Source organism: Cryptomeria japonica, chromosome 4, assembly GCF_030272615.1.
Source record: "Cryptomeria japonica chromosome 4, Sugi_1.0, whole genome shotgun sequence".
Taxonomy (NCBI): domain Eukaryota; kingdom Viridiplantae; phylum Streptophyta; class Pinopsida; order Cupressales; family Cupressaceae; genus Cryptomeria; species Cryptomeria japonica.
This window is the reverse complement of record NC_081408.1, coordinates 41,491,481-41,563,569: the sequence shown is the minus strand read 5'-3', so window position 1 is coordinate 41,563,569 and position 72,089 is coordinate 41,491,481. Positions and strand designations below refer to the sequence as shown.

At 36.3% G+C, this 72,089-nt stretch overlaps 1 protein-coding gene across 8 annotated transcripts; it reads right to left on the bottom strand.

Annotated features, from left to right (window-relative positions):
* Positions 1-41,223: 41,223 nt before the first annotated feature.
* LOC131075420 (eukaryotic translation initiation factor 3 subunit F) lies at positions 41,224-66,899 on the bottom strand. Of its 8 annotated transcripts, none has more exons than XM_058012257.2 (10): positions 66,791-66,899; positions 66,530-66,696; positions 65,831-65,948; positions 64,798-64,881; positions 51,332-51,603; positions 51,121-51,200; positions 50,484-50,713; positions 42,125-42,246; positions 41,904-42,017; positions 41,224-41,755 (listed from the first exon to the last, which is right to left on the bottom strand). In XM_058012257.2, exons 4-10 carry the CDS (start codon positions 64,814-64,816, stop codon positions 41,666-41,668), a joined length of 927 nt encoding a protein of 308 aa, XP_057868240.1. In that variant the 5' UTR covers positions 64,817-64,881; positions 65,831-65,948; positions 66,530-66,696; positions 66,791-66,899; the 3' UTR covers positions 41,224-41,665. The 8 variants fall into 8 exon arrangements, with proteins under 8 accessions (XP_057868240.1, XP_057868239.1, XP_057868237.1 ...); XM_058012256.2 differs by having other exon boundaries at positions 66,530-66,646; XM_058012254.2 differs by having other exon boundaries at positions 66,530-66,625.
* Between the last annotated feature and the right edge of the window lie 5,190 nt (positions 66,900-72,089).

The following is a 72,089-nucleotide window of genomic DNA, read 5'->3' as shown; positions in this document are numbered from 1 at the left end:
TTACCATTATAAAGTTCCAAATGCGGGATTTCAACATGTTTAGGGGGAATAGCTCGAACAATGTCAAGAGAAAGTGGGCTCGTGACATCAAATGTGGGCACACGAAACTTAGATTGATTCATAGAGGTAATTTGTTGCTGTAAAGAAGAGATAGTTTGTGCAAGATTATTAATGGTCACTTCAGTCGAAGAATTCATATTAGATGTGTTAGATTGAGATGGAGGTGTTATGTTATTGAAAGAAGGTAGAGAGTAAGGTGGTGGGACCCTATGATAGTCAATCATAGGGGATGATTGGACAAGAGGAACACTACAAGGAGGAATAGAATGGTTAAATGAATTGCCCCCTTGCGTGATGTTCATTTGTGAAGATGTAATAGGAACACTCATTGCAGGAATGAATGAAGAAGTCGGATTGAATGAAGGAAGAGGATTAATTGAAGAAGAGGGATTGCCCCCATGACTAGTGATCACAGGAGGAATATCTTGTATAGAAGTAGCCATTATGTTTGATGTAAAGGTAGGTATGCTAGCAATAGAAGTTGTCAAAGGAATAGAATGATTGACTTGTGTAGGAGGTTGTGTATAACCTAAAGTTTTGGCACAACTCTTTATAGGCATCACATTCGAATCCACAATGTGTACAATACCACGTAAAATATCAATTCCATTCTTATCACTTTGAAGCATACGTTTTAGACCCTCAATTAAAGGAAGAGATTGACTATCGGGATACTCATGAGACATCCATTGGTGAAAATCATCAAATTGGTTATCCAATTTCGAAAGTTGTTCAACAGAAACCTCATGGAGAGCTTCTTCATCATTAGGAGGATTAGAGGAATTACCCATGTCCTCGTTAAAAATGCTATTCAAATTAGGTTCCATCTCCTCGGTAGTTAAACCTTGGAAAGACTTAATTCTACGGCTTCGTCTAACGAGAATGGTGTAAGTAGGGCTTATTGTTGTAAAACTCATGCACTAGGAAGAGAGAGAGGATTTTGAATTTAGAGGTAGCAATTTTCAGTAAAACTAGCCAATCTTCTAGATTTAAGCTGTTAAATGCAATCACGACAGTCTCCCGAAATTTTAGAAAAAATGTCCGGGACCGTGGCGCTCGGAGTGCAACACGGTCCTTGCAACTTTTTTCGAAATTTGCAGGGATGAAAGTTATGATGATTTTAGAGCTAATCTGAAAAAATTGAGTGATTTTACGATCTGTAAGTAGGCCAAATTAAAATTGCAATTTCAAAATTGCACACTACCAAGATTGTCGAAAAATGCAAAAATTTGAATTTTGAAAAAGAGAGGGAAACTGAAATTTTGAATTTTATGATTTTAGAGGGAATGTCAAAAGCAATGCAAGTTTTGAAATTTAAAAATTGACTCAATTTCACGCAAAATTCAATTTTGAAAGCGGAAATCAAAGTTGTTGTAATTAAGCACTTAATTTCAAAAGTCACAAATTGCAAGAATTTGAATAAAGCACTGAAATTTCGAATGAATGCAAACACACTTTTCAGATTTATGACAGTAAGAAACACAATTTTGACATGAATTTCAGTTTCAATTATTTTTGAATGATTAGAAGCCCTAAACCAAGCAATCACAAGACCAACTTTGACTGTAATTTTGAAAGTGTTATAATTGATAAAATCAGCCAAAATTCTGGATTTTAGCAAAAAAATACAGTAAGATCCAGCTCCCGAAATTTCGGAAAAAATGTCGGGGACGATGGCTCTCAAAGTGCACACGGTCCTCGCAACTTTTTTCCAAATTTTCAGGGATGAAAGATATTGTGATTTTATTGTGGAATCCAAAGTTACAGCTGATTTGGAGATGTTTTGATCAGTGAAATTGTCGGACAAAGGTTGAATCAAGAGGGTTTCAAAAATTAGGGTTTTGACACTTAACCACTTAATTTTCAAAATTAAAGCACAAATATGAATTGATAATTTGTAATAGAAGGGCAGATCTGAAGCAAGCATTAACAATTAAATATTTCACAAGTTCAATTTCTAAAAACAAAATTTTAGGGTTTTTATGCAATCACCTCTAAAATTTGCAAAAGATCAAACTTGGAAATGTAATCAAGGAATCAATTTTCAGATCTAATCATGAATAATCAGAAAGGATGTTCACGTCGGGTTCACCAAAATGTAAAGCGGAAAAATCGCAATCGAACCCTAGTTGCTCTCCCCTCTTCCAACTTCGAGGAGAGAGAAGGGAGGTTCGCTAGGGTTCGATGGTTTTCACTTAAGGGAGAGACTTTACATTCAAAAGAGGGGTTGAAACTCATGAGATCCAATCCCACACAACACAAGATTGGATGCTAAATGTGTTTCAAGGGTTAAAGAAAGCAAGGCTACCCTCTTTTGTAAAGAATGTGCATAGAAGAATTAAGCTAGGAATGCATAGAAAGTGACAAAGATTCGCTTATAAACTGAGATAGGGATATAGTATGAAGCTGCAGACCTAGAATTAGCAGTAAAATGTCGATACGGCGCTGTCCTGTAAATTTGAGCAAAAGTTGTCGGGACGATGGAGCCCGGCGCCACGGTCCTCCGAAAAATCCGCGAAACGAAGGGGGATCTGTTCGTCTCTGCACAAGGATTCCAGATCTTCAATTTCAGCCGCGTACCTGCAACCTACACATAGAAAAGTGAAGACGATTGGGGGATTAGGGATTAGGGGTTTGCCTTTAGGTCAAACCCCGGTTTTGGAATTAACCAAGAAATGAGCAAGTGTTGTAAATGTAAATGACTGTAATGTAAAACAAGTACTAATACCTTGTTCTAAGGATGTTTGTATCCTAATGTGCGAAGGTATAGATGTTGTTGTTTGTTGTATGTTGTAATAGTATGTAGCATGTAGTATGTGATCTCCTCTTCAATGGTTGAATCCTTGTCTTGAATGCAACACTTAGCCTTGAATGGAGACTTAGAAGGAATGATTGAATGCTTGAGTATAGTTTCCACGCTTTTACGCATATGTCCTTCATCTTATCAAATGAGAGAGAAAAATGTAGTTTATATACTTGCCAATTAGGGTTAAAAGACTGATTTTCCCAACCTTAGGCCGACCAGGGAAGTTAATTTTCCAAATTGCAAACAAAAAGACCCGAGACCCCTTAGGAGACCGGGCCCAAAATAGGACCCAGGGACCAGGGCGCTGGGTGCCATGGTCCTGGGGACCAGGGCACTGGGTGCTCTGGTCCCACCTCCCGGGACAGCAGGGTGCAAGGAGGTTCAGGCCAGGGTGCTTGAAAAATGCAATTTTTGGTGTCGCGAGCAAGTTTCGGGGTCTCCATTCAGGTTGCGTGTTGCGTCGCCATCGTAAAGACCGAAATGCAGTCGAAATTGCAAGTGTCACAATTTTAGGACGCTACACATAGTCTTCTCTACAGGTAACTTTGCTTTAGAAGAAACAGCACCCTTAGGTACCTAACATAGTCTTCTCTATAGGTAACTTTGTTTTAGAAGAAAGAGAACCCTTAGGTACCTAAAATCCATTTCCATCTGTTGAAGGTGAAACACTCAAATCTTCCACAGATATACTTTTTATAGAAGTGCTATTACACTCAATAGTGTATGCGTCTAGCTTATACAAAATGTTGAACCTTATACCTCTAGCAATTACCATAGCACCTTTAATCATCTTACATCTTTCTTCAAAAAAGACTACCTGCACACCCGCATCTATCAATTTGCTCACAGATAACAGATTTCATTTGAAACAAGGGATATGCAGGACACCATTAATCCTTTTTATTCTACCATCAGAAAACTTGATTCTAACTTTACCTCGACTAACAATGTCTAAATGTGAATCATCACCCAAGTACACCTTACCTCCATTAAATTCTTCATATTCAGAAAACCAATCTCTATTGGCAGTCATATGAAAAGGTGCCCAAGAGTCAATTAACCGGGCATCATTACCTGTATGAGTCGCCAAAGCCACAATGAATGCATCACCATCTTCCTTCTTAGACTCAGAATCATAATCAATCTTACTCTTTTTCTTCTTCGTTTCTTCTTTATAGTCCTTACGGATGTGACCTAGTTGTCAATTCCAGCAAATGACTTTGGACTTTCTAGGAGATTTTTATCTTCCTTTTGATTTGGACTTATCGCGCTTCTCATTCTTGTTGCCTTTCTCCTTAGGTCTTCCACAAACAGTTAGGGTTTCCTTCAAACTATGTGATGCCTTCATTTGCATCTCTTTGCCAAGTAGGGAACCCACCACATCTTCAAACTTCAAAACAAAAAAAGTAGTACCGATAACCATAACAAGAGAATCCCATGAATCAGGCAAAGAACAAAGAAAGATTTGGAATTTCTCCTCTTCGTTCATCTTAACACCAACAGATACTAATTGAGCCACCAACATATTGAATGCTTCCAGGTGGTTTGCAACTCGTCCACCCTCTTCCATCTTCAAGGAATACAATTTCTTCATCAAGAAAATCTTATTTAATTAAGATTTCACTTAATACATTTCACCAAGCTTATCCCATAGTTTCTTTATAGTGTTTTCTTCGTGGACATTGATCAGAATAGACACTGTCAAGCATAGTCTAATTAGATCCTTATCTTTTCGGTCCATAACATCATACTGATTCACCACAGTAGGATCTGAGGGCCTTTGGACATTCGCATCAACAGCATCCCATAGATATCAATCTATTAGAAGACCTTCCATCTTCAGCTACCACATCTCAAAATTTGTTCTATTAAATTTCTCCACCTCTATTTTCCTTGACGAACTTGCCATCTGAAAATTCCTACAACAATATCAAAAAGTGTCTTCTGCACAAGCTCCCACTCAAATCTAGATTAGTTCAAAAAACCCAACCCACAACTAAAACCAAAGGTGATCAAGCTCCGATATCACTTTTAAGGAAGTTAAGTAGCGGAACAACTTCCTACACTAACCTTGAGAGGAGGGTAATGCAAAAACTTTTACAGGTCATCATAACAGTTACAAAAAATAGAAATAAATATAATAACATTCAAACCATAACACGGTGATTTACGTGGGGCAAACCCTTTCGGGAGAAAAAACCCCACTCCAAAAGTTGCCCAATATATTATTTAGCAATCAAAACATATTATAATATACATGCAAAGCAAGATTTTTGCTAGAGTATCACTAATTAAAGATTCAAAGGTAACTCAATAGCCATAAGACTCTTACACACAACCTCTATCTCATGCACCTCATATATAGGAGATACAATACAAAAAATCGTCAAACGATATTCCAAAACCATGGGCTAAAACCACCCAATAAGGTGTAGCTGACCTTATCTCCCTTCTAGATGCCCTATGATGTGTTACAACACACATCAACATGTGTCCCTCCCTTCTACAGCTCATTTATGTGTCTGATATAAATTATATTTCCTATTTCAAGAGTACAAACTTTTGGAGGTTATAACTTATGAATCATGTTTGATTGACGAACCGTTTGAAGCATCGGGAAGCTCATGAAGTTCTCTATTGCCTCATAAGATGAGGGTGTCTTGTGGCCTCTATAGTCCTCAAAATAAAATTTAAACCTTTCATTAGACCCATCCAAAACGGAAAATTTAATATCTTCAAAACTAATTGTGATCTTGCGACATAACTTTTGTTGGGACTCATTAAATTTGAGTAATTTGAGAGGCCAATTTCAAAATTTTGCTCTGCATTTCCAAATGATCATAAAATGAGTTTGTTTGAATGGCCTAGTTAGAGAGAGGTAAAATGGGGCCAATTGATTTTCAAAGGGTAAGGCTTGGGAAGTGTGTCCTTCACCTTTCATTTAGCCAATGTAGTATTTTGCAACTTTTAGTTTTTAGTTTGGATCACTTTATCAAGTACCCATTTCAAGGGGTGAGTTGAAAGTGCATTTTAGGTACATATGCATATTTTATTAAGTGGCCTACTTTGAGCACCTATATCTTTTTCCTTGTTGATCATCATGATGAAATTCATAGTGGATTAAATTCTATGCATAAAAGTGTGCCTCCCTAAAAAATTTCAAGTCTTTATGAATCCATTTGCTCAATTTGGTAAGATCAATCCATTTGTAGTTTGTTGTTTGACTGGCTCCTGAAAGTTGCCCCGGTGAATGTCATGCCAGAATGTTTATTTTGGTTGTTTCTAGTATAAAAGAAAAGCTATGTTTCAAATTTCAATCTCTTGCCAATCCGTTTGATCAGTTTTCAAAAGGGTTTCTTGAGCTTCTTTATTCAGTGTTTCGTACTTTCATTGCCGCATTAGTTAAAGTAGCTATTTTCATGAGCGCACCATTTGCACTCAGTCGGATTTTTGGTCAAAATGAGTATTCAAATATTTGATATGTACTTCAAGGTACCTATGCCTCATATTTGAGGGTCTATGGAGATCGTTTGATATTTTTAAGAAAGGCATCATGTGTTGCCTGTGCATTGACTTCATCAGGTCCGCAGTGCCGACAAAGCCAGTTAGTCATCTTTGACCATTAATATTTCTTCACTCGGGATTCTTATTGAAAAACCACTTAGTAGAGTTCATGTTTGTATATCAGAGTACACGTTTGTTAGTTTGCAAGGTCCAGAAAGGTGTTTTGACCAGTTTGAAAATTACATCTTCACGGTTAAATGCGAAAATGTGGTGCAGGCGCCTGAAAGTTGCAAAACTCAGTTTAATGATCCGAAAATGGTTTCGATTGATTCCAAAGGTATTTTTAAGGTTCATGAGGCATTTTGAAGGTCAGTGGCATGAAAATGAGAAAAAAAAATAGTCGAACCCACTTTGGGGCCCGACTTGGCTTATGCCCGTGCACTAATTTTATGGTGAAGTGGTTTTAAAATAACATGGTGCACTCATAACAAAATAAATGGAATGGATTTCAATTCTTTTACAATGGGGTTCTAAAAGTAATAGTTGCTCACAATCATTTACTTGGCGAATTTATCCTAATTTGAATTCTCCTTGTGCGGTGTGAGGTGCCAGATGCAAGAGTTTTGAGCAAATGGAATTTGTTAAAAGGGCATGGAAGTTTCCAAGCAAGTGTGATTGCCAGGTGTAAAGTAAATTCAAATGGTGGAGGGCGATGTTTTTAAATAACTTTCAGCAATTTGCAATTGGCATAATGAAATGTCTTTCCTTTTGCTGTTCACGTGGAGTTTGGGCTAAAGAGCCATTTGAAATTTAGCAAATTCCTTGTGCAGTGTGGCATGGATGAATGCAATTAAACCTTTCTTAGTAAATGCAATTGGTAGTTTTAGAGCATGCAAACATTCGCCTCACGTGGTCTCTTCCCTGCGTGGATTGAAGTGGAAGTTGGGAAGTGTTTAAACTTCCAAGCCAATGCAAACGGTGCAAAGCCCCCCCACATGTTGCAGAAGACATTTATTGGCAAATAATCCTCTACGCATAATGTATTGGAGCAATATTAGAAACCCCAACCAAGTGCAGATTTGGCGGGTGTGAAATGCCAATTTCTCCCTCTGCGTGGTATGGAGATGAGGCAACAGCAAAAAACCTTCAGCAAATAAAACACAAGGTACAGCAAGCAAATGGATATTAAAAAGAGCATTAAAAGCTTTTAAAACAAATGCAATTAACAGTTGTTTTCCCTCCTATTGAAATGTGGCGACTGATCAGCAAAGTACTGTACACTCAGCACATATCCTCATCGGGTCCAGGGCCAGGCCGGGCCCCAGCCAGGGGTTCGAGGGCGACAGCCCCCAAGAAAAGTGGGGTTTGGGGGCGGGAGCCCTCAAGAAAAAAAAAATTGGATATTTTTTTGATGAAAACCGACATTGTAATAAAAACCCTAAAAAGGCCGACTTTATTTTTGCGCTAAAAACGCATGTTATAAGCGGTTGGGATGCTTAAGGCATTGTAAGGTTGATGTACTGTTTTGCTGAATAATAAGAAAGATTGGACGCCTATGTATGGTGGACGTAACCCATTATGGGTGAACCACGTTAAATCTTTGTGTTATCTATGTCCTGTTTTATTTCTTTATCTTTTGTATTTAAATCTGCATATAATTGTTAGTTCATATTTGCTTCGGATCTGCTTGAAACCCTAACAATTGGTATCAAAGAGAGGTTTTTTGTAAATTGGCAAGACTTTCAGATTTGAGTGGGAGAAATAGAGGATTCCAAATTCAAGGTCAAAAATTTTAATGGTCAGAATTATCAGTTATGGAAAATGCAGATGGAGGATTACCTATATCAAAAGGATTTGTGGCGGCCATTGGAAGGAAAAGCAAAGAAAGCAACCACAATGTTAGATGAAGAGTGGGACATTTTAGATAGAAAGGCACTAGGATCCATTCGATTGTGTCTTGCTCCGTCTGTAGCATTCAATATAACAGAAGCAAAAATGGTTGTAGATTTGATGGCAACATTGGCTAAGTTGTATGAGAAACCCTTGGCTTCGAATAAGGTATTTCTTATGAAGCGTTTGTTTAATTTGAAAATGAGTGAGGGAGGATCTATAGCGGAGCACTTAAATGAATTTAATACAATTACCAGTCAATTGTCTTCAGTAAAAATTACTTTTGCAGAAGAGGTTAGGGCTCTCTTGATTTTATGTTCTTTGCCAGAAAGCTGGAATAGCTTGGTTATGGCTGTAAGTAACTCTGTCTCTGGTAAAAATACTTTGGTATTTGATGATATTGTTGGTGTTATCCTAAGCAATGAAATGCGAAGGAAAAGCACAGGTGAGACTCCAACATCATCGGGTAGTGTTTTGAATGTGGAGAACAGAGGAATATCAAAGGAAAGAGGAAAAGGCCCTTGGAATAAGAAGTCACGAGGGAAGTCAAAGAAAGGACGCTCTCAATTTAGAGGAAAGAAAGATTGCTGGTACTGCGGAAAACCTGGTCATCTAAAGAAAGACTGTTGGTCTCGGAAAAACAAAGAAAGAGACAAAAATGAAAATGACAGTAAGGAAGCTAATATTGCAAGTAATACTTTACAAGATGCTTTAATCTTATGTTTGGATAATGTTAATGATTCCTAGGTAATAGATTTTGGGGCTTCATTTCATGCTACACCCCATAGAAAATATATTCTAGATTATGTTCAAGGTGATTTTGAACAGGTATATTTGGGTTATGATGAGCCCTATCAAATTGTTGGAAAAGGAAAGATAAAGATCAAGTTGCAGAATGGTAATGACTGGTTTTTGTAGGAGGTAAGACATGTTCCTAATTTAAGACGAAATTTAATTTCTGCAGGGCAACTAGGTAGTGAAGGTTGCATAGTTACCTTCTCAGACAATATCTGGAAGGTCACTAAAGGATCATTAGTAGTAGCTAAAGGTGTGAAGGTAGGCACATTATATCCGTGTACTGGTAACACTTACTCTACCTTAGCTGCTACAGATAAAGTTACTGCAGGGACAACAACAATAAATGTTGCAAGAACAGATTCGATAATGTGGCACCATAGGCTTGGGCACATGAGTGAGAAAGGGATGAAAACCCTTCACTCCAAAAATCTATTGCCCAGACTAAAGAAGATTGATTTAGAGTTATGTGAAAACTGTGTTTATGGTAAACAGAAAAGAGTCAGATTTCTCAAGGTTGGGAAAGAGAAGAAGAGTGAGAAGTTAGAGCTTCTACATTCAGATGTATGGAGACCGGCTCAAGTATCATCTCTTGGTGGCTCTTGTTATTATGTTATTTTTATTGATGACTCAACCAGAAAAACATGGGTATATTTCCTAAAACAAAAATCAGATGTTTTTGAAACTTTTAAGAAATGGAAAGCTTTGGTTGAGAATGAGACAAGAAAAAAGTTGAAGTGTCTTAGATCGGATAATGGAGGTGAGTATTGCAACAAAGCATTTGAATATTACTGCTCCTTAAATGGGATTTGAAAGCAGAAGACAGTTCCAAGAACTCCACAGGAAAATGGTGTGTCAGAGAGAATGAATAGGACTATCATGGAATGCGCGATGAGCATGAGATTGCATGTTGGATTGCCCTTACATTTTTGGGCAAATGCTATACATACTACTATCTATTTGATAAATAGAGGACCTTCAACCCCTTTGGATGGTGGTATTCCAGAGGAGGCATGGACTGGTAAAAAGGTAAATTATTCTTTTCTAAAAACTTTTGATTGTGAAGCTTTTGTCCATGTTGATAAAGAAAACAGAACCAAGCTTGATGCTAAATCTCAGAAATGTACCTTCATTGGATATGGGATAGATGAATATGGCTATCGATTATGGGATTTTGAAAATAAGAAAATAATTAGAAGTAGAGATGTTATATTCAATGAGAAGGTTATGTATAAAGAACAGATGTAGGAAAAGAAGCATGAAGAGGACAAACAAGAATATGTCGTGTTGGATGAGATTCTTGAAAATGAAATGCCACAGGTACCTGATGCTCAGCAACAACAGATTGTCCCACAAACTCCTGCAAGTGTTAGACGTTCTACGAGGACAAGTAGACCCCCTAAAAGATTTTCTCCTTCTTTGTATTCTATTTTATTAACGGATTCTGGTGAACCAGAAGAATATGAAGAAGCAATGCAGGTAGATGCCAAACAACAGTGGGAGCTAGGCATGAAAGAGGTGATGGACTCCTTGATGAAAAATAAGACTTGGGACTTAGTCCTTTTACCTGTAGAAAAAAGAGCCTTGCCTAACAAATGGGTTTATCGGCTGAAGGAGAAGAAAGGAGGTCAGAAAAGATATAAGGCCAGACTTGTGGTAAAAGGTTTTGCACAGAAAAAGGGTATAGATTATGATGAAATATTTTCTCCAGTTGTAAAAATGACTTCAATTAGAACTGTACTTAGTCTTGTGGTTGCAGATGATTTACATCTTGAACAATTAGATGTCAAAACATTTTTTCTCCATGGAGATTTGGAGGAGGAAATTTACATGTTGCAACCACAGGGATATGAGGTCAAAGGTAAGGAGAACTTGGTGTGCAGGTTCAAGAAAAGTCTGTATGGCCTAAAGCAAGCACCCCGACAATGGTATTTAAAATTTGATAGTTTCATGGCTGAACACGGTTATCATAGATGTCATTTTGATCATTGTGTATATTTTAAGAGATTTGATAATGGCAGTTATATTATCTTGTTGTTTTATGTTGATGGCATCCTTGTTGCTGGGTGTAACATGCAACATATAAATGATCTTAAATAGAAATTAGCCAGGTCATTTGCTATGAAGGATTTGGGTGCAGCTAAGCAAATTCTCGGTACGAGGATTACACAGGACAGGAAAAATAGAACCTTGAATTTGTCCCAAAGTGAGTATATAAAGAAGGTGTTGAAAAGATTTAACATGCAGGATGCAAAAGCAGTTAGTACACCTTTGGCTAGTCATTTCAAATTGACTAAGGAGATGTGCCCAAAGGCATAGGAAGAGGTTAATAAAATGTCTAACATCCCATATTCATCAGTTGTTGGTAGTCTGATGTATGCAATGGTATGCACAAGGCCATATATTGCACATGCAGTGGGAGTTGTGAGCAGGTTTATGAGTAATCCGAGTATGGAACATTGGAATGCTGTGAAATGGATTCTTCGGTATTTGAAAGGAAATACTACGAAGGCATTATGTTTCAAAGGATCTAATGCTTCTCTGAGTGGAGTTGTTGACTCTGATCTGGCAGGTGATATTGATTCACAGAGGAGTACTACAGGGTATGTTTTTACTATAGGGGGAACTGCAGTCAGTTGGATTTCTAGGCTACAAAAGGTTGTTGCACTTTCAACCACTAAAGCTAAGTATGTTGCTACTACAGAAGCCAGCAAGGAGATGATTTGGTTGTAATGTTTTCTGGAGGAATTGGGTCAGACACAAGAGGATAGCCCATTGTATACTGATAGCCAGAGTGTCATTCATCTTGCGAAGAACTCTATTTTTCATTCAAGGAAAAAGCACATTCAGCTCGGTTACCACTTCATCCAGACTGTTTTGGAGGAGGGTCAGTTACGGCTTGAGAAGATTCACACAAGTGATAATCCTACCGATATGTTCACGAAGGCAGTTCTATAGGAGAAGTTGATTTCTTCATCAATTTCTGTTGGTCTTCTTGAGTGATAATTATGGAATTTATACCAGTCGAGTCCTAGTGTTTTATCCAGCGGATGTTGCATGTACAGTGGTGTCATGTAGTATCAGTCTCCAAGTGGGAGATTGTTCAGTGTGGAGCCTGATCAGTCTCCAAGTGGGAGATTGTTCGGTGTGGTGACTAATCAGCAAAGTATTGTACACTCAGCATGTATCCTCACTAGGGTCTGGGGCCAGGTTGGGCCCCGGGTAGGGGTTCGGGGGCAGTAGCCCCCGAGAAAAGCCGGGGTTCGGGGGCGGGAGCCCCCGAGAAAAAAAAAATTGGATATTTTTTTTATGAAAACGGACAGTGTAATAAAAACCCTAAAAAGGCCGACTTTATTTTTGCCCTAAAAACGCATGTTATAAGTAGCTGGGATGCTTAAGGCATTATAAGGTTGGTGTACTATTTTGCTGGATAATAAGAAAGATTGGACGACTGTGTATGGTGGACATAACCCATTCTGGGTGAACCACGTTAAATATTTGTGTTATCTGTGTCCTGTTTTATTTCTTTATCTTTTGTATTTAAATCTGCATATAATTGTTAGTTCATATTTGCTTCGGATCTGCTTGAAACCCTAACACCTCCTTCACCATGGTATCCTCCAAGCAAAAACGTGGAAAATAGAAGATGGCATGAAGCCAATGTCTTTCCTACGTTGAGAGTGGGAGAGTGGGGAGGTTTAAAATCAATGCAATTGGTTGGTGAAATGCCAAATTTCCCCCTCTGTCGTGGAGTTTGGAAGCCATTCAGAAGTTTATGTAAATGCAAATTTGAAGTGCAGAACGTGGTTACTGAAAATTTCAACAAATGGAGTGGACAATATGAATTTTGAAAACAATGAAATCTGCAAGTGTGGAGCCCAAATTTTCCCATGCATGGTTTAGAATGCAGAAAATTCTTCAAACAAAATGGTAATGTGCAGGTGTTAGACAAAGTCCACGGACATTTCTAAAGTCCTCCTCCTGAGTGGCATTAAAGTTTGCAGATGAGGGTTTCAAAAACTCAAGCAAACACCATAGGCGCCATTAAAAGCCTTCAACATGCAGTCCCAGGAAAATGTATTTATCCCACATTCGTTGGGCAAAGGAATATTATGGTGTTTAAATGAAAGGCTTCACCCATTCATAGTGTCAAAGCCTGAAGGACTTTTGACACAAGGTGTTGGCTGGGTGCCCAAGTGGATCCCACGCATGTGGGCGTGCTTCCCGTGGTGACCAAGGAGGCCGAGTGACAACTAGGTGGACCCCATGCAGGCATGGATCTCAAGGTGAGTTTTACAGAGAAAGGGAAACTTAAATGGTGAGCAGGTTGCAAGAGATCCAACGACACGCGTTGTTTCACAGGGTGGAGATGCACGCCGATTAAGCTTCGTGAAATGGCGAAAAGACTAACGAGTGAGCAAGTTACAAAAAGATCGATGGTGCGTGTGATTTTGCAAATTGGACATACACACTGGTTAAGCTTCGCAAAATGGCGAAGAGTTAAAGAGCATGCAGGTTTAGCAAGATCTGACGGTGCGTGTGATTTCATGAGCCAAAGATGCACGTCCATTAGCCATCGTGAAATGGCGAAAGTTGACATGGCATACAAGTGGAGGTCCAGCTCGCGAGTCCTACTGAGGTGGCGATGAGGTGGTGTACAAGCAAGCAGTCCAGTGGCAGTCCAGTGGGGGTGATGAGGCAAACAAGTGGCAAAAGATGATGTATTATCCTAGGTGACGCCTTGGTGGACTCCATCAGCGAATCACAAGTTGCCACGTGGTAGAGCGTCAGGAGTTAAAATGGGTTATAAATCAAATTAAATTATCTAGTTTCAACTATATAAGAAAATCCAAAAATTTAAATGATGGTGCACCTAAAAGGGATTAATTCACTCAGTGGCTAATTTTTGCTTGAAATATCAAGTATTATATATCACCGGAAAGTTCTCAGAATGAGAAATCCATTCATGAAGTTTTTTTCAACAAATGTGGGATATTTCGGGAGCAATTTCCATGGGAAGGAAAGGAGATATTCTTGCAGGAAAAAGGACACTTGGCATGTTCTGATGCATTCTGGTCTTTTCCCTCCTCTTCTTATTCCCATTTCTTCTCAATTTTAAGGGTTCCAGAAATTTGGAGAAGTGCTCCAGATTTTCATGGTTTCCAATTCTGAGTCTTCTTCAAGATTGTATAGGGCAGGGCTTTTCTTTCAGTAATAGAGTATCTTCTTGTTGTAAATGTTTTCTGTTGTAGTCACATGTATGTAAGGCATATATACAATTTATTGGATTGTCTTTAAGAATTTTCTATTTTCAATAAATCTAGTCTTCAAAGGAGTTTGGGTTTGTCCTCTCAAAGTGGGAGTGTAAGGGTTGTTTTTAGGTACTCTTCAAGGAAGAGTTTAAATTCTATGAGCAATCATTTTGGATTCAGGATAATGTCTGGATATGTATGATCCTCTGTCTGAATTTAGAATGTATTAATGTCAAGAATTAATACAGGGATATCTTTCTTAATAAATTGGATTTGCAATAGAGGTGTTCATTTTCAGTTTGATGTATGACTTTGTTGCCCTTGGATAAGGCACTAACCTTGCAGATTTTGGGGTTTTCTCATAGATTTAAAATCAAATTAGAATATCTACCTTTATTTTATGTTATGTGGGAATGTTTCATCCATCTCATGCTTCAACTTAGTTGAGATGTCAATGTAGATCTAGCCCATCTATAGTAACCTCCTAGTTGTTAAGCCTTATGAGATCCATTTGTTTCTGTTGATGCTGTCATAGGTGTGTAATAGGTTTAATTTTAAGCATTAAAGGTATACCTGCCTAGGTTTTGTAGAACCTGAAGAGTAGAAGGATTCATATCCGTGTCATGTTGTCCAAGCCCTGAGGTTCTTCATAGATTGAATTGGCTACTTCATAGATCAATTACCAGTGTACTTGGGTTAATTAGTTTTGATGAACAACAACTTTATCAAAATGCTTATCTAGCCAACCAGAAGCTTTGAGGAGAATTTCCCACCATTTTGTGCTCAAATGAAAACTTACTATAAATAGTAACCTTATGTAAATGCAAGTTTGAGACATCATTTTCTCAACACTTCATAACGAACAAACTTGTTGGAATCCATCAGATAGAATTTGTGAATACCTTAGCTATGTTTATAGCAATTCCACTTGAATACTTCTCTCCACTCTTCAAATTATCGATTCACCAATAACAAAAATAACAAAAAGGAACTTTAAGTACTTTGTTGAAAGACATGGGATTTTACCGCCAAAACCATCATATCACTAAAAAGTTGTTAAGCAAATTTGTCTTAGTGAACAATTAATTTTCGAACCTTTTTACTCTACTACATAGCAATATTTTTTGTCTCAATCTTCACCAAGAGTTCAATTACATCAATTTATCCAACATATCAACTTGTTGTGACAACAACATCAATCTCTCTAGCAGGGGAAAATGGATCTTCATTATAGCTCCCCTTGAGCCAAAGCTTCCAAACTAGTTTCTGGAGGGGATTTCTACACTAGAGATAGATGCAGCAACACTTTCTATCAAATATAATTCCTTCTTTCGCCAAATATTTTTCATTCTACTCCTCACCTCTTCTACATCAATCTTCTTTATTAGTTCATTCCTTTTTACTAAATTGTCTCTCTTTATATCCTAGCTTCTACATGTTTTAGCGATGTGTCCAACTTTATTACAACTAAAACACTTGATATTCCTTCATTCTGAATTTCTTGTAGTCATTTTAGATCTACATTGATTACCCTTGTGTCCAAAACCATTGCATAACTGACAATAACCATAAAAGAATCTATTTCTTCCATCTATAATTTAATTTTTGCAATTACTAGCCTTATGACCAAATCTCTTGCAAGTAAAACACTAAACATTTTGATTCAATTTGTCTCTACATTCTAAAGCCTTATGTCCAAATTTATCATAGGAGAAATAATAACCATTGAACGAATAGTACCTTTGAGTATTAATTTGTCTGACCAAAGGTTTCCTTGTAGAACTTCTTTGATTCTGGGGTTGCCTGCCTTTGTTTTCTTCTCCAGTGCATTAATATGATTCAACCTTCTTCACCTTGCCTTTATCTTTAGTTTTTTATTTTAACATTCTCCAGCTTCAAAACCTAATCCACTTTTATCTTCTAGATATTTCTACATAGCCAGCATTTCATCAAGTTTTTTACTACTTTCCTTAAATTTGTCTTCACATCTCAAGGTTACAACTTCTTGTTCTAGTCTAGCACATTATTCAGCCTTGTGTTTGATTGTCATTCAAGCATTCCTCAGTTTTCTTACTTTCCTCAACTTGTAACTTCAAATTGAAAATTGTTTTATTTGCTTCCTTCAATACCTTGGTGACCTCTTTATATCTTTCTATGAACTTCTTGATATGTTCCCTTAGTTTTCCGATGCACTTGTTTGCTTCTTTGATGTTTTCTTTCAAATCTTTGTTTTCACTTTCCATATTCTCAAGATCTTCGAGAGCAGATGGCAATTCTCCATCCGTAAGAATTTATTCAACACTTAACTCAAGAGACATTTGTTCAACCAACAAGATCTCCCTCAAGCAATTAGGCTTAAAAAAGGGACTGAAGCTCAAATAACAATCATTGAATAGCTAGAATATTAAGGGGGGTTGAATCAAATCTTAAAACAAACTTATTACTTTGTAGATTCACATCAATTAGCATGCAACAAAAAGAAATGAGTAATCAAATGAACAACAAAAGTAGAGTCTATACCATCCATAGCAACATGAATAAGAGAATACCATATTTTTTACGTGGAAACCTGTAAAGAAAAAAACCATGGAGAGGGTTAAATCTCAATGTGATATAACTATTTATAGAATATTACAAATCTCAAAGTCTACATATTCGTTCTATATCTTATTATTTATATTGATTACTATCAATTTTGCATCATTAACCCTGGTCCTTGCATTTCATCATTCTATCTTATCAATTTATATCAAAGCACAAAAAAAGGAAGCAACTAATCATTGTGTCCAATTCTCCCAAGGGTTTGTAGTTGAGCCTATTAGTTGTTTCGCCAATGTGAATTGATGTGAATAGGTTTGATTTTTGGTTTACATGTTTAGACTATCAAACCCCATTCCTTCACCTTTATAGCTAATAATTTTTAGATGATGGAAAACTAGTGATTAAATGGATATGCACTTTTATGCTTGAATTGACTATAAGTTTGCAAGAAAGATCCTAGGCATAAATGTTGCTTGCGTACTTCTATCCTTACTTGATAGTTTTCTCTTTAATGATTTTTTGTGACCACTTTCAATTGTTGCTTCTAGTTTTGATCAGTTTTCTATTTTGGAATGTATTAGTAGAAGGTGCATGATTGTGCATCCATTGATTTAATAGATGGACCTCCACAATTTATTGAAGATGGATCATTGTTAGTTTATTGAACATGTGCAAGTTTTGTATAATTACTTGATTTTATCCATCTCTATGATGTCCTTGTAATCTAGATATCAAGAGGAAGAATGCTAGGGTTGGGAATACTATTCAACTTGCAAGTCTTTGTTGAACAATGTGCTAATCTATGTTAGGATTATGTTGTAAATATTATTTCATATTTGTATTTTAAAAGATCATAGAATGGCTAAAATGGGATTATTCTATGAGAGTTGGAGGTACCTATGGAACGGAATCTCTCTCAACACTTGGCAATATTATTTGTAAGAAGAATAATATGATATGAATCATTGTGACGTATCATTAGATGCTTGGTGTGAAGTGGAAGGGAATCTATCACACTTTATGACATTGAAAGATGTGCAAGAATCATATATGATATTTTAAGCACATTGTAAGAAAGAATCTATGACAATATTTAAGAAGATTGTTATCTTTTTTGGTATTGGTTATTGGTATGTGAAGTTAGTTTTCTATATTCAACATTAATAAAGCAATTGAGACAAGTACCACGATAGTGATTTGTATGTGTCAAGTGTAGATGAATGCTTGAAACCCATTGGATCACAAGGGGTCTAGGTGTAGCCCATCTTGTCCACGTTGAAGATAGTTGGAGTCATTGAAGTAAAAGTAATTGGACTTAATATTCTTCACCATAAAAAATTTATATGACATGCAATTGAGTAACATGCACATTCTATTATTTTTAATTCTTCTTCAAAGAGGATTTAACAAATTGTGTTTATGATTCAATTAGTCATGCTTTTTCAATTAAATTATGAATTATTGTAACAACAAATTGATTCTTGAGATACTAAATAATTGTGAGGCCTTTTCTTCTTGTTATTTCTAGTACATTACCAAGTTTTCATGTAATATATTTGTTTCTTGGTTTATTGTTTCTCAATTGTTTCTTTTTGTACTATCAATTTTCTCAACATTGAGTAGTCATTGTTTTGTTCTCTAGTGGACTATTTTTTTTATCTAATAAAGTTGGATGGCTAAGTTCAAGAGAAAAGTATTAAAGCTTCCAAAAATGTTTGCAACTCCCAAACATATTGCATGAGATCTCTTTCAATGTTAACTACTTAGCTAACAATTTTTTAATACCACTTATTATTTCTTGGATTTCTTTGCCTACATATTGGAGCTTTTGCATGGTTATTAATGAGATAAAATTCAAGTTTGAACAAAGTAATTTTTCCAAAATGCTATTAGGATTCCACCATGAATAAGATAAGGTGTGCTCTTATTATTATTTATTCTTCATAGCAATATGTAATATGGTTATAATGTATGCTTTCCTATGTGAATGGTGACAAGCTTCCAAGATGCATGATATTGCATGTTGAGTTATAAGTTGATTGACCTCAATTGGAGATGGTTGTTAGTCTTTATATTATGATAGATAACATATTGTAAATATTCATTTATTAAACAACACAAGCATTTAGCGATGTTCTTGTAAGGAAGTAATAGTAGCAGAACAACTTACACTAATTTTGAGAGGGTAATATAAAACTTTTACAAATATTTACAACAATTATAGAAACTTAACAAAAATAAACAACATAAATAGCATGCATACCACAACATAACATAGAAACACCCCTCCCCCTTCCCCCTCCAAAAGCCACCCAATAATATTATTTAAAAATCAACATATTACAATATACTTGCAAAACAAATTTCACCCCTCCCCCTTCCCCCTCCAAAAGCCACCCAATAATATTATTTAAAAATCAACATATTACAATATACTTGCAAAACAAATTTCTCGCAAGAGTATCACCAATGAAGATTTAGAGGCAACTCAACAACTATCAAGCTCTCTTAATACATCACAACACAGATGTAATACAATGCCTCATAAAATAAGGTTGTCTTATAAGACATATAAAACACACAAACTATCCACCGTTTGATCTATATGACCTTATGATACATGGTCAATATTCACAATAGTAAATTATAAATAAAATTTTGTTTCAAAAAACCCCACTAGAGTGCATCGCCCTCTTACCCTAGCTACTCATATTGGTTTACTCTAGTTCACATTACCACTAATTAACATAAGAACATTTTTGTAACAAACATGGACACATTATTAGGAGTATTTTGAATGGCGTCAACGGCTCTCTCTCCCGCCTCTGCGTCTGTGACCTCCCTCTCTGCGCTCCCTGTTGGCAATGGTCCTTCTTCGTCTGTCATTCCCTCTGCTTCGCATGTGTGGGATGCTGGCGTTTTTTGGCCCTCGGTATTTGTCATTCCTGCAGGGGATTTGGGGGGTAAGGGTTCCTCTTGTCCTTGAATGCAAGGTGTGCGGCCTTCCAATTTGGGGCAGAGTGAGGCTCAGAGGTCTCGGCCTAGAAAATAGATTTTTGGTGCATTCATCCATGTTTCTAATACCATCTCAGTTAATTTGAAAGATGATACGACAAAGGAGATTACTTATAATGCATCTATTCTCTCTTTAAATGGTGTGATCTATCGGTTTAGGGGTTTTTGGCCTTCTCTCCCTCAGTTGCACACCTGGGTCTTTGATCAATGGGAGCCTCTTTTTACAGGTAAAGTCCATATTTTCCCCATGGCTAAGGGGTTTTTTGTTGCTAAGTTTGTCAGGATAAAAACAAAATCTTACGTGATAATTTATTTAGCTAAGAGGATAAATTTCTATTAATGATCAAGCCTTGGCAACCTGATTTCAACCCTTCTACTAAAATGTTCAATAAGATTCCAACTTGGGTTAAGCTCCCTAATCTCCCACTGCATTTATGGAATGATTCTCTTTTAGAGGAAGTGGGTAACGCTCTGGGAGATTTCTTGATGATAGATGATGAATCCTTTGATATCTTTCATTCCACGTTTGCTTGCATATTGGTTGATTTGGATGTTTCAAAAGGGTTGTCTGCTAAGATTTTACTTAGATTTTCTAAGGGTTCTTGGATCCAAGCCTTGAACTACGAAGGGATTCCCTTTCATTGTAGAATATGCTTCAAAATTGGTCATGTGACAGAGCATTATGATTTTGAGAAAAAGGCATCAACAGCCACATGGTGGAATGGCACTTCTCATCAACATTATACGGTCATGAAGAAATTTGAACAACCTAGGAGTTTTTCAGATGTAGTTGCTACAAAATCACAAGATCTTAGGGCATCCCCTGTTGGGATATTGAAACCGTACAAGATTATCCAGCTAAATCCCCTATTGTGAGAGTGAATGGGCCTTAGGATAAAATTTCTATAGATAATGCTTTGGCCATTAATTATGGTGGCCTTTCTGATAAAGCCAAGCCAACATGGATTTCTGAGTCTATGGATGTTGGCTTTCTCTCACAAAATAATGATGCGCTGGGGTGGCATGACATGGTAGCGCAAGTGGAAGAGGGTTGGATTTCTATCAAGGGAAAGAAAGATAAGTTCTCTAAGCCCTCTTTTGACATGACTTTCCACTCCCACAAGAGTAGCTCGAAATATGAATCATGATGGTTCTTGTTTGAGGGCTGGATTTTTCTTGGCTGCAAGCTATTCTTTTTGCAGCATCGTGTGAATGGCAGCAAGTTGTTCTTTTGCAGTCTTTTTTCCTTGGTTGTCTGTACTTTCAGGTTGGACAACTTTCTGGTTGTGAGTTCCAGATCCTTTCAAAATCTGATTGTATAGGATTTTGGGTCCCTTCAAAACTTGATTTTCCCTAAATCAAAAACATAAATGTTGCTATTATGGATGAATTTGTCATGTGTTGCATTGGTTTTTTCATTGATGTCAACACTTATCTTCTTGGAGGTTTACATTATGTTCACCGGTATGGTTAGTGGCTTATGCATAGTCACCGGTATGTGTTCACCAGCAGGTTATATTGTTTACCAGCAGCGATGATGACTTGTTATCATCTGGAGATCATTTGGTTATGTCTAAGACATAGATTGGAAGTTTGGATTTGGTTTTTTCCTTATTGGTCTAATCGGGTTGACAGATTTGCCTTTACCGGCAGATAGGTCTAGATAATGGACCGGTACTCCAAATCAGCACAACACGTTATGGAGATTGTTTATTGATTGGATATTGTGGTAAATGTATTGAGCTGACATGTTGTATCACATCAAGACTTATTTGTAATTGATTTAATTGTAATATCTTTAGTGAGTCGGCCTATACATTTGGTCTTAAGTTTTTTATATATGATTGTAAGATCTTATTGAAGATCGAGATAGAGATATGATATGAGTGTATTCGAATATTGAAGAGCAAAAATAAGCAAATTCTTGTGCGAATCACGCAAACATTATTTGAAGGTTAAAGGAAGGTTATGAAGGTGTTTTGACACTCATGTTCAGAGCTTAACAGGTACTGAATCCAGCATTGGAGATGTTATTTTGAGCAGTACATTATCATTGGATTAAAACCTTCCAATTGTGTAGTCAGTGTGACTCCTATTTTGTATTTGAGCAGTGAGCTCTAGGCAGTTGGTCTTTCTGCATGTACAGACCCCATTTGTACACACATACTATCTACAGTAGTATCATTTAATTGTGGGTAAGGCTTCCCACCATGGTTTTTCCCTTACCGGTTTTCCACGTCAAAATCTTTGTGTTGTGTGTTGTGGATGTTGTTTCTCTTTATGTTTTATGCATTAAGTTAAACCAGTACTGCTATATTTGTTAATCTGTTTTACCGGCACTTAAGTTTGGTTTACCGGCATTTAAGTTTAAGTTGGAATAATTTGCATTTGGATTACAATTTATTGACAACTGATTCACCCCCTTCTCAGTTGTCCTTCCCAAGACCTAACAATAAGAATATTTTTTATCATTGACAAGCTAGAGTTTGTTTTCCAACCAATACAAAGCTGTAAAATTCTAAAATCCTTAAAATCAAGCTAGATACATGCATGATAGCTTTTTTTTAAATACTTCTAAAGTTGTCATTGAGGGCTCATGAAATTACCAATTTCTCACCCTAGTATTTTCCTTCTAATAATGCTCAAAAGCATGGAGCAAATAAATTATAGGGCACGTACATTCTATCACGTTCATTAATTTCAATTTATTACAGATTTATTATTCATTAATACTTTCCTGTGTTGATAAATAAGCCATATACCTATTGTTGATTTACATCCAACTCACTACTGGTTCCTTTTTAACCTCGATGCCTATAATCAATGATCTTACATTTGTTGCATCATACCCCCATTACCAACTTCAACATATCTTTGTTAAAATAGCAAAACGACAGGCAACATCCCATGCCTCCAACTCAAGTACACAGTTTGCCACACATTTTCCTATGTCAAGATTGTCGTGGACTCTACATGCACCAAAAAAGAATGCCATTACAACTTTGAACATATCCTCCAACCATGGTATTCCAAGAGATCACGTCTTTTTGGGGCAAATAATTGAAGACTTGAATTGAACCCTCCATACGACTGGAATCAGCATACATAGTAATAAGGGCATTGCCCACAAAAACGCTAGGTTTGAATCCAATTTCAATAATTTGGTCATGTACTTGCTTAACCTGTTCTAGTCTTCCTAATTCGTCACATGGGAAAAAACACCAAATAGAATCTGATCTATATTACTCTATTGAATCCAATATCTAAGACTAGCTCTATATTTTCTTTTGTTTGTTATAATTTATCCTTGAGTTGTTGGATTAATTATATCATGTATTATATAAGACATTCAACACAATTTGTACACTCAATGTCCTTGATTTGAAATTGCAAATAAGCGAGAAAATTCCATCTATATAACAAGCCATTATTAGCAGTGAGCCACCTTTTTCAAAGTATTCATATCAGCAGAGACCATCGAGCCATGTCAAGCATACATTCACCACTAAACTACACCCCTGCAGATGTTAGTATTGTTGCAAGAGATGTCATCTGCTCCAAACCTTTATTTGTGGCAACCCTTTTAGGAACAACCAAAACACTTGTTGGGTTCTTGAACATCTGAATTGGCAAAAGATTCTCATGATATTCTCGTATTCTTAATTGCCCTGATCATATTGTATTGTCAAATATAAATGCAACCAGAAAATATGCATAGCAATTCAAACTAACATTTACTCATATGTGAAACCCAAAGCAACGTGTAGATACAGCAAAGACCTAGCATGCAAACTGGAACATCCAAACATTGTTGATATTTCTTTCAAGAGTTTGTACAAGAAAATTTACTCTATATAAGTATTAAATAGATAGGACAATTAGTAATTAAGCAAAAACCAGAACCAAAACCTCAATTATTTGAAGTTGCTAAGCAATACAATTACATTTATTCATGTAAGTTTCTTCACAAAGAGTGATAAACCTGGTTGAGGCATTTGTAGGCATTCGGCATGACATCGAATTAATTTACATCTAATTACTCACTACCTCTACTAATAAATTCTACAAAATGTAGAATATTCCAACCAAAATAAAATAAAAAGCACTGATTCACGGTATTCCATCAATGATAAAACATCTCTGGGTAATATTATCTCATCTTCACAATAACCTTATATTAAATTACCCCAAATCCAAAACAACCCATGGTGGAAAGGAGAGCTGACACATAATAATCGTAACATTTAGTAAGTGTGTGCTATTAATCAGTATCCATGAAATCTTTAATCAGTGAGTGCATTCTATTTTTTATCAAACTGTTTTTAATAAGCCAAAAAGAGAAGAAATTACTTGTTTTAAATGGTTACACATTTTTGCTTCATTAACGAAGCATGAATGAAATGACTTAGTGGCATACGGATTATTTTACAAACAAGTATTCAAGTTGGTATCATACTACGGCAGAAAACAAAAATCCAATGATTTGATAAGCAATACAGTTGACTCAAGATTCTACAAGAAATATCATTGCTGCTTCATGTTCTAATATTTCATTACCTGCAACGAGAGCATTAGCATCAACCAATGTATTATCCAAAACAATTCAAAGAAAAAGATTAAGGTTTAAAGCACTGCCACCAAATCCTCAAACATCAACAGATGGATGACAATAATAATGAGAATCATTTTTTAATATTCACCACCACACAGAATTTTCAATTACTGAAAAAATCTGAAAACTAGATCAGTGATGGTACATTCAAAACAGTGCCAAGTATTTTTCAATAGTGTTACACGATCCATTGCTTGAAAACTGATACAATATTTCCACTTGTTTATATTCTCATGACTAACAAAACAAGAATTGCTTATACACAAGTACTTGCAAAATTAAAACAACTTCAACCTAATCTAAACCCTAAAAGTATATTTATTGATTTTGAATTAGGTTTAATGGGAGCTATGTCTAAAAAATTTCAAATGTCGATATTCAAAGACATTTTTTTCCATTTCTCTCAATGCTTGTGGAGGAAAGTTCAAGAAGGTGGTCTACAAACACGTTACAATGTCGATGAAGTCTTTGCATTTGAGAGCAAGAAACTTGTTCCATTAGTTTTTGTGCCTCAGATAGACGTAATTGATGCATTTGAAACACTTCTACAATCTCCTTATTATACAAAACATGAGGAGAATTTGCAAGGCATGATCAATTATTTTGAAAACAGTTGGATTGGCAGACTAACCAAAAGAGACAACAAACGATCACCCCAAGTTCCAATCGCAATGTGGAATTGTTATTCGGCTATTCGGGATGATCTTCCCAAAACCAATAATGCTATTAAAGGATGGCACGGAAGATTTAGTGAATTGCTTCAAGTATCGCACAGCCCAATTCGGTAATTCATCGAAGCGGTGAAAAAAAAATAGGGTCTGCAAGAGAATAAAATAGAGAAATATATGGTGGGATGCACTAGTCAACAAAGCAAGAAAAAATAATGTGATCTCAAAGCAAGACTAAAAAAACTAGTTGATGGTTATGACAACCATAACATTTTAGGTTATTTGAGAGGTGTCGCTCATAATTTAGCACTGTAATTGAAATTTGAAAAATAAAAAAATTTGGCAATGTACATGTAATTTGTAATTTTTGTTTTCCTTCCTCTATAATCTTATAGGGATATCCTTTCAATGGGCTATTTTTACTATGGGTTATTTTCGCCTTGGGTCATAATGGCATGGGATTGTTTTACATGGGTTATTTCGAACGGGTTATCGTGTCACAGAATATTTTGACTGGGTTATTTTGTCGTGCAAACCTGATTCATACCTTGACATCCTACACTTTGAATGTTAGACTAAGAATTGTGCAACCTCAAGCAACACATTCACTAGCATTCATTGTCCTCATTGGTTCCTTGCCAAAGTACTCTATCAATATCCTTAATATTGAAGAAACTCATAAGCAAGAACCCACAACCTCAACCACATGGATCTCATCCATAATATGCCCTACATCAAACATCAAGTAGGGCCCCAACATGCTTAAGAATGGGAAACAGAAGTTGCTCAAACTCATCGCTACTAATACATCTTCTCGCATCGTTTACATTCATTAGGTGCTCAATGTTAAGCAACACCTCGAGATTGGCACTTAAAACCACCTTGAACTTTTCACATGTAGCTCATAACCGCTAACTAGCACAAGCATTATTAGACACATCAATTTGATAGTGGTATTTGAAAAGCTATGTGAAATATGTGAAAAGCAACTCATCAAAATCCCTCCCAATAAGAGATATGTCAAAAGTATGAGCTAAGAACTTAAGACGTTAACTTAAAGTTGCCAACATAAACTTGCATGCTAGCAAGTCCAATATCAACAAATACAACATTTACAAGATCAATTTTGGGCAAATCTATATTAAGAATTGTAGCATCCTAAAATTGCGACACTTGCAATTTCGACTGCATTTCGGTCTGCACGATGGCGACGCAACACGCAACCTGAATGGAGACCCCAAAACTTGCTCACGACACTGAAAACTGCATTTTTCAAGCACCTTGGCCTGAACCTCCTTGCACCCCGCTGTCCTGGAGGTGGGACCAGAGCGCCCAGCGCCCTGGTCCTGAGGGACCAGGGCGCCCAGCGCCCCGGTCCCTGGTTCCTATTTTGGGCCCGGTTTCCTAAGTGATATCGGGTCTTTTTTATTGCAATTTGGAAATATACTTCCCTGGTCGGCCTAAGGTCGGGAAAATCAGTCTATCAGCCCTAAATGACAAGTATATAAACTACATTTTTCTCTCTCATTTGGCATGAGAAGGATATGTGTACAAAGCGTGGAAACTATACTCAAGCATTCAAGCATTCAAGCAATTGATCATTTCAAGTCTCCATTCAAGGCTAAGTGTTGCATTCAAGTCAAGGATTCAACCATTTAAGAGGAGATCACTTATTACATGCTACATACTACATACTACAACATCTAAACCTTCGCACATAAGGATACAAACATCCTTAGAACAAGGTATTAGTACTTGTTTTACATTACAGTCATTTACATTTACAGCTCTTGCTCATTTCTTGGTTAATTCCAAAACCGGGGTTTGACCTAAAGGCAAACCCCTAATCCCTAACCCCCCATCGTCTTCGCTTTTCTGTGTGTAGGTTGCAGGTACGCGGCTGAGATTGAAGATCTGGAATCCTCGTGCAGAGACGAACCGATCCCCCTTCGTTTCGCGGATTTTTCGGAGGACCGTGGCGTCGAGCGCCATCGTCCCGACGTATCGACATTCTACTGCTAATTCCAGGTCCGCAGCTTCATCCTATAACCCGAACTCAGTTTATAAGCGAATCTTTATGACTTTCTATGTATTCTTAGCTTAATTTCCTTAACAACATTATTTACAAAAGAGGGTAGCCTTGCTTTCTTAACCCTTGAAATTCATTTAGCATCCAATCTTACATTGTGTGGGATTGAATCTTATGAGTTTCAACCCCTCTTTTGAATGTAAAGTCTTCCCCCTAAGTGAAAACCCATCGAATCCTAGCGAACCTCCCTTCTCTCTCCTCGGAGTTGGAAGAGGGGAGAACAACTAGGGTTCGACAGTGATTTTCCGCTTTACATTTTGGTGAACCCGACGTGAACATCCTTTCTGATTTTTCATGCTTAGATTTGAAAATTGATTCCTTGATTACATTTCCATGTTTGATCTTTTGCAGAATTTTAGAGGTGATTGCATGAAAACCCTAAATTTTCTTTTTGAACATTGAACTTGCGAAACGCTTAATTGTTAATGCTTGTTTCAGATCTGCTTTTCTATTACAAATTATCAATTCATATCTGTGCTTTAATTTTGAAAATTAAGTGGTTAAATGTCAAAACCCTAATTTTTGAAACCCTCTTAATTCAACCTTTGTCTGACAATTTGACCGATCAAAACATCTCCAAATCAGCTGTAACTTTGGATTCCGCAATAAAATCACAATATCTTTCATCCCTGAAAATTTGGAAAAAAGTTGCGATGACCGTGTTGCACTCCGAGCGCCATCGTCCCCGACATTTTTTTCCAAAATTTCGGGAGCGAGATCTTGCTGCATTTTCCTGCTAAAATCCAGAATTTTGGCTGATTTTATCAATTATAACACTTTCAAAATTACAGTCAAAGTTGGTCTTGTGATTGCTTGGTTTAAGGCTCCTAAACATTCAAAAAATCATTGAAATTGAAATTTTGTGTCAAAATTGTGTTCTTACTGTCCTAAATCTGAAAAGTGTGTTTGCATTCATTCGAAATTTCAGTGCTTTATTCAAATTCTTGTAGTTTGTGACTTTTGAAATTAAGTGCTTAATTACAACAACTTTGATTTCCGCTTTCAAAATTGAATTTTGCGTGAAATTGAGTCAATTTTCAAAATTCAAAATTTTCATTGCTCTTGACATTCCCTCTAAAATCATAAAATTCAAAATTTCAGTTTCCCTCTCTTTTTCAAAATTCAAATTTTGCATTTTTCGACAATCTTGATAGGGTTCAATTTTGAGATTGCAACTTTAATTTGGCCTATCTACAGATCGTAAAATCCCTCAATTTTTTCAGATTAGCTCTAAAATCATCATACCTTTCATCCCTGCAAATTTCGAAAAAAGTTGCAAGGACCGTGTTGCACTCCGAGCGCCACGGTCCTGAACATTTTTTCCGAAATTTCGGGAGACTGTTGTGATTGCATTTAACAGCTTAAATCTGGAAGACTGGCTGTTTTTACTGAAAATTGCTACCTCTAAATTCAAAATCTTTTCTCTCTCTCTAGTGCATGAGTTTTACAACAATAAGCCCTACTTACACTATTCCCGTTAGACGAAGCCGTAGAATTAAGTCTTTCCAAGGTTTAACTACCGAGGAGATGGAACCTAATTTGAGTAGCCTTTTTAACGAGGACATGGGTAATTCCTCTAATCCTCCTAATGATGAAGAAGCTCTCCATGAAGTTTCCGTTGAACAACTTTCCAAATTGGATAACCAATTTGACGATTTTCACCAATGGATGTCTCATGAGTATCCCGATAGTCAAGCTCTTCCTTTAATTGAGGGTCTAAAACGCATGCTTCAAAGTGATAAGAATGGAATTGATGTTTTGCGTGGTATTGCACACATTGTGGATTCGAATGTGATGCCTATGAAGAGTTGTGCTGAATCTTTAGGTTATACACAGCCTCCTACACAAGTCAATCATTCTATTCCTTTGACAACTCCTATTGCTAGTATACCTACCTTTACATCAAACATAATGGCTACTTCTATACAAGACATTCCTCCTGTGATCACTAGTCATGGGGGCAATCCTCCTTCTTCAATTAATCCTCTTCCTTCATTCAATCCAACTTCTTCGTACATTCCTTCAATGAGTGTTCCTATTACATCTTCACAAATGAACATGATGCAAGGGGGCAATTCATTTAACCATTCCATTCCTCCTTGTAGTGTTCTTCCTATCCAATCATCCCCTATGGTTGACTATCATAGGGTCCCACCACCTTACTCTTTACCTTCTTTCAATAACATCACACCTCCATCTCAATCTAACACACCTAATATGAATTCTTCGACTGAAGCTACCATTAATAATCTTGCACAGACTGTCTCTTCTTTACAGCAACAAATTGCCTCTATGAATCAATCTAAGTTTAGTGTGCCCACATTTGATGTTGCGAGCCCACTTTCTCTTGACATTGTTCGAGCTATTCCTCCTAAACATGTTGAAATCCCGCATTTGGAACTTTATAATGGTAAAGGAGATCCTCTAACACATGTTAAGACTTTTCAAACAATTTGTACTGATTTTGCTTACGACCCAAGGTTGCTTGCGAAACTATTCACCAGAACATTAAGAGACAAAGCCCTACAATGGTATTGCTCGTTGCCTTCTTATTCTATTACTTCTTTTGAACAACTTGCAAATGCTTTCATTCAACAATTTCAAAACAATATAAGTCCTAAAGTTACTTTGATTGATTTAATGCATTGTAAACAAGGTGTTAAAGAAAAAGTGACTGATTTCATTGGTAGATATAAGCATTTGTATGCTCAAATTTCTTTTCCAGTGCCTGATAATGATATTCAAAGAATCTTTATTTCTAATTTGCAAAAAGATATTCGAGACAAACTTCTGTTTTCTAAGTTTACTTCTTTCCAACAGTTGTGTGTCACTCTTCACAATTATCAACTGACTGTGAGTCAAATGGAACAATCACATCCTATGGCTCCGAGTGATAAGGGTGATAGCAGTCAACAACCATTTGGGAAGTTTAAACCGAACAGAGATTCCATCAAATTCAATGAAAACATCATCAACAACAATGTGAATGCAGCATCAGGTGTGCCTCCTATTTCTAAATTTTTCAGGAAAGAAAGAAAGTATACTCCTTTGAATGAATCATTGCATAGTATTATGAATAAGTTATTGGAACAAAATGTGCTTACTCTTCCTCCTATAAGACAAATTGATCCTGCAAAGATTACTTCACCTTATTTTGATAACAAAGCTTTTTGTCACTTTCATCGTCAGCCTGGGCATGATACTGAAAAATGTTTTTCTTTAAAGGGTAAAATTCAAGATTTGATTGATAATAATACTATTTCTGTTTCTGGAGTGAATGATAAAGGCAACACATCTGTAGCTCCTTCTAACCAAAATCTTCAGATTTTTACTGATCCATTAGCTTCTCATACCTCTCATACCTCTAATGCGATTGAGGCTAATGATTCCTCTTTCTCATCTGATGGTCTTGTTTCTATGACTCCGAATGTGATTAACTTTGTAGAGCAGCAAGAAATCCCTAAAGAACCTTCCGTCACATTTGATTCTAGTGAAACCATTAGAGCACCTGATGGTCCTTTATACATAGTTGCAAAAGTCAAGAATACACCTTGCCGTGGAGTGCTTATTGATCCTTCGTGCATGGTTAATGTTATTACTGAAGAATTTCTTTTTACTCTGCAATTGAATCAAGTGATCTATGACAAAACAGATGTGATTGTGAAATTATTTGATGCATTTTCTTCTCCTGCGATTGGTTCTATTACATTGCCTATTGAGGTCCATAATAAATCCCTTGATGTGAACTTTGCTATTATTCCTTCTTCCGAACAATTTTGTGTGAAGCTTGGCTATCCCTGGCTATCTTCCATGAAAGCTATTGCTTCTCCTATTCATAAGTGTTTGAAATTTCCCCATAATGGTGAAATTGTTACTGTCAATCATAGTCTCTTTAAACCAGACGAACGAACCTCTAGTGTTCCTATTGATTACTTTTGGCCTAAACAATTCCAATCTCTTCCTCCGCGAAGTGATCATCTTTTCAAATCTTATCAAAAGTGGAAAACAGATATGATCCTATCTCTAAGTGAACCTAGAACACCTAAACTTGACATCCCTATCATTTTTGAGAAGGAAATTCTTCCTTTGAAAGACAAAACTAATGTTTTTCCCCAAGAAGATGCCCAACCCGTCCCCATGGATGTAACTATGTCTATGCCTAATAAATCTTCTAAGAGTAGATCTATACCTCCTCGTCATGATGGACTTGGTCTTCTCCCTAAACCAAAAATTCCTCCTTTATATGGAGCAGTTCCTCCTCCTGCCTTTTATAGAGAGAAGAGACCTTCTTCTTCTCCTATTATCCAGCCTAAGAGACCACAACCTAAACACCCAAGTGATAAGGATGAGAACATTCCTCCTCCTCAATCTTCTCCACTTCCTACTAAGACTAGACGAAATCGTTCTGCACGTGAACGCCGGCGAAAGCGTCGTCTTAGAGCTCAAACTTTACAATCTCCAAAAACACCTTCAACAAGCATTATTCCATTTTCTCCTCAGCCGGATATTGAGCCTAAATCTCCTAAACATAAGATGCATGATGGTCTTGATCCTGTGCGAGTTAAAGATCCTATTTTTATAAATCTTGATGATGATATAGATGAAAATGTTATTCATGATGAAAATGTTACTCCTCTTGCTTCTGACAGTGAATATGAACTTGTTGATGTTGATAACCATTTATCTAATGAATTTTCAAAAGCACTTATCCTAGCTCCTAGACAAGAACAACGTGGCTTGGAACATGAACATAGCCCTTGTTTGGATCTTGTGATAGCTCCATCTGCTGTGTTGGATGTTCCTCCTCTAGCGTGTTCCCTGCCTTCCTGAAACATTGATCAGCAAGATCGGGGGGTAGATGACGTGCTAGACTAGTTACATTAGCATGGCAGATTCTCTCCCCCTCTCTTTTGTTACTTCTTCTATATGTTATTCTCATTCTTCTATTTGTTGTCCTTAGTGTTGTCTACTTGAGGACGATGCAAAGCATTGAGATCTCTTTGGTCTCTCTCATGTTGACTCAAAAGACACATGTGTTCCCTTCTTCTAGGTGACCTTCCTTGATTGGGGAATGAAGAACAATTATGCATACATACATATGATATATACATGACTTATCATACAGCATACTGACCCCGAGGAAAGCGAAGTCACCTCGTGCTTTGTGTTTGTGTTCATTATCCTTGGGTTTATCTCATACTTGGGGGCTAAATCTTTGCGATAACGTGCTCCTTTTCCTTTCTCATTTTTTATGTGTATCACTACGTTAAAACAATCACCCCCGTTGAGGCGTGTGCGATCGCTTTAACGTAGGGGGGCATACACCCTGTCTATCCTTTCAAGATACTTGAAAATTTCTTGGCGAACTTAGCTTTGCCTTGAAAATTTTTGGTATTTCTTTTACATGACTCTAGTGAGGGAACCTTACTACTGACAGTCATGGTTCTCCCTCGTGATCTTCCCTTTTACTTTGTCAATCGAAGTCGTAAGATCCTTAGTCCACTGGGGGCTTGGTGTGTCTTGCCTCCTTGATGTGGTGAAAGTATTTCAATGTTGTTTCCTTGTACTTTACCGGAAGTATGAGCATACATACTCCCGCTAAAGTGGGGGCTAAATGTAGCATCCTAAAATTGCGACACTTGCAATTTCGACTGCATTTCGGTCTTCACGATGGCGACGCAACACGCAACCTGAATGGAGACCCCAAAACTTGCTCACGACACTGAAAACTGCATTTTTCAAGCACCTTGGCCTGAACCTCCTTGCACCCCGCTGTCCTGGAGGTGGGACCAGAGCGCCCAGCGCCCAGGTCCCTCAGGACCATGGCGCCCAGCGCCCAGGTCCCTCAGGACCATGGCGCCCAGCGCCCCGGTCCCTGGGTCCTATTTTGGGCCCGGTTTCCTAAGTGATATCGGGTCTTTTTTATTGCAATTTGGAAATATACTTCCCTGGTCGGCCTAAGGTCGGGAAAATCAGTCTATCAGCCCTAAATGACAAGTATATAAACTACATTTTTCTCTCTCATTTGGCATGAGAAGGATATGTGTACAAAGCGTGGAAATTATACTCAAGCATTCAAGCATTCAAGCAATTGATCATTTCAAGTCTCCATTCAAGGCTAAGTGTTGCATTCAAGTCAAGGATTCAACCATTTAAGAGGAGATCACTTATTACATGCTACATACTACAACATACAACATCTAAACCTCGCACATAAGGATACTAACATCCTTAGAACAAGGTATTAGTACTTGTTTTACATTACAGTCATTTACATTTACAGCTCTTGTTCATTTCTTGGTTAATTCCAAAACCGGGGTTTGACCTAAAGGCAAACCCCTAATCCCTAACCCCCCATCGTCTTCGCTTTTCTGTGTGTAGGTTGCAGGTACGCGGCTGAGATTGAAGATCTGGAATCCTCGTGCAGAGACGAACCGATCCCCCTTCGTTTCGCGGATTTTTCGGAGGACCGTGGTGCCGGGCGCCATCGTCCCGACAACTTTTGCTCAAATTTGCAGGACAGCGCCGTATCGACATTCTACTGCTAATTCCAGGTCCGCAGCTTCATCCTATAACCCGAACTCAGTTTATAAGCGAATCTTTATGACTTTCTATGTATTCTTAGCTTAATTTCCTTAACAACATTCTTTACAAAAGAGGGTAGCCTTGCTTTCTTAACCCTTGAAATTCATTTAGCATCCAATCTTACATTGTGTGGGATTGAATCTTATGAGTTTCAACCCCTCTTTTGAATGTAAAGTCTTCCCCCTAAGTGAAAACCCATCGAATCCTAGCGAACCTCCCTTCTCTCTCCTCGGAGTTGGAAGAGGGGAGAACAACTAGGGTTCGACAGCGATTTTCCGCTTTACAAGAATACCATAGGCCAAGGCAATAGCAATGGTCTTGCGTAACAAAGAAAATTTTGCTTAACAATAAAGATGACATTCAAAACTAGCTTGCACTCGAGATACACGAAATTAACTCAAGGTCTATGAAATAAAATGGCATTTCAATAGAAAAATCCACAATCTCCATCTTCAAATTAGCCATGTCAATTTGTTTAAGATTCCCAGTGCATGGCTCTCATCCAAATACCATGCATGAATCCATCCAAATACCATGCATGAATCAATGGGGTCCTCTCAAGGCCCTTCATTACTATGAATATAGATAAAAATACAGATACAGATACGGATACAAATACGGATGCGATATTGAATACAGATACAACCATTTTTTAAGACCCCCAATACCAATACGGCTAAATACGACAATCATAAAAAAAAACACATTTTTAACACAATTTCCTAAGTTTTAAGAGGAGAATTTTATTACTTCAAAAACAATATCGCCACGTGTATCCGGGTTGTATCGGATACAAGGGAGGGACACAGGAGTTTCCGACTCCTTTGGGATCAAAACATAGATTGCTCAAAAAACAGATAAATTAATCACGAATATATAAGCGTATATAAAGGAATTACAAGATGGTGTTCTAAAAAGAACAAATGTTAATCTAAAGCTTAAAAAGGCTTAACATGCTAAATAAAGCTATAAAACTTAAAACTTAAAAGCAAACCATGTGTTCTTATAAAAGAAAAAAATAGTTGACTAATGACTAACTAAATGACCATTAATAGAACCACAAAAGAAGGTAACTAACTAAAAGAATTAATTATTCTAATACCCTCCCTTAATGGTCATTGTATCAACTAAGTACCCGACAGAAAAAACTACAAGTCTTTTGATCATAAATGCAATGCAAAGAACACTCTGCTACTACAAAGACCCTCCTAGGCTCTGTTAAGTGTTAACGTGAATAATAGTATTGGCACACGCAAATTACAGAAGCCTGAGACCATGATTTTGAGGAAAAATCGACAAACCCTTTTGCAAAAGAGTATTGAGCACTATTTGCTCCAGCAACTCCAAAACAAACTGCAAGATACCACGATTGCAGATGTTCACCCTAGCAGTGCGACCCAAAACTAACTGCAATGAAACACAATTTTTGTGGAAAAAACCTCCCCTAAAAACTTCGTGAATCACAAAATCCCACGTGAACTTCGCATGTTTCAGTGATTTTTGAGGAAAAAATCAAAAAAACTAACAAAAATTTTTGAAGAAAAAATCATGAAAACCTAGAAATCCCAAGCAAGCTTTGCGGATTACAGATGATAATTTTTAAGGAAAAATTATAAAACCCTAAGAACAATTTTTGAGGAAAAAACCATGAAAAGCGCTAAAAATGTTGCACAACAAAACATCAGACATCACACGACAAAAGCCTGGGTTTTTAGGGAAAAAACAAGCAAAACCCTCCCATGATTTTTTGTGGAAAAAAAAGCAAAAAATCGTGAAAACCTTGAAACCCGCAAGACGAAAAGTCTAGCCCAAATCAATTTAATCAAAGCAACTATATTCAGATATCATCAACATGCGTGGTTCCCAAGTGTTATTGCAATTGTTGAACTTTTGACTGTGTTCCAAGATGTCATCACGAAACCGAGGTTGAACGAGCTCAACCTAGTGAAAGAACGAGATAGAAGAATCAAATTAAAAAATTAGAATAGAATTAGTTGCACAAAGAATCTGAAACCTTGGAACGAAATGCATGAATCCCAAACTCAAGAATTTCCCTGCAAACCCTAAATTGCAGAATAATCAGCTAAAAGAAGTGGCACAACTCCCAAGCAAAAATCTTGGCATAGAACCCAAAACGCAAAATTTTGGAAAACCCAAAAAATCAAATCTCTCGCAAACCTGAAACCGTAAATTTGTCAAAAAAACAAATCCCTTTTTAGGATCCAAGAATTGTAGAAAATAGGGACTAAGGGTATAAACCCTAGATTGCATGCAAAAACCCCACACTGTGAGGAAAAAATCGCGAACTAAAAAAAACCATTAGTTCCAAAGAGAAATGCGCCAAGAAATCACAAACAATCGTCGAGAAAACACCTTAAAAGCCCTACACCAAAAATGCATTGAAAATCACATGTGGGTTTTGAAATATCAAAGAATAATGTGCAAGAAAACTCATGTCCTGCCCAAAAAAAGTCATTGAAAAAAAAAATCCGCAAGGATGCGATTGAAAGAAAAAATCGCAAGCCATGTAAACCTCAAACACAAGAAATCCAGCAAACAAAAATCGCGAAAAAAAACCCTGCTTGAAATCACTCAAACTGCTATGCAAAACTTGCGATGCCATGGCATAAATTCACATCAAGAGAGAACACAAAAATTGCATCGCGGGGAGCACATAAAACCCAATCAAACATGACAAATAACCAAGAGAATCCTACACAAAACGCAAAAAAAACATAAGATAAAATCGCTAGCCTCAAAAAAACGTACAAGGCATCCACGTCGCCACAATGTGTAGATGCCGCGCCCAAAATCGTGGCTGCCAAAACACCTTCCCGCTCAATTCTAGATGCCCAATAAATTAGTCATCCACAAAATTCTCAAACCCTTTTCTAGAAATTCTCGAAGAGCAAAAAAACACGTCTGAGAAAAAATCCTCTGATATAAAGCCCTGCACGAACCCTTTTTGTTCAACAAGAAATGCATACACAAAAAAAGCTTTCAAAAAAAACCTCAAAAATTTTAGAATCATTTTTCTCATGAAAAAAACAATTAAAAATTCTGAAATAAATTCCAACTAGTGCGGCTTCCAAATTTTTAATTAAAAAATTTACTATATCCTGAAAAATCCCATCAACCCGCTTTGATACCATTAAAAATTGATTGCTCAAATAATTGAATAAATTAATTACAAATATACAAGTGTATATAAAGAAATTACAAGACTGTTCTAAAAAGATCAGACCGTTGATCTAAACCTTTAAAAAGCTTAACAATAAAACTAAAAAGCAAACTATGTGTTATTATAAAAGAAGCAATAGCTACTAATGACCAACTAAATGACCATTAACAGAACCACAAAAGAAGATAACCGACTAAAAAAATTAATTATTCTAATACTCTTTAGACTAAACAAATTCAATTTAGCTAGCTAAAAATTGAATTGGAGCAACTAGGAACAAGTTACTGAAAAAAAAGTTCATCTTAATAATGGTCTATTGGCCAAATAAAGTACCGAAGAGTAAAAAGATCCCGGCACCAGTTCCACATCAAAATGTTTTCCCCCATTTCTCTGTTAGTCTGTTCTGATGAGTTCTAGTACCTTGGATGCAAATTGTTGAACCCAATAGATGATGAATTAATATAGTGTTTATATGATCGATAGAGGAACTGGCCACGTCAAGTAAGTGGTAATCATTACTCTGCTGTAAACAGAAGATTGCCCTCCTTACAGACCAGTCCGATTTAAATTGTGAACATCAATATTAAAAGAAAACTGAGAAAGTATTAATACTAAAAGAAAACTGAACATTAATACCGTTGCTGTTAACAAGGTTCATGATACAAACTCTAAATTAACTTTATACTGTATTATCAGAGGATTGATATAAGGCCCTTAAAATAACCGCCAAGGCCAGGTGATTAATGAAAACATATTTTGAGTGCTGCGAGTTTTCAACAATATAAGATGCATAACAGTCCCTGCACAAAGATACATCAGAAAATTTACAGTCAAAAGCACAACTAAATTTTAAAGCCAAAATGTTCGTGTAATTTCATATTAAGGAGAAGCACGCTAAGGAGGCCAGTAAGGGAAAGCAATAGGAGAAGAAACTAAATGGGCTACTTTATGGCTTTTTCTGCATCTTCTGCTCGAAGAAACTTATTCACAGCTCTTCATTATTTTCGTTGTTTTAGTCTGTACTGCAAGGCAAGGTTCCCTCCCAAATATGACCACATAAAATCTTAACAGTGCAAATTAATTATCCAAGGTCAACGTAGAAATTATGGAGGCCTACAGCATACCTTGTGGATAACTGTCTAAACATCCAGAATCCAAATGTATGTTCACTAAATAATACATGAAATTTCCCTAAAACTCCACCAATATAAAGAAATCCAAAATTCTGCTTATAGATGATTAATAATTTGCAAAGGTCGGTAATTAAAAAAGGTACAATTAGTTTGTACTGGAGATTTGTTCACTAATATTGCATGAAATCAGTTTCCAACTTGATCAACATGTTAGATTGGAGAAAACAATTGTCGCTCGCCATGAAACAAATTACTAAAATATGCCCTATAAGTGATTAAAAACTTGCAAATGAAGGGCATATAGAAGTTGTAGTATACGATGGATTCATTGGGAAAGAGCTTCAATTCATGAATCAAGAGTACATGCATATATCCTATAGAAAAATCATTTCCTCTTATTGAAGACCCATTAGGTACCCAGCAGCTTCAAATCCTTTCTTTTACTCCCTTCACTGTGGACCAAGCACACGACTCCAAATATTCTCAGGAAAATATTATAAAATAAGATGATTTACTGAAGAATCACCGTGCTCCAGATGAACAAATGGTGTATGTTTAACCAATCCTAATAAATGCTGCATCGGCACTGAGATAGTGCTCCCACCAGAAGCTCTCATATCAAGATATCCAAGCCTAAAACTCTCAAAGGGATGGACAAAATCATAAATGAGGCACCATCATCTCTACAACTCGACAATTTGCAGTTAAGCAATAGATATAGCAGCAAAAGTTACCATAGTGTTAAAAAGAACAACAATTAAATTCACTTCCAGGCATAAAAAGTTCTGTAAGACAAGACTGATAATGGAAGCCCACGGAATGACAATTAGCATTAACAATAGCTAGCTAGGTAGTTTCACTCTAGCAGCAAACGCAAGACCTGGTTGGCATTTTTGTTGTATCAAATAAAGAGTACAATAAATAGGTTGATGAAAGAAGAGTGAAATGTCTATGTGCACTATTTTTTATTGTTAAGCTTAAATCATCGTACACATTGATGGAGCTACAATTGAGGTTCACCTGATTCTATTATTTACCTGCTTACTTATTTTGTGAGGATTTCCACAAATTTACACTGAAAGCAATGTATTTGTACAAGAAACACTCCCTCAAGAAAACACTCATTCCATTGCTCCAGCTCCCAGCAAACAAACCAGCTGGAGAAGCAATTCTTCAGGAAAGAAGGGTTTCTGGTCTGCTGAAAACCTACCACTGTCAAGAACATTATCAAATAGCCATGATGATAGAACGAACTAATAGAATTTTAAAGGATATCTAGATGTATAGCTCAAGCCAAGAGCCAAATAATATATATCTATTGAAAATAGTCTAAATGCATAGCAAGAACTAGATTGACCTGTGATTGGCATAGTTATGGTTATATATAGCATACCAAATATATTCCACAAAATAATCACCAAAGTACACAGTATCGAATACTGTAAAGAAACAATGGATTTTAGCAAACCAATGAAGAGAAAGCTCCTTGATAGCTCAATAGTGAGGAAAGTCATTTAAATAATAGAATATTTCAGTTTCGGAAAATGTCTTTCGTACAGCTTGCAATTTAGCTCCAGAAAATGGCAATCTAATGGTATATTAAAAAGTTCTCGAGCCATCAACCAATCAATTAAATCTTGATTAAATATCCCTAAACTCAAAAAAAAAAAAAACACTTCATCACAGAAGATTAAAACTCTTGAAAGTGGGACACAAGAATTTCTAGAGCCCAGAAAGACAGTAATTCTTTACAAAATTGATAATCTTTTTAGTTTGATGGGGTCCACCAAACCATATCATAGACGAACCATAAAAGACAATTTGGTCTATTACGTGGACTAGAGGATCATAATGTCTCAAAATATGAATGAGAAGTGTGTGGCTCCACTATAAGTTAATGGAAAACTTCAAGGTAAAAGTGAACTTACCATTAAAAGATTCATGAATTACTGCACAGCATAATGGGTTAAAACAATAAGCTAAAGGAAGCTGTAAATCATTAACGAGCAAGCAGTCAAATAAGATACAGTAGTTATACCATCCAACTATTTCATTAAATGGACAGGCAAACCATGTATTACCGTTCCCATCAGAGTACTACACTCCTAGCTACTCCCTTAAACTAAGATACCAGGTTCGTGGGTTTTGGCGCCCAAATGCGAACCGGGTCCGCGCGGGTCCGGTTCCGCGTTGGGTTCTCACAGGGTTCACCATTTTCCCTGTTGGCAAACCCAGGGAGAACCCACAGGGAAAATGGTGAACCCTGTGAGAACCTGGGTGAACCCAGGCACAGACCCAAGCGAACCCGCGGGCTGGGCAGGTCAAGTCACTGAAAAGTGAGTTTTTTGAATTAAAAAACTACTTTTTTTTGCCTTTTTTTTTGGATGCAACTGGTGATGATCTAGTTAGAGTCAATTTAAATGATGAAGACGAGATACCTACAGCTGATGGAGCTAGTGGGAGTGGCATTTGTTTGGGTTCAAATGATTTTGAATTTGAACTTGGAGCAAATGATGATGATCTTGATCTAGATCCTTTTAATGATTGATGAACATTAAACTTTGAAGATAGAAGACAATTATTATTTTTGATTGTCAACTTTGTAATTGTAATGATTTTCATTCAAATCATGAACCTGGACATATATGAATCTATGAAACATTGATATATATTATAAGGCATATGAGTATATTACATAATATGATATTATTGAAATTCTGAACTATCAATTGAAATGTCATTTGGCATTGATCAATGATGAAGTAGCATACAATTAAATGTATTTAGATTTGTAATCTGCATATTTCTTTAATTTTTTGCATATAATGTGTATATAATATATATATATACATGGACGAACCCAACCACAAACCCAAAAGGCAAAAAACAAATTCCCCAAACCCATGAACCGGGTTCGCGTCTCCGAACCCGAACCGGTAACTTAGCCCTTAAATGATCATTTAAGATAAATTTTCATTAGATTCCAAATCAAAAAACTATATTTCAAATCACAGTTATGTCAATTTAGTATGTCTGGAAACATCTTACCACAGCTAGAAAGTTTCCCATCAAACTTTAAATGAACACTATCGTTTGTGCAATCACTGCCTAAAAGGTTTGATAGGGTATAGTCATTAAACTATGGATTTGGATGGATGAGAGTGTTATAACAAAAGCCTCACAGCAGGCATCAGTGATGCTCAACAATTTATCATATCCAATATTCACTATTTGTAACTATGATACAAATAGCATGCAGATGAGCCGGTTACCTGTGTTTGAGATAACTGAGAATAAAATGAATTTAACCCTCTACATGATTGAAAAAAATTGATTATTTTCCCTCCGAGAAATCAAAACATGCTCCATATAAATTGTGGCAAAACTCTCACAAAATGCACTCCTCCAAGCCCATACAAGCCAAACCTGGCCTATTTGGTCATCTCATATGATCAGTTTGTGATCCCGATTCACATTGCATGGATGTTAAATAATGTTTAACAGAGTAAGGTTCAACACATTCTGTTTAAATCATCATAGTATCTGTGCAGCTGTGTTCAGTTTCTCTGCAAGAGTGAGTTGGGATTTTGTGAGGCCAGCTAAGTAGATCACTAGAAGCAGATCCTGCAAGAACACAAATTCATCCACTTTGAGATTTAACCGAGTAAATTCAAAATAGGGAAATCAGAACGCACTAAATCACATTAATCTTCTCTTCTTCCATCCTAAAACTGCCATTAGTAGTATCAAACTGAATTAAATGATGTTATACCTGTATGCTGTCATTAAATAGTTTGTCAAATGCATCTGATGACATCTTTGGTATAGCAGCCATTGTGTCCATAAGATATCTCCCAACATTATTTTCAGGAGCAATTTGACCTCGCTGAGAGAAGAAATTGTTAGCTAATGTAAGACAATAGCATACACATGCCAGTCTATCCATTTTTGTCAATTCTCATTAAAGTTTAACCTCAGACAGACACCACTCACCACTACATCATCAACATACTTGAAGACATCCTCTATTAGAGCAAGCAACCTCTCCATGGTAGCCTCCAGCCCTTCCAGATCATTTGGAAGCTTGTCCACAATTGTTTTCTTCAACACATCAACTGCCATTGTAATTTTAATCTCATTTCAGTTTTTGACAGCTTTAATAACACAAACTGATTTGGCTTCAAATTAGAAATCTACGTAAAGTGAACGTCCATAAAATAAATTAATAAGAACAATAATAAATAAGAAGACCAACAACATATATAGTATAAACATGGGCTGCATGAGCAAACATACAAAGGGCAATTAGCATAAAAGATCTTTATCATATAAAGCTAAGTTAATGTAGACATTTCCTTGTCCTTACTGAACCATGTGAATGATCCATATAGTTTTATTTGCACATTGCAGATGCTTTCGGGCATTTCACTCCTCCTATATATATGTAACACTCACATCATTGCTTTGTAGATTATATATATTCACACACCACAACCACATTGTTTTTTAAAAAAGAATGACCTCGTGGCGGTAGAAGACAGCAGAAAACATGATTGGCCTGCTGCATCTTTAATGGTGTAGTTTTTTATTTAAGAAATTTCTCTAGTTTCTATGGCTAAAACATGTAAAAACATTATATTAAATTTTCCTGGCAAAAATAAGTATAACATAGCAATGGGAAAAGGAAGAAAGAATATCATACTTACATGTTGCAACAAATACATTGATATGGAATTCCACTATGATCTGATATATTTTTATCAGCATGTCTTAAAATGTGGGATATTTTATTACCAAGTTGTTTACACAATTTATTTCTTTAATTATTACAAATGTATGACTTCATTAGACATGACAGTGAAGTAGACAACAATCAATTCTTTGATGTTAACCTGCTCTGCCAGATATGGAACTCTCTTGTGCTCCATTAAATTACCATAACCCATGTTACTGGACCTCCAACAAGGTAGCAACTTGTCTAGACCTACAGTTTCTGGAACTCTGCCTAATTCACCAAAAAAAATGTATTAAGGTAAAATGTGACCTATGCTACTTATCCATATCAAGCAACTCATCCAGGTTCCCCCGTTTGAAGAGCTGTCAAGCAACCAAATACAATAGATAATCATCTAAATTTTCATTTTTGACATTGCCATTTCTAGGATTTAGTCATTTTTTTTCATAGTTGGCTTCACTATTAGCTTCAATTTTATCACCATTGATGTCTCTAATTTTTTTAGTGGCAGATAAACATGTGGAAATCCGAGAACAAACATGTGGTAGAAATTTTTAGTCCAAGAAAGCTATATAATTTGTGGAGGTTACTTGGATTTAGCTAGTCTGGAATCACCTTAATCTTCTCTAGGTCAAGATGGATGCTTTTGTGAACAATTATGCATCCTAGATACTGAATTTGTGCAGTATCAAAGGTACACTTGCTAAAGTTGGCTTGCAAGTTGTGTTTGCACAAAGTATCTACAACATATGAGGCGTGCTTTGTAATGTCCCCATTTGGGAATTTCCAAAATTTAATCCTGAAACAACAATTCCAACTTAAGGTGAGAACTGTAATACAAAATTTACCCAAACTGGAGACATTTTATAATGATATTTAACTTAAAATTTTAAGAACAGTACAGAAGATAGAACTTATCTTGATAGTTTTCTCTGATTTGACAATGGATTTATGCTGATCATAAATCTCCCATAAACTGATACTATTTACTTACAATTCTGCTATAAAATTCCTCAGCACGACTTTGTTATAAGACTCCTTATATCTGATATAACCTGATCATAAATCTGTCATGAATATAATCTCAAACTCCTTATATTCTTCTCATCTAATCTGCTATTTGTCTTTTCATGCTCTCTTTTGAATCCGCTAGGAATTCATAATCTTCTCGCTAAAGACAATAACCATAATAGGTTCTTAGTTTGACACCATCCCCGGCAATGGCGCCAAAAGTGTTCAACCCAACAATAAGAATAATAACTCTAGTTGAAGTCTCAACCCGAAGTTTGGACATTCATTTGGTAAAGTCATTATTTCCATAGCTAGTGTTCATTTGATTGTCAACCCAAGGACGTAATACTTGAAATGGGTCTGCACTATATATGCACTAAGTTCTTGCGACAGCTATTCTGCATTACTGCAGCAACTAACATTATGCGGAAAAGATAAGCAAGAATTGAAACTATAGAAAGGCTACAGGAAAACTTCTGCATAAATTCATAAAAGCAATACTGGATAAATTCAATGCTGATAAACAGAAATTACTCTATTTTGGTTTGGCTGCAGGAACAGTCAGTGGATCTGTTTCCAATGGCTGCAGGAACAATCAATGCAAGAACGTCTACTGCAGCTAAGGAAAGAAAACTAAATCTTAACAAATGCACAAGAACACTCACCAAGTGGGCCCCCTTGGATGAGTGATACCAAGCTTCCCAAAAACAACTCTAAAAGCTCAAAATAACATATTTTTATTCATCGTTCTTTGGAAGTCATTACATGATTCAATATGAAAAGAAACTCAAAAATACTTATGAAAAATCCTCTGCTCTGTTTTTCTTCTCTTTCTATCTAACCTCTGAGAAGATAAAGAGCTTATCATTAAAAAGAAATCATCTACAACAGACAACACAAATCACGCTGAAAAGAAGAGGCGGATAATTGACCGAGAAAGGAGATAGCTGAAGTTATGCTGCAAGAAATGCGGATCTAAACCGAACCACGGTCATAACATACTATGGGGGTATTTACAACTTCAATGTCCACCTAAGTTAGACATCGGTAGTATCGCTTGATTGCTCCTCTTATGCCGTTCCTTACGCTTCTCAGCTTTTCTGTTGTTCAATCTTTAGTCATCTTCTTGAGAATCCTTTCCTTCAACTGGCGTGATAGGCGAACATCCACCACAGTATCATTTATTCCCTGCAGTATCATTTTATTTAATCAAGACATCTATTAATTTCACATATGATATTGCCCTGAACAATCCACATGGCAACAGGAATAAATCACATGGTTGCAAGAATAAATGGCATGGCTGTAGGAATAAACTGGCAAAGATAAAACATGATTTAATAGGCTCAGGCTAACATATGGAATACATATAGTAAACTTTCAATACATCACTACTACTACGCAAATCAAAAGATGACAAAAGCTCAAGAGTTCTGAGGATAGAAATATGACAATGTCTCAACTCATCATTCCACATGTCTCACCTTAAGAAGTATTGGGACAATATGTCACCCCATATTCAGAGTTAACCCTGCTCGACGACAAAGGAAAGATGACTTTGAAACCCAAAATTGTTGTTGATATGAGAGAAACGAAGATAAGGAATAAGGCTAATCCTGAGCATCTAATTAAATGGAAGAACTTGCCTATAGAAGACATCACTTGAGAAGGGACAGAAATATTTGATCACCCAAATTTGAAATTGCTTGAGGGCAAGCTATCTGGGGAATGGAAAACTGTCATGCCCCTGCCATAGAGGCTCAGATCACAGAAATTGGAAATCATTCAGCCCAACAAAGGGTACATAAAAAGAAGCGATTGATTAAGGATAGCAATTCCTCCAAAAAGGTGCACGTCTTACCAAATAGAATTTAAAGAGGCACCAATTGGTTGAAGGGCAGCATTAAGGGACACTTCACTTGGAGGAGTTGTATCCTTTGTGAAAGATTGCTATGAAGTTGTGACTCCCCATCCCTTCATAGGGATTATAAATAGGGTGGATCTATTCAAGCAGAAAAGGAATTCAGGAATCAAAATCGAATTAAGAGCAAAAAAAGATATTTATAACAGCAGCAACTAGATTAAAAGATAAATCTGTAAATAAAGCAAAATTACAGGCATATAACAGTAGATTCGTATAATAATCCATTTTGAATTTAGAGAAACGGATTACAAATAGGAAAGACAGCCAGCTTTCTGGATTCACGAGAGATGAAGGGTAGCCATCCTTCATGCTTCTTATCAAATACACCACCTAGAGATGGAATGGACGGCCAGCCTTCCATGCTCATGAGCTGGGGGGTGGAATGGACCAGAAATCCTTTCATGCTTCCGGTGTTGATCGAGGAGGACGGCCAGACTCCAAGGTGAACTGAGGGATGGAAGGGCGAACCACAATCCATGTTCTCACAATACAAGGACAACCAACCTTAAGATTGTGATTTGCAAACGTTTCAAATGAATTCCTAATAAGATTATTATAAATATGCTTTGAAATGACCATTGCCTTAATTGGATTTTAATATGAATGATGTTTATATGATATCATGATGCATTTTAATGTATAGTCAAAATAGATGTCATCTTCACTTATGGTTTAACGTCAATTTCTAGTGACTAGTATTGTATGCAGGACCTAGACCAAGAATTCTCTTAAAGGGCATTTCAATTGGTAAATTAATATTCTTAAATGTATTACATTTCTTATTCTAATCAGAATTGTGGTTTTAGGGCAAAATTTAGGAATATCCCAAAATGGGGCATTCCAGGAAATGAATGTGTTAATACAAACCATTGAGATGGATTTGACATTGATGCCAATCATGGAGTTTGAGCTATGACATGGATCATTGAATATACATATAGATTGGAGCTTGGGTTGTAAATCATACTTGTAATGTGGAACATGTAATCAAATCTAATCTCTCTTACTTCTTTATAGTAAACGATCTGATTCCACGTACATTTGTATTCTTAATAAAAGAACATGCATGCACCCATATCCATGTTTGTTGTATGAGCATGCATCTTTAGAATTAATTATTCAAGCTTGGCTTGATTACCTTTATTAGAAGTTTGCTATGACTGCCAATGTATGCATACTTGCCTCATATCATATCATAGCATAGCAAGCAAGTTAAAAGGCAAATGTATTCATTTCCTCTGGTTAAAATAAATTATACCCCCTTCACAAATTCTTTGATTTCAAGGTGTTTTGGGTTGGGCTCATCTATCAGTTTTATAATGTAATTCCTGTGATTTGGGTTTTGGTTTCACAATCATGCATATTCTAGAGAGAGCCAGGATGCCATTCTCTTTATTCTTTTATCCATTTTTTAATTCTTTGATGTTATACTTCTGATTATGCTGATACAATTTTTCTTATTAAATGCAGGCCCTGTTGTAATGGCAGATCGTCTGCTGAAGAAGACATGCATTCTGTTATTTCTTAGCACTTAGCAAGATATGCAATGAAGGACATGGTTTTGATAGAATAGTTGCAAAAAAAAACATTTTATTTATTCTATGTAGGGAGTTTCAAACCTCTGGCTACACTAGTTAAACTAGATTTGAAGAAAAATGGCATGTAATCAGTGCATGCAGTGCTTAATCTGCAAAATAGAAATGTACCATGACTGTGGGAATCCACACTTTATATGGTATTTACAATTTTTGACAGCATCCGCATTTAAAATTTAAATACCTTCTCAAAGGATGATTCAGAGATTGCTTGGGCTCAGTGAATAATTATTTCAAGGGCAATTAACATAAAAGATCTGGTGCACATAAAGCTGAAGTTAATGCTGTAATGTCCCCTTTTCCCAATGCCCTAGTTTTTTCCTTAGACCTTAATCCCAAGTAAAATAAGAAATGAAATAGAGATATCATTTAGCAATTAGATCCTGATTTAGACCCCTCAATTATGTTAGATATAAATTTGATCTTTCCTACTAGGGTTAGGAACATTATCTTAATCATCATTGTAGTTTACAGTGTGTTTGTGGATTCCCTAAAGGCTTTTCCCAACAACCCATCCACATCATGAAGCATCATGGGAGATCAAACAAGGCCCATCGAACCTGTCCATCAAAGCCAGGAGCAAGGAATGACACCCGCCATTCGGCCTCCCAGTCCCACTCGGCCTCCCAGTACCACTCCCAGTTCCACTCGGCCTTTATATATATATATATATTACATCCATTTCTACATGGATGACAAAATAGCAAATCAGTAATATCATGGTCTATGCATTATGCATCAGACCCAAAAAATTATATAATCCATAGGGATTGTATACTGAATATTATTCATTTATTCAGATTTCTACTCGATCAATCTCTCTTGATGATCTTCTATTACTTTCATGTACAGATCTGAATGTGTAGATCTGATATATCTTTATTTCTTCCCCCCTCTCAGAATCATTCCCAATCTCTATAAATATCTTCATCTCTAAATGAAAAGAGATACCTTTTCATAATGGATGCATTCTTTCCAACAGAAGCACCTTTCCATTAAGGAACGCAGCCTTTAGTTATTACCTTACTAATCTTCTCATTCTTTATTAATCACTAGACATAATATATTGTAATCGCTGCATATGATATGATTGTAATCGCTGCATATAATATCATTTCTGTATGTACTCGCACCTTGTCACATTGGTAATCACTGCAAACAAATACCTAATAAGGATCATTATTTATCACACGAATCGCTGCCATTATAATTAACTCGCCAGCTTCAATGCTTGCTTTCCTTAACGACTTTATAAACATATCAACCACCTTTGTATAGTCAGTTATTATATCTTAAACAAAGAATCGGCTATCAAAATAAGGTAAATACTGGTTGTGTGATACATCATGTAAACACATCCTATTAATTGCTGCTTAAACTTATCTTTGTCCTTAGATTGGTCAGTCAAATGAATCTTATTGAATTGGCCATATTATGAATTACATTGTCTTGACTGTCTTAATGAATCGGCTAGCATTATTATCAAATTCCTTATGTCATCGTCCATAATCTGTGATTTGTCTTATTTCTGAGGCTCGAACCTAGGATCTCTTCCACTCAAGTCATGATACCAGATTATGTGGATGATCTACATGCTCCAGCTGTATGTTCTTTGAGGAAGTCAGCTAATAATTATTAATTCTATTTAATATCATTTCCATCTTTTAATGAATTGGCCATTTAATGTTTCCTTCTTGTTTGTCTGAGTTTGATTTAGGAGATAAGAAAATTGTGAAGTCTTCGAAAAGACAATTTTTCTTTTATTAAGAAAATTGTGAAATCTTTGAAAAGAGTCAAAAGACAATCTTCTTTTGTTAGGGTATTTACTGTCAAAGCAGGGCATGATAAATGCAGATATCCCTTGTACTTAGTGAACCATGTGGATGATTCGTGTAGTTTTATTTGCACATTGCAGATGGTTTCCGACATTTCAATCCTTCTATACATCCATATACAAATCGCAGACCCTCCAATCTGTCAGTTCTAGTAATTTGGTCATAGAAGAGGTTGGTCCATGAAACAATCACACGATATAAGTCAGATGACAATTTTCAACTATGTCTCTGGGGGTTGACAATGTTCTTAGAACAACAACAGATGCAATAAGAAGAAAAAATTTCAAGGAAAGTCTAACCAAGCTTTTGAAAGCGTTTAGGTCCTCATGAGGTTTAAGGTTGGTGGCAATTTTAGCTTTATGGAATACAATTACTCAAGGGAAATATTCATAGGGTGGAAAGATTTAGTTACTGAACTAAATCATATCTGTGTAATTAGATGATGTAAAATTTCCATAACAAAAAGTTTATAATTTTTGGTATTGAGTTTCTTGATTAACAAAGACCAATAGCTTGGAACCCAAAAAGGAAACATCCAGCACAAAATACACAAAAATTATTACCAATATCAAGTCACTGCTAAGCCTAAGGCAATAAGAATAGGGCTCATCCAAACTCAGCGGATGTAAAGACTTGCCTAATAAAATTTACAATTCACAAAGTAGAATAGATGTGCAATCAGGTATTACTATTGAAAGTGCTGGTCTATGATTACATAGTTTGTGTGCCAAGTGTGCTAATGGAATGGGAGCAATAGACGGATGACCATTCAGTGTGGATTGTAGGTTGAGACATAGTTACCTGTAGAAGAGGGGTACCAGTACCAGTGCAGGGGCAAGAACACCATCAAAATTAGGATAACTAAGTAAATGCATAAGGGCACCACTGCAGATGTGGTCCTCATTCGTATGCTAGATTATTCTGGTAACTATGGTTTTAGGCTACCAATCTGACCGTGGTGATAACATCATACAAACCCAAAACAATATTAAGGAAAGAATTTCCTCAGAACCTCCTAGAAGATGAAAGTGCAAAACATTATTAAAAATTACGGGCATAGTCTGAAACGCAAACAGCTCTTGGGGAAGAATATATGAAAAGAAATGATGTACTGTGATTATGTGAATACACTTAAGAGTTAAATTGTCAAAGTACAAGAAAAAAAAGCTAGAATTAGAATAAGTTACAGCTTCATTTGTGCAACAGTTAAAAAAAAATAGAGAGCATAGTTCAGGGCTGTTGAGTCACATACACCCAACTCGTTCAGCTTCAACCATTCGAAGATCCAGAGGAATTTCATGAAATTGTGCTGCTAGCTGTCGGTCTCCAAGAGATAAAATGGTTGAAACGTAGGCTCTGATGCTAGCTTCAATGTTTTCAAATCTTGTATCCACAGTCAAATGGACTGGATTTGTCACTTCCCTTGCATAGAAATCCTGAATCAAAGCACTGCTACCACTTACTCCTGAACCTGTAGAATACCTACACAATTCCACATCTATTGTCTTGAGAAAATGCTCGTATAGCTTAAGACAAACAGATTTCAACCATTTGTAAGGACATCATTACCAAACTCTTTGTTATTTTCTTTCAGAACTCAAAAAATCGAATCAAAACAAACAAATAAAACCCAGCACCATCATTTCTCAGATACCTCAAGGCAAACTCAGTGCATATTTGAAAAAGTTAACAGAAGTAAAACTCCATTTATATTCATATTTATTTATTGAAATGACTTATTCCTAGCCTCCTCAACACTAAAAGTTGGAAAAAATTAAGAAGTGTGAGAGAATTACCATTCAACAATATATATTATATACAATATGCCTCAACATAAAAATAAGAAATTACATAAGTTAGAGGTAAATAAAGAAGTGTGAGAGATTTACCATCCAACAATAACTTCTTTGGGATTCACTCGCTGATGCAACTCATACATATTACGATGGTAATCAATATCCACTGCAACCTGCAAGCCCAAAAATGTTGCTAGTGAAAGAAGCATATAATATTGAACTGTGCCAAATAAAATCTCCAAGCCCTAATTCATGTATAAGCATTGGAGATGAAAATAGTGAAGATTAGTTTCAAAAGAAATACCTGGTCAGAAGATTCATTGTGAGGGACGCAGTATGAATTGCGAATATCAACAGTTCCATCGGAAGAAACAGAGCCCAAAAGAGTGCCAATAACACGCTCCGCCTGGTCGTTCCGGCGAACATATGAATCACAAATGTTAAACAGAACTGTTGGATGAAGCTTGGCAGTTAAACCTGTTGAGGCTGATGGTATCTGCAAAACCGTTTGCCCAGCTGCCATTGCTCCTGCTCTTCGGCTACTTATTCGTTTGAAAGAAATATCTTCGCTGAAGCCTGTCACGGAGAGCAATTTCAACAAGACTTAAAGGTTAGGGTTGGGAATACTTTAAATTTATAAGGTAATGCACAAACAAACGTGAGAATAACTTAAACTCAGCCCATTGGGAGTCTCGGGTCTGAAAACAAGACAAAGATTTACACTCCATTGCAAAGATTCATGATTGTAGAAAAAAATCTGGAGGAGTTAAAACTAGCACTTCTATTAGAATAATATCTTTCTCTTTGTGTTATTAATGGTCATTTAAGTTGTTTCTAATTTCGCCTCTAATTAACGATTGTTTCTTTTAGAAACATCGTCTTTGTAACTCTATTTAAAGGAGCTTTGTCTCCTTGATTAATTGAACAACATCGATTCTTTGAAATCCAAATGCTTTTGCATCTGTATTATGGTATCAGAGCCTTGGTTATTTTCGAAATAATTTTTCAATTAAAAATTCGTTTTAACAGTTTTTTTTTTGAAAAATTTCTTTGTTTATTCAAAATTGTACTTTGCTGCAGTCCGTTTTTAGTCGCACCTGGAGTTGTGCAAACATCTGCACTAGTCTCTTGTTTGCAGTTTACTTTCGGGCATCTTGCTCATCTGCAATAGTTTGGAGGGTTTGCCGATTTTTTCCTCACAGGGAGGGACAGTTCTCCAACATCAGGTTGGACAGTTGGTGTTGTTTTGGGTGTCTCCAGAAGTTCTGCAGTTACTAAGAGGGTTGGTGGCAGACTCATCTCAAGTAGCAGAGTTAGTGGCAGGCTCTTGTCTTCTGTTGCAGCGTGTTCTGAGAAGAAGGGGGCAACTTTCTCTGTTATTTCTCTTGGTAATTAGAACGATAACCATTAAGGGAGGGTATTAGAATAATATCTTTCTCTTTGTGTTATTAATGGTCATTTAAGTTGTTTCTAATTTCGCCTCTAGTTAACGATTGTTTCTTTTAGAAACATTGTCTTTGTAACTCTATTTAAAGGAGCTTTGTCTCCTTGATTAATTGAACAACATCGATTCTTTGAAATCCATATGCTTTTGCATCTGTATTAACTTCCACCCATATGAGGTTCAAGAGATACACTGATAGAAAATTAAAGAAAAAATTTAAAAATAAAATTTTCATTACCTGTTAAAAGAAAGCAGTGACAGTTTGTGATTGCAATGTAAATGTCCTCATTCCATATTTATTCTACCCCAAATCTCATTGATGAATTGATCAATACACATTGGAAGCTCTAGAACTTCAAATGAATCCATAAATTGTATAATGGGGGAAAACAGGCATTTGACAAGCCCTAGATCAAAAAAAAATTTACCCATCAAAAGCTTCTATTTCTTATTTATCATTGTCAGTTTCAAATGTAAACACAATTTCACAACGAATTGATATTAATCATCTCTATATTTATTATTATCTCCTAGCCTTTACATATTTTATAGAATAATGACTAGCAACATTCAATCCATAGTGAACTCTTACAAGGGAATCATTTATCAACCCCGTATGCTAGCAAAAAACTTAGAGTTCATCTTCAGACATTAAAAACATTTTATTAGGAGATTCCTTGATGTACCATAACACTCCAAATCAACTTACTCCTTCAAGTTGTAGATGATATAGTGCAAGCAGACATCTAAGAGTAGAGTTAATGTTGCTAATGTAGTCTTCTTGAGTTCAAGGAATTTCAACATAGACTGATTTGTCCTATCAGGCTGACATGTTCTGCTCTGTGCTAACACCAACGTCATAATCTTTTATGAAACTATCCACATCCACATTTTAATTACTTCACTTTCTTCTTTTGAAATTTTGACTCAAATAGAGTTTCAAGTGATTTGGCCCGTCTACTTCGTGCTCGACCAGTTTCTTTCAAGAGCTTGTTGTGACCATTTCACACATCGCCCCATTTAAAATGGGGGCCCCCTCTTTTTACTCGTTTTTGTTCGCCTTTCGCTCTGCTTTTTAGGGTTTTGGTAGTTTGTCAGTTGTCTGGATTTAGGGTCAAGCCTTAGGGTTTCCTTTTTCGATCTTTTCAGGCCAAAATCCAGTCAGTCTTGAGAGCTTTCGAGCTTCCTTTTGTAGGATGCAAATTTTGAATGAAATGAATTCGCCATAATGGTCTATTTTCAATTGGAATTTTGAATGCAGAGTCTTAATTTGTCTAAGTATTGATGGTGAAAATGTGAATTTTATCCAATTGAGGAATTTTGACCAAATTTTGAGTTTTTTGATTTTTGATCCTGGGCGTGGGGAATGATTTGTTTTTGCCTTGGGAAGTGATTAAATTTGTGAAATCTTGATATTTTGGCCTGTAGGAGCAAAATCGCTCCTGTCCCTCAGTGAAGGACCGGAGCTCGTTTCCAAATATCTTACTATCCCTGCAAGGTCAAGATGATTTTTCGAATGGAAGTGATAGAGAAAGGCGTGATCGTTCCGTTGAATATAAATTGAAGAATTTCATGAACACGGAAATGCCCCAGGAGTGAAAATCGCTCCTGTCCCTCAGTGAAGGACCAGAGCTTAAAATCAAATGTTGCTTTGTCCTTGCAGGATTTTAATGGCTTGATGATTTGAAGAGGTCCAAGGAGAGATGTTTTATCAAATGAATATAACTTGAAGTGCCGTCGTGAAGGAGAATGACCCAAGATGTAAAAATCGCTCCTGTCCCTCTCCAAGGGACCAGGGCGAAATCCATTGTAGCTCCTGTCCCTCTCCCAAGGACCAGAGCGAAATCCTTCATAGGGCATGTTCTGGGCAAAGATCAAGCAAGTTTTTGGTTTGAAGGCAAGAAAAGATGTGACTTGAACTCGTTGAAGACAAATTAAAGATTATGAAACGTCAACAAGGAACCCAAATGCCCAAGTTCGCTCCTGTCCCTCAGGCAGGGACCAGAGCGATTTTTGTCTTAGACAAATTTCTTGCCAAGTTACAATGAATTCCAAGGCATGGATGAGTGAAAAGGTACATTACGAATCCGTTGAAGATAAATTTCGAAGGTGATAAAATGAGATGAGGCCTACAAGAGCAATATCGCTCATGTCCCTCTCCAAGGGACCAGGGCGACATAATGATTATGATGCCTTTTCCTCCAAGTTCAAGGCACTCCAAGACAAAGTACAAGGTGGTGAAGATGTTTTAAAGCGTCTCAATCAAGCACGAAGCATCAAAGGTCGTCAACATTGAAGGATTTACATCAAGACACCTAACTCGCTCCTGTCCCTCTCCAAGGGACCAGAGCGAAATTCCTATAAATGTCTAGATTTCAAAGGTTTGCCAAGTACCAAGCGACTAAGAAGGATCGAGGGACTTTATTTTACACGATGAAGGCGATAGCAAGTTGAAGAGGGCAAGGACGAGACCAAAATACCTAAGTTCGCTCCTGTCCCTCAGGAAGGGACCAGAGCGATATCTATTATATTTGCTAATTCCTTCAAAAATCACGTTAAGTCAAGATCATGCGAATTGGTAAGAGGTCTAAGGCGTCTTAACAAAGTGAAATACAAGGGTTTTAAACGTCAAAATGCTATCAATTGAGCTAAAGAACCTATATCGCTCCTATCCTTTGGACAAGGACCAAAGCGATTTTCATTAAAACACTCATGTTCCTTCAAAACCAAGACAATGCAAAGATAGGCAAGATCGAGGGCGTCATTTGGAAGGTAATGAACGAAGAACAAAGGTTAAAAGTTTGCAAGTTTGAGCCAGGACACCAGGATCGCTCCTGTCCCTCTCCAAGGGACCAGGGCGATATTGGTTAGAACACTCATTATCCTTCGAAGATTACATCAAAGCAAAGTTGCAAAGGGTTTGAAGCGTCTTTTGAAGGGTGATGAACGAGGAGTTAAAATCAAAAACGAAGAATTTCAAGCTAGAAGACAAGGATCGCTCCTGTCCCTCTCCAAGGGACAAGGGCGATGATCCTTCCAAACGTCTAAACGCTTCATAGAAGTCAAGGAAAACAAACGTGGAGTGAAGGAACAATGTTATTATTCGCCCTATGATGAAAATTGGAGATTGAAGATGCAAGATCTAAGTGAAAACATGAGGATCGCTCCTGTCCCTCTCCAAGGGACCAGGGCGATATCATCACAAAAGGACATTCATTTGCAAAGATAAGTCAATCAAGCTCGAAGGACCCAACGAAAATGGCAATTTCAACATAAGAGTGAAGATGTTGAACGTCAAAAATGCAAGGATCAAGACAAAGTTAATGGATCGCTCCTGTCCCTCAGTCAGGGACCAGGGCGATGAGGTTTGAATCTTCCCACTTTTACAATTTTGGCGCTCAAAACAAATATTTTTGAATTTATTTAAATGCTAAAAAATCGATAACTTCGAAAATCCAATTAATTTGGCATTTAAAATTTGCGCAAAATATTAATTAATTGTTTTTTGCCTTGTAAGAAAAAATCGAATTTATTAATTAAAAACGATGGCATTTAATAATTAATTATTAATTATTAATTTAAATTAAAAAGAGCGCTTGGGTTATGAAAGTCGGCTTTGTTATTTATTTAAAAAAATCTTTTTTTTAATTGCTATATTTTACCAAAGTCGGCCTAAGGTAATTGGAGGTATGAGCGCTATAAAGGAGGGGTGAGGATCGTCATTTTTACATTATCATTTTACCATTCCACATGCGATTTGAGGAAGACAAAGGAGGAGTGCGAGTTGTGTGTTAGAGGTGCGAATTTATATTCAAAGGTGGCACTAATATTATCCAAGGAGGTGCGAACTTGAAGTTTAAATTGTGCGAACTTGTCAAAGGCATTGGAGATCACGTCAAAAACTTGAAGGGTGGCGAAGTTGATAAGAGGAACGTTGGTTTGAAGATCACATCAAGGCCATTTAATATCAATTTTGCCTAGGCGATTTTATTCATTTTGCATTCTAGAGTTAATTCTCTAGTGAGGTATGGCGATGTGGTTTTATTGTTTTAATTTTAATTTTAGATCGTCATAGCTTAAATTTTGAATTTTGAATTTTGAATTCCAACTAGCTCAATCGTTTTTTTTAGGAAATGATAACTCAAAGACTTATCATGAGGTTTCCTAAAATTAATTTAATCTATGTTATTCATTGCAAGATCTAGTTTCTCATTTTGAAATGTTGTGTAGGTATGGCGACCCCGAAGGCGGGAGCATCCACCAGTCGTTCAGCTCTCATGAAGGAAGATCAAAGGACCGAAGAGGTGGAGACCAACATCGTGTCGAAGTGGAGCAACATTGGAGATACAAACTTGGGTAACTTCAGCACGAAGAAGTTTCGAGAGGTCCCTTACATTGGCAAGCCATCACCTGTCGCCCGAAGAATAATCGAGAGTGGCATCATTAAGGCGGCCGGCTTTCCTCCAGCTGTTCAGTGCCATCCAAGAAGAAACAAGAGGCTCACAGAGATCGATCATCCGGTACTTCTTCTAGACCAGAGAAGAGGACACTTCAAGTGGAAGAATCCATGGAGTCAATGGTACAGAATGACGGGCAGGAAGAAGGACAGGCACAGCAAGGGTCACCAGATGGATCTCTCCAAGATTATGAGTTAGATGAAGATAAAGAGGACAATGAAATAACATCTCCTCCCAGACAAGAAGAAATAGTGCATAAAGAAATTCAAGTTCAAGAGACAAGATCGGCTATCCCAGATTGGTTGAAGGAAAGAATAACCAAGGTGATCGTGATAGAAGACGAAGATAATGCAATTGATTTGGAAAGCCTTGTTGGACGTTCTCACGAAGTAACAGAAAAGAGGAAGGCCACCACGATGTCCAAGATGATTCGAGATGAGACTGGATCCAGAAAACTGCAGATAGCTACACCGGCAGTAGACAGATATGAAGGTGAGATCCTAGCAGAAGAATATGATATACAGACATTTGAGCTAGGACCATCCACAGCAGAGCAGACATTGGATGATGCTATCGACTCATTTGAGGCATTGAAAGACAAGCTTAGAGAAGAAATGGACAAGAATAGAAAGCTTGAGAGAGAGGTCGGTGCATGGAGGACATATTTCAGTCATCTCAATGAACCTTTGAGACGTCAGGATCCAGCTAGATCACCAGTGCAAGCACTTCCACTTCAATCAATCAATGAGGCAGAAAGATTCAAGAATATGGTCCAGCGTACAAGTACTTGGATGGATAAATCTCATACAGTTGCCAGAGTTTGTAACAAGGATGATGAAGATTATTCATCAGGCTATCCAGGTTCTTGAGATAATCCACAATTTGATGATAACAGTAGCCGCATTTGCCCATACCAAAGATGTTGTCATTCCTGTCTTGAAAGTAATTAGACACACATCAAGGAGGGTCTTAGCACAAGAAAAGATCATGGATGGAGGACCTCACAGTTTGCTTCAGTGGTCAACCTTACTCCATATGAAGAGTGTTCTCTTCGAGGACATCAGTACTAAATGTAGCCAAGTTGAGGAGGTGATCAATCCTATCCAGGACAGAGTATTTGAGGTACTTCGTACCATTCTTGGCAGAAGGATCGAGGTCGAGACAGATGTGGATATGCAGGAATTAGAGGATAGAATCAAGGTCATCTTTTGCAAGGACGCAAATGTTACAGATGAGCAATATGATCAGATGTTTGCCACCATGCTCCTGATTGAAAGAACAAAGGAACTTGAATCTTCATGGGACGCGGCTCTTCTAGATGCATTCGATCAGGTCATCCACTTGGAAGAGAGTATGAAGAATCTTCCCGAGATTCCAATTGCAGAGATCGAAGGAATCGTATCAAGATTCATTGCATATGCTAAAAAAGAGAATTGGAAAGGGAATAAGATTCTAGATGAGAGGTTGTTATAGATGACATGGCATCTTATTTGCCATTGGTTTATGTCTCCTAGGTTTTTGTGCCAAATTTAATATTTGGCTATGCATTTAATATTATTCAGTAAAAAGGAGGCCATTTGTAACAAACCCTAATTAGGGTTTAGGTGTCATGATCTTGACCGTTGATCTACTTTCAATCTGGACCTTTCATTGTAATTGAGGATGCTATTTATACCCTCATTTTTCATTTTCATTTGTAACTAGAGTATGAGAGAATAGAGATAGTTAAGAGATTAGAGAGATTATAAGCAATTTGTTTTTGTAGCAAGATTGAGTTTGAGGAAAGGAATTCAAGCAATTGTTGTACATGATGACTTGGAAATCAATGAAATATTGAAGTTATGGTGTTTTGTTGCAATGTTCTTGGTTATCTTCATGGTTGTTCAATTTACTTGAATCATGCTCAATCAAATTAGTGTGTTAATTTGAAGGACATAGTGTGAGACTTGATCATTGGTAGGATTCGTAATCCAAACCACTAGCTTCTTGCTGATTGTAGGAACGCCTTGCGTGGTCGACTGGAGATATTTGAATCACTTAACCTTCAATCATTATTGTATCTTGGATATGTACCTTCGTGGTAGTGTCTTTGTTCTTTGATGCGTTGAAAATCATTTGTTACCTTAGAAGATCGCATCAATTTCAATTGAGTTGTTATTTTATGGCGAAATTGAAGTTGGTAGAATCTTGCCAAGCCTTGTCCACATGAAGTCACTCTTAGTGTTAGACTAGATTAGACTCCTTGCAAAACCCTATCCTTTTGTTATTTTTTGAAAAGCTTCTTAGTTTAGTAAAATTTCAGGCTTTCGGAGTGTAAGATCCCCTTGAGGACACAGCAAATCACATCATACCAACTGGTGCTTATCCACACGTAGAGACCCTACTAACCAGAACATTGGAGTCATCCTAACTGATCCTTCATGCGAATCTTCAGCAGTTAGAGACTTTATTCAAGAGAGGATAAGATGCCTTTAGCTATTTTATTCTGTGTATGATCGTGTACAAAACACACGTCAACAGAGCTCAGCTAGTATTTTCTTCTCATCATCCACATCAAGATTTGTTGTACCAAATTTCAATACAATAGACAAACCAACTCAACTTCATTGATGTTTTATGTGCTATAAAAAAAATCAAACACAAGGTAGCCCGATGTCTACAACATAAAAAAGTAACATTATAAATTTAGTAACAATGATAAGGCCAAATAAATGCCATGATGTATCTCAAAGAGTCTGGTATCATTAGCTTCCTATAGAGTAGTTTGCTTTAAACAACTTTAAAAACTACCAATAGACATAATAATGTTTTTGTACTTTTGAGTGAGCATCTAGAATAGCTTTTAATCTCATTGCAAAACTCTAGAAGTGAACGTTGACATCTACTTCTATTTAACTCTATTGCTGGTTCAAAAACAATCATTTTACTATGCTTGAGATTTATTATGTTTGTAATGTCCCCAACCAAAAAATTAATATTGCTTTTAGATCTGGAAAATATATATTACACAAAACTTCACCGAAAACACCCAAACTAGTTAGCTACTTTTGCACAAAAAGGGCTGAGTTAAAATGGAACTTTATAGAACATTATTGAAAATGATTTTTCTGATATGTGCATCCTTTAATCAGGACTGAAACCAATTATTGCAGCAACAACATTAATACATTCAAACTCCAATTTATAAGCAAAACCCGCCAAACTATTATAACACAATACCACCAGTGTCACTGTAAATACCACAAGCTGATATTGTTTGATTTACAAATGGAAAATACATAGAATATGATCTGATACAAGATTAATAACAGCAGCAAAGCCCTCAAAACACATCTGGAATTACTGCAACAATATTAATGAAGCCTTGAACACACACAATAGAAAACTGCTGAAATCTTGAAGCTCCAATGCAACCTTTGGATGAAGTTGCTCTATGTGAACAATGGGGTTTCGTCCACCATCCACCTGAAACTTATGGGTTTCCATCCACAAGCCTCCAATCTCCAATGGGTTTCCGTCCACTGAAGAATTTTGTAGAACATGAAGTTCATACTATAAGAAATTGAGAAGTAGAAATGGCATAAAGATCCATTTTTCCAAATATGCTTTGTATTTATCTTGTCATTGGCCAATTTGGTGGGAAAATCAATAATTAGAAATATTACAAATTTCCACTCCTCTTACTTTCCAAATTTGCACTTGGTGGGAAAATCATTAATTATGAAAAAATTTAATTTCCCACTCTAGTCTTGCTCTCCAAATTTGCTCTTGGTGGGAAAATCATTAATTAGAAATATTTCAATTTTCCCTTCCTCTCTCTTGGTGGGAAAGTCATAAATAGAACTATTTCAAACTTCCCATTATGACACAAAATCCAATTCCCCACTAATTGTTTCCAAATATTTAATTTAATATCTAAATGTCCTTTTGATACTGAAAATATTTGGACATTCATAAATATTAAATTACTTTTTCTGCCTAAGCTTGTCCAACTAACCCACGGAAGAATAATATGAGTTAATATTGACCAAAATCCAATTTTAACAGAAGGGGACATGACAATGTTGGTCAAATAGTAGTCATCCAACTGTACCACAATTTTAAGAATGAAAATATTCTTCTTGAAAAAGTTCCTTGAAGGTGTCTTGAATTTGTTTCTTGAAGGGGGTAGAGATTGCATGTGCAAATATCACCATTTCTTAGGACCAAAATTTACCACTCAACTGGCAAAAGATTCAGGGCAAGCGGATGACACCAAAATCAGAATGCAATCCACATGATGTCATCCAAAATAGCAATCTCGTGAATTGAGCCTCAAAATGGTCCCAGTAGTGTTATTTTGTTACTATGACTGTATTTTAAATTTACAATATTCAAATGTGCAACCTAGTCTATCAACTCGAAAGACAAAATACAAACTTACTCTACAGCATACAATTTTCTTTATGTATACACATGAAATTGCTTCTCTAAGAAACTTTCAAGTTGTGTTTTGCAATTCCAAGTAAAATCAATTCACAAAACTTTACACAAAATGAAGCACATGATGAGACACAATGTGCACCTTTTATCACATAATGCTCCCTCGACTACAACCAATGTAATGAAAATTGTTTGAGCTGCTAAATTTAACCTCACTGTTTAAAGTCCATTATCAAGGGTTCTCAATTTCTATAAAAAATATGCATTTCATCAAGTTTGTAACAAACACACCTCGGTGACCAGACAAAGAAAACAAAGGTAATGACATGACCAATACAACTACTAATTGTATTGTGGCCTTGTAGTAATTATTAAGCATAAAATGCTTCAAACAGTGCAATTATTTTCACTACAACTAAATTTATGTCTACACCATTTTAAACCACAACTTAGGATTATTAGTTTCCACAGAAAATAATCATCCACAGTCAAACAGAAAAAGCCCAAATTGAAATGTAGGACAAGAAATGTATGTATTCATTTTCATGTTAAATTTTAGTTCAACTCTAAATGATATATTTTAAAACAATAATAATAGAAATTGTACCTGTTTGAAACTCTCTGTGAAGGAAGTTAATGTCTTTTTTGGAGTAGCATCCCGATGCTTCTGTGTAGAAATTACCTAATCTAGTGCCTCAAAATCAACGAAGGGCTTAGGCACAATGAAATTGTTGTTGATCTTACTATGGGCACTTTAATTGTAGTAGGTAGTTAAACATAATTTGTGTTCTTAAATATTTGACAATTTGTATTGACATGGTATGGGCACAACCAAATTGGTAGACTACTTTAACTATAGTGAATACTCAACAACAGTTATGGAACAAATTGAGCTAAGAAAAGTTGACGAACCCATGGGAAGTCAAAAGAAATTCAATAAATGTTGATGAAAAATTTAAGACAATTAATTTTGTAATTTCAATACAATAAATAAATCATCATTCTATTTTCCCCAGTTTCCTAATTCATGAAGCATGTTGTAATATAAAACCATAAATTATATACATGCCCTGTCCAATGTTGATACGACAAAAACCTATTCAGGTAGGTAAAATTCGATAGAAATTGCCACAGGAAGTTAGCTCCATATTTTATCTGTACTCAAAATGAATCCATGTCATTTAGGGCTACAAGTAAGCATCTAGGTAAAACAAATAGCGAATCCAATAAGACTTGCAACATATTTAACCATGTTCCATACAATTTCTTCAAATTTTCAGAATGTTTCTATAGAATTTACAAGGATCAAAAGGGTTTTGTTGAGATTTTCACGAAAAGAAAATCGTATGTATTCCATCAAAAATAAAAACCCTAGCTGGACATAATGAAATCTTGAAAAGTAAAAAATAGGAATGGTAGCCAACCATATACAATTATCTCCTATATGAAATTTAAAAAACATAACAATTTGTCCTTTTAATTTTAATTTTTTTCTTATTTTTTATTTGAAAATGTTTCAGCTTTCTGAAAACCCTACAAGTTGGTGAGTGAACCAAATGATGGATCAATAGCCAAGTAAATTGAGAATCAATGTCATCTATTTAGAGAGACCTTCATTTTCATTCTTATTAAGGTCAGCATGCAAGAAAGCCTTGCCCTTGTGTTTCCTCAAACAGTGCTTGTAAATTAGAAACAACGAAATCCCAATAGCAAGCCAGACCTAATGATACAAGAAATAGAGGCTCTAAAAATTAAAAAACAAAGCCTAAAATACCCACATCAGACCTCAAGAACAATGAAAGCAAAATAAACAAGAATTAATAACCATCAAATAAGCGTGAAAATTATCTCAAAGTAAAATATCTCCACGTGAAGAAACAAATAGAAGTTAACACTGTGTATTACAATAATATCATATATGAAAACAGACAGATAAAAACACAACAAAGAGTACTGCCCTCGAGATTCTGCACAACTTGTGTTCACCTATCATCAATGCCAATTAAAAAAATGGGCAGAGTGTGGAGGAAAAATATTACTAACCCCTGCGAAAGTCGAAATACTTTAAAAAATAGATGACCCAAAACCAAACTCCTTGCAGTTACTGCTGCAATCTACTCATAATAAACGAAAACTATATATAAAATTGTTAGGGTTTACTGATACTTGCTGTACATAGCGAGGAAATCTTCTGCAATGGTAAATCAAATCTGCAAACTTAATAGATGCAAGGAATGTTTTATGTCTATGGTCATCTGAAAAATAAATTCTACTTGAATGTGGCACCGAATACTTGTTTTCCAACGGCCTGAGACCTGTTTAGCGGCATGAGAAAGGTTTGCCATTCATCCGTACAAGCAGAAGCTCACAGGGAAAGCCTACCAGCTAATAAACTAGCGGTTGGACCTCAGAAAGGTCCAATTTGTACTGCCGATAGCAATTTCTCAGATGAAGATGAAGAACATCATGCCTGAAAATGCAGTTACATAATATCGAACTCCTATGCAAGTCAAGGGCATTGAATATTCACTTTCACGTAGGAGTTTGCAGGCACAATGGAAGCTTACTGCCAAGATATTGTACAGCATGCAGTTAAGACATAATAAATCCAAAACGTTATGTGCCCTGGTTGATACCTTAATCTATCAGTTTGGAAACAAAAACTAAGTGGTCAAAAAAGGGGACATTACAACCACATTAATGAGCCTTATTGTGCCAACTACATTGTTGGTTGTGATTTTAATTGGATGTACGAATTTCTAGGGATCACTTATGATATTGTTGTTATTGTCATTGTTAATAGAGCTAGAAAGTGTGGCTGTATTTGAAATTTGATCATTGTTCTTATTTATGTTGCTCTTCTTAGGATTGTTTGTTTATGACATTGGGATTTAGTTCTTTCTTAGCATATTTCTCTTGCCATTTTCTTTTCAATCTTGATCAGTTTAAAGGGTTGATACCATGCATTCTCAAGAGAGTAACAAAGAGCTTCCTATAATCTTAATTTGTTTCACTCCTCTCCTTTTACATTATGCTCTCCATCATATTAGGACCTAAGATTCTGGCAGCTAAATTTCACATTTTAGATAGAATCCTTTCTTACAATATGCTTCGAGATTAGCCTTGGATACATTAGATGCAAGCCATCCCCTCAACCCTCTTTCAATAAAAAAAAATTATGCAATGGAAAAATATTCATTTAGTCAAAATCAACAAAACCCATATCATTACCATGAAGAAACAGGTTAATAACCATCGAAACCAACTCTCGAACTGTCCAACGAAGTATAGGAAGGGTATTACATTGAAGTCATTTAGGTCAAAAACTCACATTAAAATTACATCTTCCAACATCAAACATGCTAAAATAGTTTAGATTATGAAAGATAAAGAATAGTAGCCTTTATCTAATAAGCCCGATTATCAACAAAAACATGAGAAACTCACTAGGCATCATCAAGTTCATGGCGCTAATGAACAGACTAAGCCAGCCTTCTTAGGCAAACGAACTTATTAACTGTGTACATCCATCTGCAAACATGTTGATACCATCTTATCAAGTTATCAACAGCCTCCACAATACAACTTATGTAGCAGACTAGTTAAAACTTAAAAGAGATGCGGCTACCTTTCTAGGAAAAGCATGGTATGCCTGGAAATAATTTATACAGATAAATATCTAATCTTGATATGCTTGATCTTAATTTCATATCATGTCTCCAGTATTGTTCTGCATAGCACACACTTGTGCCTCCCTCTAAGTCTTGCGATATCAATTTGATGTTGCAAATTGCCCATGCCCTTCTTACCATGACATACAATTTTTCAGAAGTAAAGCTTACATTCATATTTTCATTTTATAAGCAGAGCTATGCAACTAATTGACGCTATGTCCTCAAAATTTGTTAAATTTATCGGCTTGCTGACAAATTCCATCAAAACGACTATGCCTTGCAGATTCCACTTCTGGAATTTTTTCATTTTAATATACATGTGTTTCTGTTTATTAAGCATGCATGATATGCGAATTACTTTCAATTTATGCCTTGAAGGCATGGGAATCATCAGTATCTATTTTAAGTAAGTAATCATTAGCCTAGGCAAAGAAGAATGTATTAAATACTAATGTGAGCAAACAAAATGTCATTAAAAATGAGAATTTCAAGTTTGGATTCATATGAACAAGTAAATATCAAAAAAAATGTGTTCAATTATTACAATCGAAATAGTGATGTTAACATCGCCTTTGCAGGTACCAATCTACTCGTGCAGGCATATCTTTGAAAGTCTCAGTGTAGCCTTTGCTAAAATACTTAATGATGACAAATCCAGAAAAGCATGGCCCTTGAAACTCAAACACATGTATGTTGTACCATCATAAAAAGTAAAGCTACGAAGGCCATTTTCTACTCTACTGGGTAGTCAAAATTAACTCTTATATGCAAAATAGAGGAATAAACATAGTTTCTTAAGTGCTCACCTAGCCTGTCAAGCGAGACACCAATTTGGAGTGTGAGACATTCGCATATGATCTAGGCTGTAAATTTCTACCAAAACGCACCACTACAGGAGCACACAGGAGTAAATGATCTTCGGTTCTGTGTCAAACAATTTTAGTGCGTGCATAAGATCACTCAAACCGAAACAACAGCACAAATAAAAATAAATCTAAAATAGATATGTACAAAACCCTTGCGGAAATAAATCAAAACAAGTTACAGCTAAGGAAAGCTATATTTAAAGCCAGACACGTAACCATAGAAGGCCAAGGTGAATTAAAAAATCGTTACAGCGCACCCAATTATTATGCACAAAACCTAGTTTACTTATACTGGCATCTTAAGCATGGGCGTACAACTATTTCTTTCGTTTGGAAAACATATTCAATTAAGTGTTTGTATCAATTTAGGTTAACATAATTAAAATCTTGCAGTTCACGCTTGCAGTAAAAGGTTAAAAATAAAAAGCAGGGGAACTTTTGATTACAGGCAATCTTTCGAATTAAATTCGTGCATGCACTTCAAAGCCCGCCCGGGCAAATCAAACTGCCTTTCACTACAACAAACAATATTTTCGCAGCAGATCTCAACATTCCTAAAAATACACCACACTATTTTTCGCTCGACAAAACAAAACAGAGTACCTGAAAAAGAAAATAAAAAGTTAATCGATTCCTAACCTCTCTTGTTGGAAGCGAATTGCGCAAACGAAAACAGTAATGCAGTGATTCAAACAAAATTGATCTCGTGCACTCCTACGCACCTCTGATCACCGGCTAGGGGTGGAAATACAAACCCTAACGTCAAGCACAGGTGGAATGGAAAGGCCCTCACATGATTACAAAAGCTAAACATATTACAAAAGCAATAATATTTAAACCTTCAAAAAGAACGGTTGCTTTCGCCAATAAAATGCATTCGAGCTTAGTAAAAGGACATACCTGAACTGAAATGATACAGAAAGAACAAATTTGTTTCTAATGCTCTGGTGTTTTTTCACCTATTTAGAAAAACCGCTCAAAGATGATTTGAGGTTTTGTCCACCTGCCCTGATTTGAGGTTTTGTCCACCTGCCCTGTGTTTAGGGTTTACGCTTAGGGGTCACGCGAGTATACAACGCTCAGTATGTCGATAAAAAATAATAATGAAGTTATGGTGAAGAGTACAATTTGATTTCCAGATAGAAGATCAATTAATTTATCTTTTTTATATAGAACCTTATTGTTTTGTTTATATAGGGTTGCAATACAAATATGTTTGTATCATATATTTCCTTAGAATTAATTACTAGCAATTGCATCTTGGTGTGCAATGGCAAAATGTGTAGAAGGTAAATTAGGGAATTTTTGGTCTATTATTTGCATACATTTGTGCAATATGGGAGTTCAATTGGGAGGTCATTTGTAAAATGATGTTGTTTATGCAACAAAGGTAACAAAGACCTTTTCACATGATTAGTGAAGTCTTTTTCTTTGTGCCCCCCTACTAGATGCATTGGTGATGTCATCTTGTGTTGTGCTTATCATGATACCTTATGTGCACATTGGTGTGTAACACAACATGTGAATGTCACTTAAAATACAAAATATTTGTTCATACAATATGGAAATATCTGAAAAGGAGGATGGAGAGAGAGACAAAGGGAGAGAGATGGATGGATAGAGAGAGGGGGCATGCAGATACATAGGGAGAGATGAAGATAGAGGTACAACTGAAGATAGAGGGAGAGAAGAAGAGGGGAAAAATAGATTCAAAGAAGCATTGGGAGAGATAAAGATAGAGATATATAGGGAGATAGAGAGGGAGAGATAGAGACAAAAAGATAAAGAGATATATAGGAAGAGAGAAGTCCATGTAAATATATAGGGGAGGGAGGAGAGATAAAGAGAGAAATATAGATGGTGAGGTAGAGTGATGGGGAGATGGAGATATACAGATATATAAGGATATAGAGAGAGAGGGGTAGAGAAAAACAAGGAGAAGTGGAGAGAGAGAGAGACCAATAAATAGAGAGGAAGAGGAAGAGATATAAATAGATAGATAGGGAGGGAGAAGCAAGGAGAAAATAAAATTTTAAAATGTCCAATAATGGCACCTTCAATTTCAGAGTTCAAACTGCAAAATAACTACACAAAAGCTAAAAATGAAAAGAAAAAACCTCTTCCAGATCGCACAAATAAATTCAGGAAAAGCTAAACATATTACAAAAGCAATAATATTTAAACCTTCAAAAAGAATGGTTGCTTTCGCCAATAAAATGCATTCGAGCTTAGTAAAAGGACATACCTGAACTGAAATGATACAGAAAGAACAAATTTGTTTCTAATGCTTTGTCTGGTGTTCTTTTCCCCTCTTTAGAAAAACCGCTCAGAGATGATTTGAGGTTTTGTCCACCTCCCCTGTGTTTAGGGTTTACACTTAGGGGTCACACTAGCCTACAACGCTCAGTATGTCGATTAAAAAAAATAATGAAGTTATGGTGAAGAGTACAATTTGATTTCCAGATAAAAGATCAATTAATTTAATTTATCTTTTTTATATAGAACCTTACTCTTTTGTTCTGATTGATTAAAAAGCAGGTTTTAAGGACCCGAAACCATTACATCATAGAAAGGAAGAGAGTAGCAAAAGGAAAAAAAGTTCGCATACATAACAACTGGCCAAAAGACCAACGAACAGAAAGACCAGCAAAAAAACAAAGCATGGCAAAGAAACCGAGGAGCCACTACATAGCAATTTTCTTTAGCAGATCCTCTGCCTTTATCACCAGCTCATCATAGGTCGCCCCAACTGCTTTCAGCTCTTCCAAATCCTTATTCATTTTCTTTTCCTTCCTCTTGCCTCTGGTGCGAGTTCTGGGACCTTGGGCTTCCCCTGTTCCTTCAGCGTCCAGATTAATTTCCTGGATTTCCTTGTCGTCATCGAGCTTACTGATGAGGGTATGAGTATTATTGGCCGAGATTTTCAGAATACTAAGGCCCTGCTCCACGATATTCTTAAGGCACTCCTCAATTTTCTCCACTTTGGTGACTGTATCCGAGAGTGTTTTTTCACTAGTTTCCGCCAGGGTTTTTCTGTCCAGCATCTCCTTTTCAATCTTCTCAAACCTAGGGTTAAAAGCATCTCTGATGTCTTCCGCTTTAGCAATAGTGTTTTTTAGATCCTCGATATAGTCAGCCCTTGTATTCCCCTCTCCAACATTAATGGTCTCCAAAATCAAGACTCTGTTGCAAAGTTTTTTATACTCATCCGCAGCTTTCTTGTACCCATCAATGAGCCATTCCATAGTTTTCATAAAACCATTCAAAGCCTCAGGAGGAGGGCCAGAAGAGGGAGTCGCTTTTCCAGGGGTTTTGTTTATATAGGGTTGCAATACAAATATTTGTGTATCATATATTTCCTTATAATTAATTAAAAGAATTCAATTTATAATTTTCTTTATTTATTAAAAAAAATTAGAATAAATTTGTGTTTGTTTGAATTTCAAATTATTTGATTGCATAAATGTTTTTTATCAATATTTCAAATCATATTCTACGATTCATCAATTGCAATATGATCATTCTCTTCTTCAATTCGCATTGTCCTTATGGTGATTCATAGAGTATGATCTGAAATATTGATAAAAAAAATTCTTACGCAATTAAATCCAAAAGTTTTGAAATTCAATAATATAGACTATAAAACTTAATATCTTTAATTTTATTTTTTGTGTTTTGTTCTTATATATAAGAAAAGAAAAATTATTTGGACATCTACATAAAAGTGTGCTTGGTCTTAATAAAGGTATACATTATAGATAAAAGAAAGTTTGTTTGTGTTAAATTATAAAGAAAATAAAGGCAAGAAGATATAATATTGATATACTATTGTAATCATGCACTTGTACATCATGATTTACATCAGATTATAAATTATTTTGTAAAGTACATATTATGAAGATGATAAGAAATAGAATAGATTGAAAAATTATCTGCAAAAGGTTGCATTAAAATTTGTATACCTAAATTTATTATAATGAGAGTAAATGTAGATGACTTTTTAACAATTGTTTGTGAATTGTTTTCCATCCATGAATATCAATTAAAGAAGAATGGCAATTCTATCCAAAATTTCTTTATTGATTTAACTCTAAAGATAGCTATGAAAATTAAGCCTCGCACTTATATTCTACCAATATTGATTGTTGTTTTATTAAGTGTTAATTGTTGGGATTTATGTATAGTAATTCTGTAAGGCATGGATAGTGGTATTTGTTGTCATATCCCTTTTTTTTCGAAAATGGAACTTACTATGTAATGAAACATATTGGATAATATTATTTGTTTAATATTTACATTGATTCAATAAGGAAAAAAATGATGCGAGTGAAAGCGAATGGCAAAAGTTTATTTGCAAACCCTCCGAAACACCCCCATGGGAAGGGGAGGTTTCACGGATTATGGCAGAATGGTTTTTCTCCTCAAAATGCCCACAAAAATGCCTTAAGCACCTCAAACAGGTTTGATGCCTTGAACCCATTGTGTCCATATGCTACGGGGGCAAATTCAACAATTTTGAAGCTCAATGCAATCAACAAATTGGCAGTAAAGGCTCCAAAGGGCATACTTCATGACCTAGGGCAAACAAAAGATCCCTCCTCTCAAATGGCAAAGTCAGTCCGGGAACAGACTCAATGGTCTACGAAGATACTCTATAATAATCAAGCAAATTCTTCTCCACAAAAGAAGGGGGTTTTCCATAAGAATACACAAATTTTACCGAAAAAATGGCTCCCTAATAGAGGATGGTCTTCCCGAATCCCTCTCTCCCACATAGAGACTTTCTCACGAGATCATGGCAATGTGGCCTCTGGGGCAAACTGAACAAAACTTGGGGTAAGAAAACCCTTATCAATTTGTTTAAATTCTCCCACTCGAAGAGGGGAGGGTTTCTTCCCTAAGCGTAGCCCTACAATAAGGCAAAAGTCGTCATGCTTCAACATAGACAACATAATGATAATAAGCGGCAAACATACAGATGAAATGTGGGATTGTTACAATGATTGCGGGCTCTTTGGTAAATGGTTTGGTTTTGGAGCCTCTACCTCTGAGGTCCTCTTGTGGTTGAAGTCCATCGCGGGTAATCAGATAAGTATCACTCGCTTAGACAATGATTTTTTGTTTATCAAATGCAATTCTGGTGATCTCAAAAATAATCTACTTAGAAATAACAATAGATTCTTTAAAGGATATTGTTTCAAATTTTTTAATTGGAAACCCAATTTCTCCCCCACAGACTTTGAGAAAATTAGGGTTCCAAAATGGTTGTGATTTCCCCATGTGTCGGTAGAATTAATCCATAGCCAAGTCCTTAAAAAATTAGGGGATTTTTTAGGAGGGTTTGAGGGTTTGGAGGACAATTTCATGGAATCCTCTGATATCAGAATTCTAGCTAACATTGAGATAGGAAAATTAACATTCGAACCCATCAAAATTATCACAAATTATTCAATATATGAAATTAAACCGGAGATCCTCACGGATGGTCTCACATCCAGAACTGTAATCCCTCCTTTTTAGAACACAAAGAAAGAATGCTCTAAGGCTAAGACTGTTGTGGATTTAAATATACAATTCCACCCTTTGGGCGGTTTTGTGTTTAACAAACACAATCCCTGGACTCATGAGTCAGAAAACATTCATAAAAAGGTAATTGGAAAAAAAGAAAAAAATAAAAATAAAAATACACTTAAGGAACCAGTGAGGGAACAACGAAGGCCAGATTTAGAGAATAAAGTAAGTGATTTGCAAAACACTTCACCATTAGCTGACATGGTATCCACAGAGATGAGCAATGAAGGTCTAGCTACTAGCCCTCTAAGGTCAGAGGTCAACCCTGTCAGTCAAGAAGCATAATCTGAACACAACGAAAATTCGGAGTTGCAGGTTGAAGTACTAAACAACCTCATTTCGAATGAAGTAGAAATGGTGAAAGGCTTAAGAAAAAAGAAAAAGAACAAGAACAAAAAAGGTAAAGGAAAAAACAAAAAAACAAAAAACAAAAACAAAAAAGACCATAACATAAATAACAACAATAAGAATATGACCGAGGATGCTAGGAGGGATATAGAAGATAAATGCATACTTGAGTATGTTGGCAATTCAGTTACAAATGATCTCATTGAACTATTTATTGATGAAGTAGCTGATGAGGACGAACTAGCATTGCAAAAAACTTTGCTAGCTCGAGAGTTATGCA

Bases quoted from the DNA above. Each gene is read 5' to 3' on its own strand.
- LOC131075420 (XM_058012257.2), bottom strand. The intron at 42,247-50,483 runs GTATGTGACTCA...TTACAATGGCAG, and splicing joins TGAAGCTGAACGAGTTGGGT to TTGATGTGTTGAAGAAAACA. The intron at 42,018-42,124 runs GTGAGTGGTGTC...TTCTTCTCTCAG, and splicing joins AGTATGTTGATGATGTAGTG to CGAGGTCAAATTGCTCCTGA.